Consider the following 55,473-nt stretch of genomic DNA (forward strand, 5'->3'; position numbering starts at 1 on the left):
CAACATAGTGAGAATCCCCCCTATCCCCGGTCTCTATTAAATAAATATGAGAAGTTAAATAATTTTCCCAAAATTACATAGTTAATGGCAGATCCAGAATTTACACTAGGTCTGTCTGGTTCCCCAGTCTATGTTCTAAAGCTTTGCTACTTGCTGTAAGGACCATGTAAAATAAAATGTATAGTTAAAGGGAAATTACTACCATTTCCTGTCTGGTTTTCTCCCACTCTCGCTCTCAAAAGTTCACCTGCCCTTGTCCTCAAAGCCACAGGACGCCTAATTGCTATTTTTGGGTTTCAGCTGAAATGCCACGGATCTGGGGGTATAGCGAGGGTGTGTTACACTTTCGGTCTTCCGGTCAGCCGGAACCACTCACACCGCTGCTAGTGCTGTGTGGGGTGTACCTCTTCGGAGTTCCTGGAGGTGGTGCCAGACTAGAGTGGCAGCTGTACTAGCCAATAGACACGGACTTTGTTGGACCAGAAGCCAATGAAGAATTACGTGGAGGAGAAGCGGCGATAATCTGAGGATGTAGGCACTGGTGTGAAGGAACATGGCCCTGTATCAGAGGTGGCGGCGGCTCCGGCTCCAAGGTTTACAGGCTTGCAGGCTACACACGGTGCGTGAGGCACCCCCAAAGTTCCGATCCGCATCAGACTCAGCCCACCCGAAGCCCGCAAATTTTCTTGTTAACCCAGCCTCACGCCACTCCTCCTCTCCCTGGTCCTCCGAATTCCCAGAAAAGGACTCATATCTAAACTCGTTATCTAATTCTCGAGTTGGCGGTCTGGGGGGCGCTGAGCTCGAAGGGCCCCCAGCCTAGGGTCTTGTATCACTCAATCCCCTTAAAGAGTAGGAATTCGGACAAAGTCCACTTAACCATTCCAAAGTGCCATCATCCCCAATTCTAAGAAAGAATGATGGGACGTGTGTTACCTGCTAATATATCTTTCCCTCCAGGCAGTCGTGTCGACCCCTCCACGCAGGTTGGCAGAGCGGCTTGGCCTTTTTGAGGAGCTATGGGCTGCTCAGGTAAAGAGATTAGCAAGCATGGCACAGAAGGAACCCCGGACTATTAAGATATCACTTCCTGGAGACCAGAAAATTGATGCTGTGGCGTGGAACACAACCCCCTACCAACTAGCCCGGCAGATCAGGTAACAGGCCCATCCTGTAACTACCAGGATTATCCTTCTGCCTGTTTACTTTCTCTTCACTTGAGCAGGGGAAGAAAACTTGGTCTGCTTGTTTCTGTTCCATCCCCATTAAGATAGCCTTTCCTGAAGATTTTGTTTTTGTTTTTTGTGGTTGTTTTATACAGACAGGATCTCTCCATGTTGCCCAGGCTGGTCTTGAACTCCTGGGCTCAAGCGATCCTTCCATCTCAGCCTCCCGAAGTGCTGGGATTACAGGCATGAGCCACCAAACCCGGCTTGAGATTTATTTTATCTGTATTAGTTTCTGCATCAGAGTCTCTGTCCTTTCATTGGGGAAAGAAATGAAAGCTTCTGTTGCTCTGGTAACTCATTTCACCTTTGCAAGTTTACAGTTGCTGAGAGATGAGCAACTTTCTCCCCACTGTGGATTGTAACCCTGTCTTTTTTAAATCATTAATTTACTTTTAATAATTGATACATAATAATTGAACATATGAATGGAGTACATGTGATATTTTGATACATGCATACAATATGTAATGATCAAATCAGGGTGTTCAGGATATCTGTTACCCCAAACATTTATCATTTCTTTGTGTTGGGACCATTTCAAATCTTCTAGCTATTTTGAAATATACAATAAATTATTATTAACTGTATTCACCCAACTCTGCTATGGAACATTAGAGCATATTCTTTCTGTCTAACTCTATTTTTGTACCCATTAGCCAACCTCTTCATCTCCCCTCCCCCATCCTTCCCAGCCTCTGGTAACTATCACTCTATTCTCTACCACTGTGAGATCAACTTTTTAAACTCTCATATAGGAATCAGAACACATGATATTTTCCTTTTTGTGCCTTGTAACCCTTTTTCTTCATCCCCACCTTCCACTGCTGAAGTTCAACACTGGCAGATACTGCAGTGGCTGCTCAAGTGAATGGAGAACCTTATGATCTGGAGCGTCCCTTGGAGACAGATTCTGACCTCAGATTTCTGACATTCGATTCCCCAGAGGGGAAAGCAGTAAGTTTCTTTCTTATCAGGAATACAGTGACTACTAAACCAAGAGATACTGAAGCAGGAAATTCTAACATTTTATTCTTTTGCCTCAGTTTCTCCATTTGCAGTTGGGAGGGAGACCTACCAGAGACTGTCTTGACTATTTCTGGTTAGGAAACTTATGATGAAAGTTTTTAACTTAGCTTCGATCTATTAAGCAAACATTTGTGTTAGTGAAAGGGAGAGAGATGATATGTTGAAAAACAAAAGGATAAATATGTAAATTCAGCCCCCTCAACTCTTGAGCACATATATTATAAGTCATCTGTAGTGTATATTCAATTCTAACATGGCTTATACAGCTGAGCACACAACCTGGTCACCTCCCCACCTTGTCTTCTTCATGTCAGCTCAGGTAGCACAGACCTTGCCTATTAGGATCCAGAAAAATAGAGTTCTCCTGCCATCTATGTGTAAATAGTAACCAAATCCAAGAGGAATAGTTTTATCACACTAGATTCATGGGACAGAAAAAAATAGGACTAAAAGACCAAACAGAGACCTAAGTAACGACTGTGTTAAGAAGATAGCTTATTCTGGCCAGGCACGGTGGCTCACGCCTGTAATCCCAGCACTTTGGGAGGCCGAGGCAGGTGGATCATCTGAGGTCAGGAGTTCAAGACCAGCCTGGCCAACATAGTAGAAACCCCGACTCTACTAAAAATATAAAAATTAGCTGGGCGTGGTGGTGAGCACTTGTCATCCCAGCTAATTGAGAGGCTGAGACAGGAGAATTGCTTGAACCCAGGAGGCGGAGGTTGCAGTGAGCTGAGATCGCGTCATTGCACTCTGGCCTGGGTGACACAGCAAGACTCCGTCTCAAAAAAAAAAAAAAAAAGGAAAAATTATTCTGAAGCCCTAAAAGCTTACAGGAGCAGCAGAAGACTGACTGGCCTCCAGCTTCTGTGCTTTGGAACTGGGAAGCACCAAGGATTGAGGGGTGGGGCTGGAGCTTCTATGCACTGAAAGAAGAAAAGATACTGGCCTTTCTTTTCTATTCAGTCTTTTTTTTTTTTTTTTTTTTTTTTTTTTTTTTTTTTTTTGAGATGGAGTCTCACTCTGTCACCCAGGCTGGAGTGCAGTGGCGCAATCTTGGTTCACTGCAACTTCCACCTCCCGGGTTCAAGTGATTCTCCTGCCTCAACCTCCTGAGTAGCTGGGATTACAGACACACGCCACCATGACTGGCTAGTTTTATATGTTTTAGTAGAGACAGCGTTTCACCGTGTTGGCCAGACTGGTCTCGAACTCCTGACCTCAGATGATCCGCCTGCCTTGACCTCCTGAAGTGTTGGGGTTACAGGCATGAGCCACTGCGCTCAGCCTTTTTTTTAAGCTTGTTACTTTTTAGTGGTCACCCCCAAAATCTAGGATCCCCATTTTGTGGTAGTTATTCCTAGAAGAACCATACTGGCTTTCCTACCAGCTTTTGTGAGGAAGAGCTCAGAGATCTAGGGGTTAAGGGAGAAGTTTATGAATTTGTGAACCCCTTTTTTGTGAACTCAGGTGTTCTGGCACTCCAGCACCCATGTCCTGGGGGCAGCAGCTGAACAATTCCTAGGTGCTGTTCTCTGCAGAGGTCCAAGTACAGAATATGGCTTTTACCATGATTTCTTCCTGGGAAAGGAGAGGTGAGTAATGAAAGGAAGGAGGAGAATGATTCTGGGATGGTTTCTGAGGCTCTTTTCAGGGCCTTGGGCATGCTCCATTTGGATGAGGAAGCTGGAGGAGAAGGGTTTCTCTAGGTCTCAACTATGACATTAGTACCTCCTTCTGTGCTAGTCCATGTCCCTCTTCTAACTCTGCTTGAATTTTACCTTCTTGGCTGGTGCATGTATAGTCCCAGCTACTTGGGAGGCTGAGGTGGAAGGATCACTTGAGCCTGGGAGGTTGAGGCTGTGTTGAGCCGTGATCTTAACCACTGCACCCAGCTTGTGTGACACAGCAAGACACTCTCTCAAAAAAAAACAAAAAGAAAAAGAAGAAACAATTTACTTTGTTACTTGTTAGCTTTCATAAATTCAAGTTTTACTTAATCGCCCTCGTTACTATTGTTCTAACTTTGTCTATCCAGATTTCCTGCATTCAACTTTTAACTTCATGCATAGAGCTTTTTCTCCAGCTGTAATATTTGTTACCTGATTTCCTATTTATATTTTCTCTGAGTTTGTCTGTCTTTGCCTATAACTCTAGATTTCTCTTGAAGGACAGGACCTTACCCGCTAGCCAACAGGTTTGTCACCCAGGTGACTGATGCACCTCTTAAGATGCAACCCAACCAATTCTCCTCTTTCCAGGACAATCCGGGGCTCAGAACTGCCTGTTTTGGAGCGGATTTGCCAGGAACTTACAGCTGCTGCTCAACCCTTCCGGAGGCTAGAGGCTTCACGGGATCAGCTTCGTCAGTTGTTCAAGGTGGGGTGGAGGGAAGAGGTGGCTCTTCCAGGACATCTTCGTGGGAATAAACACTTTTCTTCAATCTCCCTTCTACCTTTTTCCAGGATAACCCCTTTAAGCTTCACTTGATTGAGGAGAGAGTGACAGGTCCAACAGCAACAGTATATGGGTAAGAGTTGTCAAGATTAAGGCAAACGGAGAGGTGGGGAAGCATTGAAGAAGGCCAGAAATGCGATAAGGGAAGAAAGATAGAAGGTAATTTTTGTTGCTCCAGAAGAGGGAACGGGAATGGGAATTGATTTTTTTTTCTTTTGAGATGGAGTCTTGCTCTGTCTCCCAGGCTGGAGTGCAGTAGCGCGATCTCGGCTCACTGCAACCTCTGCCTCCTGGGTTCAAGTGATTCTGCTGCCTTAGCCTCCAGAGTGGCTGGGATTACAGGCATGTGCCACCATGCCTGGGTTTTTTTGTTTTTTTTTTTTTTTTTTTTTTTTTTTTGAGATGAAGTCTTGTTCTGTCACCCAGGTTGGAATGCAGTGGCACGATCTCGGCTCACTGCATCTCTGCCTCCCGGGTTCAAACAATTCTGCCTTAGCCTCCCGAGTAGCTGGAACTACAGGCATGCACCACCATGCCTGGCTCATTTTTATATTTTTAGTAGAGATGGGATTTCACCATATTGTCCAGGCTAGTCTCGAAGTCCTGACCTCGTGATCCACCCACCTTGGCCTCCCAAAGTGCTGAGATTACAGACATGAGCCACCGTGCCCTGCCGGGGAAATGATTTTTATCTGCCATGGCCCTCTCTCAGTAGGACAGTTCCTTTCTCTTCTGTCAGCTAAACACCATGAGAGGGAGAAAGCTAGAAGCTGAAGATTCTGAAAATCACTAACTGGCCTCTTCTTTCTCCCAGGTGTGGCACATTGGTTGACCTTTGCCAGGGCCCCCACCTTCGGCATACTGGACAGATTGGAGGACTGAAGCTGCTATCGGTCAGTTGTGGGACAGAGTTAGGTTAAGATTCCTATTTTGAGCCGGGCATGGTGGCTCACGCCTGTAATCCCAGCACTTTGGGAGGCTGAGGCAGGTGGATCATAAAGTCAGGAGTTTGAGACCAGCCTGGCCAATATGGTGAAACCCCGTCTCTACTAAAAATACAAAAATTAGCTGGGTGTGGTGGCACACACCTGTAGTCCTAGCTGCTCGGGTGGCTGAGACAGGAGAATCGCCTGAACCTGGGAGGCAAAGGTTGTAGTGAGCCAAGATTGCACTACTGCACTTCAGCCTGGCCAACAGAGCAAGACTCCATCTCAAAAAAAAAAAAAAAAAAATTCCTGTTTTCACTGGGATGAGCAGGAGAATCAGAAGGTGGTACTTTCTGTCGGCACCTCCCTTTTTTTTTTTTTTTTTGAGACCGAGTCTCTTGGTCACCCAGGCTGGAGTGCAGTGGCGTGATCTCGGCTCACTGCAAGCTTCGCCTCCTGGATTCAAGCAATTCTTCTGCCTCAGCCTCCCGAGTAGCTGGGATAATAGGCATGCACCACCATGCCCAGCTACTTTTTATATTTTTAGTACAGACAGGGTTTCACCATGTTGGCCAGGGTGATCTCAAGTGATCTTCCCTCCGCAGCCTCCCATAGTGCTGGGATTACAGGCATGAGCCACTGAGCCTGGCCCTGTAAGCCCTTTCTTTACTCTCATAAGCTGAGTGGGGAATACAGGAGAAAGAAACTTTGTCCCCACATTCTAAAAACCCCAGTTTGATGGCACATACTGGACAGCCTGCTAGGGCCCAGAAGCCAATTCAGATGCCCTAATATGACGTCAATATTAAGAGGGGTGGAGCAGGAGGGTGTGAGCAAACTGGATGGGTCATACAGGGAAGGGTCATAGAGAGAGGGGGCATGGTCCAGGAGGAACGTGAACACCATTTGACAGGCACAGGGAGAATACCTTTAGTGAAGGGCATGCTTTTTATGAAAATACTGTCCTGCATGGTGGCGCACGCCTATAATCCCAGCACTTTGGGAAGCTGAGGTGAGTGGACCACCTGAGGTTGGGAGTTCGAGACCAGCCTGACCAACATGGAAAAGCCCCATCTCTACTAAAAATACAAAATTAACTGGGCGTGGTGGCACATGCCTGTAATCCCAGCTACTTTCGAGGCTAAGGCAGGAGAATCGCTTGAACCTGGGAGGTAGATGTTGTGGCTATCCAAGATCGTGCCATTGCACTCCAGCCTGGGCAACAAGAGCAAAACTCCGTCTCAAAAAAAAAAATACTGTTCTGGACAAGATGAGTTACTAGATGGAATGGGATGAGTTACAAGGGAGCAAGGGGAAATGCAGATGTGTAGAGCAAAAAGCTCTGAACTTAGGCTGGGCATGGTGGCTCATGCCTATAATCCCAGCACTTTGGGAGGCCAAGGTGGTTGGATCACTTGAGATGAGCCTGGCCAACATAGCAAAACCCCATGGCGCGGTGGCCTTGGGTAAATCTTATTTATTTTCCCCATCTATAAAATGAGGCTATTAATTCCTTTTTGTCCTACCAGTAAATTCACCTCATAAAGATAATGAAAACCAGGCCAGGCATGGTGGCTCACACCTGTAATCCCAGCACTGTGGGGAGGCTGCGGCAGGCGGATCACTTGAGGTCAGGAGTTGGAGACCAGCCTGGCCAACATGGTGAAACCCTGTCTCCCTGTCTGTACTAAAAATACACAAATTAGCTGGGTGTGCTGGCCTACGCCTGTAATCCCAGCTACGAAGAAGGCTGAGGCAGGAGAGTCACTTGAACTCTGCCAGGAGGCAGAGGTTGCAGTGAGCTGAGATTGTGCCACTGCATTCCAGCCTGGGCCACAGAGCAAGACAATGTCTCAAAAAAAAAAAAAAAAAAAAAGAAGATAAAACCAACTAATCAACTAATGCAGGAGAAAGGAAAAGTTAAAAAGTGCTGTAAAATATAGACTGTCGGCCAGGTGCAGTGGTTCACACGTGTAATCCCAACACTTTGGGAGGCCAAGTTGGGCAGATCACTTGAGCTCAGGAGTTCAAGACCAGCCTGGCCAACATGGTGAAACCTCGTCACTACTAAAAATAAAAAATTAGCTGGGCATGGTGGCATGCACTGTAGTCCCAGCTACTCCAGAGGCTGAGGCAGGAGAATTGCTTGAACTGGGAGGCAGAGGTTGCAGTGAGCCAAGATCGCACCACTGCACTCCAGCCTGGGCAACAGAGTGAGACTCTGTTTCAAAAAATATACATATAGGGGATGGGCGTGGTGGCTTACGCCTGTAATCCCAACACTTTGGGAGGCTGAGGCGGGTGAATCACGAGGTCAGGAGATCAAGACCATCCTGGCTAACACGGTGAAACCCCGTCTCTACTAAAAATACAAAAAATAGTCGGGTGTGGTGGCGGTGGCCTGTAGTCCCAGCTACTCGGGAGGCTGAGGCAGGAGAATGGCGTGAACCCGGGAGGCGGAGCTTGCAGTGAGCCACGATCGCGCCACTACACTCCAGCCTGGGTGACAGATATATATGTACACACACACGTATAGACTGTTTCTCATTAGTACTGTTTAACAGTTTTATTTTATTTTATTTTTATTTTTTTGAGACTGAGTCTTGCTCTGTTGCCCAGGCTGGAGTGCAGTGGCCCGATCTCGGCTCACTGCAACCTCTGCCTGCCAGGTTCAAGCGATTCTCCTGCCTCAGCCTCCTGAGTAGCTGGGATTACAGGCACGTGCCACCACGCCTGTCTAATTTTTGTATTTTTAGTACAGACAAGGTTTCACCATGTTGGTCAGGCTGGTCTTAAACTCTTGACCTTGTGATCCACCTACCTCAGCCCCCCAAAGTGCTGGGATTACAGGCATGAGCCACTGCGCCCGGCCTCTCATTAGTACTTTTTTGTTTGTTTATTTGTTTGTTATTTTTTGAGATGGAGTCTCGCTCTGTCGCCCAGGCTGGGGTACAGTGGCGCGATCTCGGCTCACTGCTAGCTCCGCCTTCTGGGTTCATGCCATTCTCCTGCCTCAGCCTCCCGAGTAGCTGTGACTACAGGTACCCACCACCACACCCAGCTAATTTTTTTGTATTTTTAGTAGAGACGGGGTTTCACCATGTTAGCCAGGATGGTCTCGATCTCCTGACCTCGTGATCAGCCGGCCTCAGCCTCCCAAAGTGCTGGGATTACAGGTGTGAGCCACCGCCCCCGGCTCATTAGTACTGTTAAAGGAGAGAGCAGGCAGAGGCTTTTGGATTTCATGTGGCCAGGAATGGGATATGGTATAGAAGACTGACTTTTCTAGCAGCTGTATAGGATATTGATAAATGGAGGAATAGACTGACATTTGACCAGAGCTTATGGTTACTCCTCTAAGCAATCATTGATTAGAATGGGAAGAAACTAAGTAAAGGGGTAATAAGAACGGGGAGAAAAAGAGATGGCAAGGTAAGGTTAGGTCTGACCAGGTTGTATGTAGGAATTAAGAGTCAGGCAATTTCAACACTGTAATCTAGAAGAAGGGTGTCTATAGGATGGAGGTGTTCATCCTACTGGTGGGATTGTTGTCAAGAGGCGTACCTGTGACACTTAACACTGAGAGTATCATATGAGTCTTGAAAAAGGTTGGGGGCCTTCAGTCCTCATCTTTCCTTTGATCCCCTATGTCCTCACACAGAACTCATCATCCTTATGGAGGTCTTCAGGGGCCCCAGAGACACTGCAGAGAGTGTCAGGGATTTCCTTCCCCACAACAGAATTGCTCAGGGCCTGGGAAGCATGGAGGGAGGAAGCAGAATTGCGGGACCACCGGCGCATTGGGAAGGTACAGAGATTGGGAAGATAGGGAGGGATGGTGATAAGGGTTGGAGAGAGATGACAGAACCTGATTATGAAATTGGGAGCAGATTCAGTCACACAGACTGAGCAGCCCCGCCAGTTGTTCTGAGTTCCAAAGCCACCTCCTTGCCCTTGAAGTGACCTAATATTGCTATTCCTGACCCCAGGAACAGGAGCTCTTCTTCTTCCATGAACTGAGCCCTGGGAGCTGCTTCTTCCTGCCACGAGGGACAAGGGTGTATAACGCACTAGTGGCGTTTATCAGGGTAAGGGGACCTAGGTCTAGAGGAAAGAAGACCAGGAAGGGGCTGAGGGACTAGAAGAAGCTAAGGTGTTTGTGTTAAAAGATGCGGGTTGGGGCCGGGCACAGTGGCTCACATCTATAATCCTAGCACTTTCAGAGGCTGAGCCGTGCAGATCACCTGAGGTTGGGAGTTCGAGACCAGCCTGGCCAACATGGCAAAACCCCGTCTCTACTAAAACAAATACAAAAAATTAGCCGGTGTGGGGCCGGGCGCGGTGGCTCACGCTTGTAATCCCAGCACTTTGGGAGGCCGAGGCAGGCGGATCACGAGGTCAGGAGATCGAGACCAAGGTGAAACCCCGTCTCTACTAAAAATACAAAAAAAAAAATTAGCCGGGCGTGGTGGCGGACGCCTGTAGTCCCAGCTACTCGGAGAGGCTGAGGCAGGAGAATGGCGTGAACCCGGGAGGCGGAGCTTGCAGTGAGCCGAGATCGCGCCACTACACTCCAGCCTGGGTGAAAGAGCGAGACTCCGTCTCAAAAAAAAAAAAAAAAAAAAATTAGCCGGTGTGGTGGCAGCGCCTGTAGTCCCAGCTATTGGGGAGGCTGAGGCAGGAGAATCCCTTGAACCCAGGAAGGGGAGGTTGCAGTGAACTGAGATCGAGCCACTTCACTCCAGCCTGGGTGATACAGTGAGACTCTGTCTCGAAGAGAAAAAAAAAGGCGGCAGGGGGTGGTTTGGAATCATAAACATAAATATTGAAAGTGCTGGTGACCTTTAATACTACAATTGTGTGGTCTGCAGTTGGGGAGCATAGAGATGGGACCTGATATTAATAGGTTGTGGTTGCAATCAGCATGGCCTGAGGGCCCAGGAAGATCACACAGCTGACACCCTACCTGCTTTCCTTCCAGTTACTCTGACCTTCCATGTCTATACCCTCCTCTCCAGGCTGAGTATGCCCGTCGTGGTTTCTCCGAGGTGAAAACTCCCACACTGTTTTCTACGAAACTCTGGGAACAGTCAGGGCACTGGGAGCATTATCAGGAAGACATGTTTGCCGTGCAGCCCCCAGGCTCTGACAGGCCTCCCAGCTCCCAGAGTGACGATTCTACCAGGCATATCACAGATACACTCGCCCTCAAGCCTATGAACTGCCCTGCACACTGGTAAGCTGGGAGCTAGGGTTACAATCAGGTTGCTAAGTATTAAATAATAGAAACCACCTTTGGGCCGGGCATGGTGGCTCATGCCTGTAATCCCAACACTTTGGGAGGCCGAGGAGGGCGGATCACCTGAGGTCGGGAGTTTGAGACCAGCCTGACCAACATGGAGAAACTCTGTCTCTACTAAAAATACAAAAAATTAGCCGGGCATGGTGGTGGGCACCTGTAGTCGCAGCTACTCAGGAGGCTGAGGCAGGAGAATGAGGTGAACCCAGGAGGCGGAGCTTGCAGTGAGCCGAGATCGCGCCACTGCACTCCAGCCTGGGTGACAGAGCAAGACTACATCTCAAAAAAAAAAAAAAAGCCCCTTGGAAAGAGTATTGGGACACCTGATTTGAGCCTACAATCTTCCCCCTAGCTAACCACGTGAATTTGGGAAACTCATTTTACCTCTTTAGGTCTCAGTCTCCTTAAAGTTGCTATCTAAGGCTCCTCCTTCAGCTCAGTGACCATCACAGAACAGGGAAACGGTAAACGATATCTGTTATTGTGTTACTGAGAAATCCACTTTTGAACCGCAGGGCTCAGACTGTGATGAGTGGGATTGACAGGACTCAGTGGGAGGATGTGCTGAGGCTGGAGAGGGCTATAGCAGATGGTTCAGAGAAAGTAGGCAAGCAGATTGGGTGGAGGAGCAGTCTTCAGAGGCTAGTCCTCCCTATGGCCCTGACCCCTCTGCACCCCAACCTCAGCCTGATGTTCGCCCACCGGCCCAGATCCTGGCGGGAACTGCCCCTGCGACTAGCTGACTTTGGGGCTCTACACCGGGCCGAAGCCTCTGGTAGTCTGCGGGGACTGACCCGACTGCGGTGCTTCCAGCAGGATGACGCTCACATCTTCTGTACAACAGATCAGGTGGCCTTTCCCTGGCTCCACCAAAGCTTTTCTAAACCACCTTTCTTTCTCCCTATGAACCTGCAAACCCCTGATCATTATTTGCCCCCTGTATGTACTATAATTCAGCTACATTCTACCCCTAGCTTGCTTCTGCTTCCTCTCTGTTTTTGCCCTTTGTTTTCCTCAAACTGCCAGCATCCCTGATCTCTAGCTGGCTCACAGCTCACTGACCCTTATTTCCTGCCCCTAGCTGGAAGCAGAGATCCAAAGCTGTCTTGATTTCCTCCGTTCCGTCTATGCCGTTCTTGGCTTCTCCTTCCGCCTGGCACTGTCCACCCGGCCATCTGGCTTCCTGGGGGACCCCTGCCTTTGGGACCAGGCCGAACAGGTGAGTAGGAGGCAGAGAAATAGAGGCAGATAAACCACTCTCTGGTGGGAAGGAGTGGAGAATACAGTAATCAGGGTTCTCAGAGGCATCTGGTGAGTGGGTCATTTGTTGGGGACTGACTGGATGTGTTGCTTTTGAAGTCTAAGATGATGTATTCCACTCTTGTCTCATTGCTTCAAAGGTCCTTAAACAGGCCCTGAAGGAATTTGGAGAACCCTGGGACCTCAACTCTGGAGATGGTGCCTTCTATGGACCTAAGGTAAGCTTGGGACCCTGGTTAGTGTTGTATTTATTTATTTTTTGCTTTGTTTTAGTAAATATTTAATAGATACAAAGAATTTTTTTTTTTTTTTTTTTTTTGAGACAGTCTCACTCTGTCACCCAGGCTAGAATGCAGTGGCATGATCTCAACTCACTGCAACCTCCAGCTCCCTGGTTCAAGCAATTCCCCTGCCTCAGCCTCCCGAGTAGCTGGGATTACAGGTGCACACCACCACACCCAGCTAATTTTTTTGTATTTTTAATAGAGATGGGGTTTCACCATGTTGGCCTGACTGGTCTTGAACTCCTGACCTCAGGCAGTCTACCCCCACTCAGCCTCCCAAAGTGCTGGGATTACAGGCGTGAGCCACCGCACCCGGCCACAAAGAAATATTTTAAACTTACGTAGGATATAAAGAAAAACAATATACTTTCTACCCTCTTGGTATTTGCAATCTAGTGAGGGCTGTTGAAGGTAAATAGGCCATATCAGTGCTGCAAGATCTGTGCTGTGTAGGTACCAAGAGAGCACATTAGCTGGGGTTAGCATTGCTCAGGGAGGTTACAAAAGGTGTCCTGCAGGAATCACTTTCCAATCTGAAAGGTGAGTGTTGGCCAAGTAAAGATGTGTTTCAGGAGGGAACGGTGTAGGCAGAGGCTGGGGACAGGGATAAAAACTCATGGCAGACCAATCTGGGCAACACAGGGAGACCCTGTGTCTACCAAAAAAAAAAAATTAGCCGGGTGCAGTGGCTTGTGCCCGTGGTCCCAGCTACTCAGCAGGCTGAGATGGGAGGATCACCTGAGCCCAGGAGGTAGAGGCTGCAGTGAGCTGAGATTGCTCCCCACTGCACTCCAGCCTGGGTGATAGAGTGAGACTCTGTCTCAAAAAAAAAAGAAGTCAAGGGGAAAAAAGGACTGAAAAGTGTCCACTGGATTTAGTAAAAAGGCTGCTGGATTTTAAAGGACCATTTTCAGTAAAGTAAGGCCTGAGGGTGGAGTTAGAAGGTGAATAAATGAGGCCTGTGTGGTGGCTAATGCCTGTAATCCCAGCACTTTGGGAGGCCGAGGTGGGTGGATCACCTGAGGTCAGGAGTTCGAGACCAGCCTGGCCAATGTGGCAAAACCCCATATCTACTAAAAACATAAAAATTGGCCGGGTAAGGTGTTAGGACACACCTGTAGTCCCAGCTACTCAGTAGCCTGAGGCAGGAGAATCACTGAACCTGGGAGGCAGAGGTTGCAGTGAGCCAAGATCATACCACTGTACCCTAGCCTGGGCAACAGAGCAAGACTCCGTCCCAAAAAAGTAAAAATAAAACAGGCCAGGTGTAGTGGCTCACGCCTATAATCCCAGCACTTTGGGAGGCTGAGGCAGGTGGATCACCTGAGGTCAGGGGTTTGAGACCCCGTCTCTACTAAAAATACAAAAATTAGCCCAGCGTGGTGACACGCACCTGTAAACCCAGGAGGCGGAGGTTGCAGTGAGCCGAGGTCACACCATTGCACTCCAGCCTGGGCGACAGAGTGAGGCTCCTTCTCAAAAAAATAATAATAAAATGAAAGATAAAATAAATGCTATGATGAGAGGAAGTTTATTTGGAGGGAGAAGTTGAATTTATAAAAGAAGTTGTTGTAAAGGGAAGTTCCTGGAGAGGTTTAAGGTAGGATTGAGAAGCCTTCATAGAAGGGATCACCATTGCCATTGTACCCAGGGTGGAAGGAAAGGCTGAAGGTAGATGCAAGGAAGTTTATAGGCATGGTAACAGGAAGTTGAGGCTCTTCCCATCCCATGGTATCAATTATCTGAATTCTTCATGAGGCAGGATCATTTACTGAAATGAGAGTGGAGAAGAAGAGAGTTGTCAGTGAGGGGGCTGAAGATATGAAGAAAAGGCTGTGCGCAGTGGCCACCTCTTGTAATCCCAGCACTTAGGGAGGCTGAGCTGAGAGGATCACTTGAATCCAGGAGTTTGACACCAGACTGGGCAACATAGTAAGAGGGCAACATAGTAAGACCTCGTCTCTACAAAAAAAAATTTCTTTTTTTTTTTTTTTTTTTTTTTTTGAGACTGTGTCTCGCTCTGCTGCCCAGGCTGGAGTGCAGTGGCTCGATCTCGGCTCACTGCAAGCTCCGCCTCCCAGGTTCATGCCATTCTCCTGCCTCAGCCTCCGAAGTAGCTGGGACTATAGGCGCCCACCACCATGCCTGGCTAATTTTTTTGTATTTTTTTTTTTAGTAGTTAGGGAGTTTCACCGTGTTAGCCAGGATGGTCTCGATCTCCTGACCTCATGATCTGCCCGCCTCAGCCTCCCAAAGTGCTGGGATTACAGGCATGAGCCACTGCGCCTGGCCATCTCTACAAAAAATTTAAAACAAATTTTAAAATTAGCTGGATGTGATGGTGGGCACCTGTAGTCCCAGCTACTCAGGAGGCTGAGGTGGGAGGATCACTTGAGCCCAGGATTTTGAGGCTGCATGAGCTATGATCAAGGCACCGCACTCCAGCTTGGGTAACAGAATAAAACCCTGTCTCAATAAAATAAATAAATAAAAAGATACAGAGAGAAAGGAAATTACTCAAAAACTGTTATATAGCTAAAATCTTTTTTTTGTTTGTTTTGTTTTATTTATTTATTTATTTTTTTTTTTTTTTTTTTTTTTTGAGACGGAGTCTCGCTCTGTCACCCAGGCTGGAGTGCAGTGGCGCGATCTCGGCTCACTGCAAGCTCCGCCTCCCAGGTTCACGCCATTCTCCTGCCTCAGCCTCTCCGAGTAGCTGGGACTACAGGCGCCCGCCACCACGCCCGGCTAATTTTTTGTATTTTTAGTAGAGACGGAGTTTCACCGTGGTCTCGATCTCCTGACCTCGTGATCCGCCCGCCTTGGCCTCCCAAAGTGCTGGGATTACAAGCGTGAGCCACCGCGCCTGGCCTATTTATTTTTATATATATTTTTTGAGACCGAATTTTGCTCTGTCACCCAGGTTGGAGTGCAGTGGCACAATCTCAGCTCACTGCAACCTCCGCCTCCCGGGTTCAAGCGATTCTCCTGCCCCAGCCTCCCGAGTAGCTGGGATTACAGGCATGTACCACCACGCCCGGCTAATTTTTGTATTTTTTAGTAGAGATGGGGTTTCACCATGTTGGCCAGGCTGGTCTTGAACTCCCAACCTCAGGTGATCTACCCACTTTGGCTTCCTAAAGTGGTGGGATTATTACAGGCATGAGCCATCTTGCCCAGCCTTTTTCTTTCTTTTTTTTTTTTTTTTTTTTTTTTTTTTTTTTTTTTTTTTTTTTGAGACAGACTCTTGCTCCATTGCCAGACTGAAGTGCAGTGGCAGATCTTGGCTCACTGCAACCTCCACCTCCCTGGTTCAAGCGATTCTCTTGCCTCAGCCTCCCGAGTATCTGGGACTACAGGTGTGCACCACCATGCCCAGCTAATTTTTATTTTTTTATTTTTTTGAGGCGGAGTTTTACTCTATCGCCCAGGCTGGAGGGAAGTGGCACAATCTCGGCTCACTGCAACCTCCACCTCCTGGGTTCAAGCGATTCTCCTACCTCAGCCTCCCCAGTAGCTGGGATTATAGGCACCCACTACCACACCAGCTAATTTTTGTATTCCTATTTTTAGTAGTCGGGGTTTCACCGTGTTGGCCAGGCTGGTCTCGAACTCCTGACCTCAGGTGGTCCACCTACCTCGGCCTCCCAAAGTGCTGGGATTACAGGAGTGAGCCATGTGCCTTGCCTGGCTAAAATCTTTTGAGTACTCAAAGTTGCTGTTGACTGTGTTGGGGTCTTTTATTCAGGTAACATGTGTATTCTCATTTTTATGTCCCAAGTGTCTATTACAGCATATGGTATTTATTTAGCTGCTTCAATAAGTAGTTAGTAAATTAAAATACTAACAGTAATGAAAGTGTGTCTTCTGATTTATTTCAGCAATAATAGTAGGCAAATAAAATATCTTTATTACTAAGAAAAAAATTGAGAGAGGCTAAACAATGTGCTTAAGGTTACAGAGATAACAGTCATAAAGTGCATAAAGTGTGTATTATGTTGAATCAGTCTAATAAGTTGCTGGCTAAGATACTGCTATAAAAAGAGAGAGCAAAAAGCTGGAAAATCCCTGAGGAGAACAGAGCATAGAGCTTATTAGGGCAACTCAAAGGATTGCTGGCAGCAGACAGGGACCAGCTGAATCTCGAAATACTGACTTCCATAGTGGCATCAATCTCTGCATTTGCATCTATGTGGTTTGTGATATATTGGGCAGCACTGAGCAGTTCTCTTGCAGGGCCAAAGATGTAGGAGGCTAAGGTGCAGAAGAACAATGAATGGTACAAGGGGAACTAGGGAAAATGGTACAGCCTCATGGGATAAGAAACAAAGGTGGGAGGGGCCTGAAGATGGGAGAGAAAAAGAGGAGTTAAAGAACCTGTGGGTTGAAGTGCCGTTAATAGGAATAATTGTCATGGCTGGGTGTGGTGGCTCACACCCATAATCCCAGCACTTTGGGAGGCTGAAGTGGGCAGATTACTTGAGATCAGGAGTTTGAGACCAGCCTGGCCAACATGGTGAAACCCCATCCCTACTGAAAAAAAAAATACACACATATATATATGTGTATACACACACACACACACACACATACATATATATATATGTTAGCTGGGCGTGGTGGCATGTACCTGTAGTCCCAGCTACTCAGGAGGCTGAGGCAGGAGAATTGCTTGAACCCAGGAGGCGGAGGCTGCAGTGAGCTGAAATTGTGCCACTGCACTCGTGTCAGGGTGACAGAGTGAGACTCTGTCTCAAAAAAAAAAAGGAATAATTGTCAGAGCTGGCTGACCAAGAGACAGTAATCAGAGTAGGGTGTCTGTTGGACAGTTTCAGAGGCACAGCCATTGGGGGAGATGACAGGATAAAGGGTGTAGCCATAGATGGGTGGTGGTGAAGATCTCTGAGATGAGGAGCTCAAGGAATTGAGAGGCCAGGGTGAGGACATCAGGTAATATTATAACACCATTATTAAGTGGAGAGAGCTGCTGAGAACTACTGCCAGAGTGAGTTGAGTAGAGTGAAGTGGAGGGGTAGCATATGATAGAGCTGGGTGACATGATGAGGGTAGTAGCCCGGGATGAGCGTAGGTTAAAGGGTGGGATGGCACAGGTAATGGAGGATAGTGGTTCTGGTTAGTGCTTCTGGGTTATCTCGTGCCTTCCCATCTGTTTCCTGTAGATTGACGTGCACCTCCACGATGCCCTGGGCCGGCCACATCAGTGTGGGACAATTCAGCTTGACTTCCAACTGCCCCTGAGATTTGACCTCCAATATAAGGGGTATAAAACCTTGCCCTATCCTCTTTTCCCTTGACAGTGCATGGAATAAGTCCTTCTGCCTTTGGCCCTAAAAACTAAACCCTCCACACCCTCTCCTGCCAGAGCTGAATATTTCTTAAAAACTGGAAGGTGATCTTGGGTACATAATTCGTGATACTTCCACCATTCCATCCACCCCACCTTTTTCCTTTCAAGGCAAGCGGGTGCCCTGGAGCGTCCAGTCCTCATTCACCGAGCAGTGCTCGGTTCCGTGGAAAGACTGTTGGGAGTGCTGGCAGAAAGCTGCGGAGGGAAATGGTGAGACCTCTGACCTGGATTTCTGTTCTGGCCCCAGACCGGATAGTTATGCTCCAGATCCTGTCCCCCTTCATATGCCAGCCTCTTTCCTTCTCAAATCTCCTCCATACAACCACACTTCTGGCCAGAACCAGAGTGACTAATTTGCCATCATCTGTTCTTTCCCAACCAGGCCACTGTGGCTGTCCCCGTTCCAGGTGGTGGTCATCCCTGTGGGGACTGAGCAAGAGGAGTATGCCAGGGAGGTAAGGAGTTGAGGCAAGGGAGGGGCAGAAGCAGGTCCAGTAGAGAGTGTGGTGCCCTGAAGTGGGCAGGAAGAGGCCGCAGGGGTGGTGGAGGAAGGAGCACAGCCCTCGGAGCCACAAGACTGGGCTCGAGTGGCTGCTGTCCTAGATGCTGGAAATCCTGTATCTAAAATATGTGACTAATGCCTACCTTGTAGAGATGTATGAAAATTAAACAAATTAACAAATATTGAAAGCCGCCAAAAGAGCACTTGGCACAAAACTGGGATTGAGTACACAGTTTTATTTTTCCTTTCTTTTCTTTTTTTTTTTTTTTGAGACGGAGTCTCACTGTGTCACCCGGGCACCCAGGCTGGAGTGCAGTGGCGCGATCTCAGCTCACTGCAAGCTCCGCCTCCCGGGTTCATGCCATTCTCCTGCCTCAGCCTCTCCGAGTAGCTGGGACTACAGGCGCCCGCCACCACGCCCGGCTAATTTTTTTGTATTTTTAGTAGAGACGGGGTTTCACCGTGGTCTCGATCTCCTGACCTCGTGATCCGCCCGCCTCGGCCTCCCAAAGTGCTGGGATTACAAGCGTGAGCCACCGCGCCCGGCTATTTTTCCTTTCTAGAGAGAATTGAGGATATGGATGTTACCAGAGTTGAACAGCTGGTTGGGTAGAGCAGTGGCTAGAAGGCAAAGTCCAGGGAATAACTGGGGGGGTCATCTCCAGTAGGAGGCAGAAAGGTTGTGGGGTTGGGGATGAATTGGGAGGAGGCCTTAATGTGGAGATGAAATGAGGAGAGGTTGCTGGTGAGAAGTGGAGAGCCCTGAGGCAGAGAAAGGAGGAACAGATGGGGGCATTGAGGGAAAAGAGCATCAGACTGTTCTAGCTCCTCAACTTTCCAGTAAATTAACTTCCTGTCACCAAACCTCTGATGCAGGCACAGCAGAGCCTGCAGGCTGCAGGACTTGTCAGTGACCTGGATGCAGACTCTGGACTGACCCTCAGCCGGAGAATCCGCCAGGCCCAGCTTGCCCACTACAATTTTCAATTTGGTAAGCTGAACCTCAGAGCCAATGTTCTCCCACCTGCCGTCTGCATTCTTGCTGTTAATTTACCAAGTCTGGTAATGCATATTTGGGTTAATTGAGGCTCATTACCTGAGCAGCTAGGAGCCAGGATTCAGGACACCTGACTCATTTGGGCCCTGTGTTCCTTCACATTGCCCTGCCCTCCCCATAACCACTTCTGACCCTCAAAATAGTTTTCCTCTTTTTATTTATTTATTTATTTTTTTTTTTTTTTTTGAGACGGAGTCTTGCTCTGTCACCCAGGCTGGAGTGCAGTGGCACGATCTCGGCTCACTGCAAGCTCCGCCTCCCGGGTTCACGCCATTCTCCTGCCTCAGCCTCTCCGAGTAGCTGGGACTACAGGCGCCCGCCACCACGCCCGGCTAATTTTTTGTATTTTTGGTAGAGACGGGGTTTCACCGTGGTCTCGATCTCCTGACCTCGTGATCCGCCCGCCTCGGCCTCCCAAAGTGCTGGGATTACAAGCGTGAGCCACCGCGCCCGGCCTAGTTTTCCTCTTTTTAACTCCACTGTAGCTGTTGGTGTCTGTTAGGTTAATTACCCAAGGGAGCATCAGAGAGAAAGGGATGGGAGGGTTAATACGGTGTTAATTACCCTTGTTTATTTTAGACCTAGATGGAATCAGCCCTAAGGGATGAGGAGAGAGGCCTTAGAGAGAAAATTCTGGCACTGCCATGCTTCCTTTTTCATTTTCCAGGGTTCAGAGCTCTATCTCAAAGGCAAGGAGCAGAAACTCCTCAGCCTGATTCTTGAGTTTTGCACACCCCACTCGCCCCACAAGCACCCAGAGCAAGCTGTGCCACAATCCCAGGGACTTGCACATGGCCCCTTTCCCTCCCTTACCGCCCAGTCAGCCCCTGCATACATCCTCCTCAGCAGAGGCCCCTCACTCTGTGAATCCAGCCCTAACAGACACCAAGAGCCAGAGTGGGACTGATGAGAGGAAACTGTTCTAAGGGTCAGAAGTGGTTGGGGGGAGGTGGGCAGTGTGAAGACCACACCACTCCTGCCACCTTCCCCTTCCTCTAATACCCCCTTCAGATACACACACACACACACACACACACACACACACACACACACACAGAGTTTCTCTCTGTGGGGTTCTGAGTGTTTGTCTTTCTTTGCTTGACCCTAATGTCTCTGACCCTGGGGCTCTTGACCAGAAGCGATAAGGCCTGCGGGGACTGAAGCACTTCCTTGTCTCCTCAGGATGAGCAGAACTGGTCATTTAGTATTAGCAGGCACAGCTGAATACTTCCTTTCTGTGAACCATATCTGGGCTCTGCTGCCACCCTTCCTAAAGATTTAGGTCTCTCAAGTTTCTGCAGAGCAAAAGAAACTATTCCATGTGGATGAATTTGCCCTGAGGTTCCCAAACTTCCTCTACCTGCAGTGGTTGGCCAGAAAGAGCAAAGTAAGAGAACAGTGAACATTCGGACTCGAGATAATCGTCGCCTTGGAGAGTGGGACTTGCCTGAGGCTGTGCAGCGACTGGTGGAGCTACAGAACACAAGGGTCCCAAATGCCGAAGAAATTTTCTGAGCCTTTGTACATAGATGAGGCAAAAACCTGCGAGAGCCATCAGCCCCTCACATGGGAGACCCCAACCCAGCTGACAGTGTGGAGCCCCCAGAACTTCAGAACTGTGTGGAGGCACATGTCTGCTCTCCTGAAAAGAGACTTGGTTTGGGGACCCCACAAAAGGAGGGAAGCTGTAGCTGTTTGGATGTGAGGAGAGTGAAACTAAAAAAAAATTAGGCCAGGCGCCGTGGCTCATGCCTGTAATCCCAGCACTCTGGGAGGCTGAGGCGGACAGATCATGAGGTCAGGAGATCGAGACCACCCTGCGTAACACGGTGAAACCCTGTCTCTACTAAAAATACAAAAAATTAGCCGGGCGTGGTGGCACACACCTGTAGTCCCAGCTACTCAGGAGGCTGAGGCAGGAAAATCGTTTGAACCCGGGAGGTGGAGGTTGCAGTGAGCTGAGATCGCGCCACTGCACTCCAGCCTGGGTGACAGAGCGAGACTCTGTCTCTAAATAAATAAATAAATAAATAAATACAAACTGGAAGCTGCTGGTCATATGTCTTCATCTCTGACTCCGGAGAGGTAGGATAAAAGGATGTTCCACTTTGTCTCCCTCTTTTTTGTCCCAGAGAGTTAGGGAAATTGAAAAGGGACAGTCCAGACCTCACACTGGTAGGGGAGATCCCTTGGATAGGTTTCCTGCTCCCCACTGTAAACTCCTTTGTGCCCTGTTTCCCCCAACCCCAGTTCATGAGTTGGCAGATCCCCTCTCTACAGAAGGCAGCATGTAGATGGAGAAACTGAGGCACAAACTAGGGGCTCAAACACCTCTTGCTCCTTGATTCTCTGAATCAGTTTCTCTTGAGGGTCATAAGAATGTTCTGTCATCAGTCCCATTCTTCTCAATCCTCTGAGGAGGCTTCAGGGTGACTTTGGGAGGCGTGGCTTCCAGAGGAGGAGCAGCTGGGACTGAGTCATGGCAGGAAGCTGAGGAGGGCGGGAGATCACACCAGACAATTATAAAAGAAGAGCCGGTCCTGAAGCTCACAACAGTAACAGCCACCAGACAAGCTTCAGCGGCCAGCCCTTCACATCCAGACTTGCCTGAGAGGACCCACCTCTGGGTGTCCAGTGGTCAGTTGCCCCAGGATGGGGACCACAGCCAGAGCAGCCTTGGTCTTGACCTATTTGGCTGTTGCTTCTGCTGCCTCTGAGGGAGGTGAGTTGGGGGATCAGCACTTAGGAGGGGGTCTGGGCTTGCATGGCAGGGGTCTGGGTCCAGGCATCCCAGACAGCTCATCACTAGCAGAGTCATTCTCCGTTTGGCTTCCCTTTTCTGAGCAGGCCCAAAGTGGGCCTGGGCCAGTGGAGCCTTTAACCAAGGAGGCAGAGAGCAGGGGCACAGAAGGAGAGGGGTTCCTAGAAACTGCTGCCAAGAAACACAGAATCCCAGTCAAATGGACAACTGACTGGGGGGTGGGTTCACAGAGTGAGGGTCTCCTGCTGATAAGGATGTAGGGAGGTGGCTGGTGGGAGAGGCAAGGGAGGGAAAAGCCCCCAGGCTGCTCAAAACCGGATTGCTGACCCAGCAAGCCCTGACTGACTCCCTGTCTGATTAGAGGAGTTGAGGGGTGTCCATCACAGACCCACCCTCCATCCAGCACAAACACATTCTTTATCTGCTTTGATGCCTGAACAAAACAGGAACCCCTCAATGCTATGGGTGGAAACTAAGAAAAAAAGGAAAAGAAAAGGAAAAAAACCACCCAGGGCACTCCTGTGGGAAGCTGCTGAGGATGTCAGCAAATCTGACCACTTCTCTGTGAAGCCCCATGCCATAATTCTTCCCAGCTCCTGGTCTTTTGTGTCTGCAGATCACCTACAAGTGACCCTTCCCTGTGCCTGTCCCAGTCCCCCAGGCCCTAAATTGAGACCTAAACTAAGGAGGAGCTGAGACTGGCTGAAGGGGAAGCACTCAACCTCCAGGAAGCCTCCTTAACCAAAGGCCTAAAGATGTTTCAAGGGCCTGGAGTAGGAAGGTGGGTGGAGGACGTGGATAGGGTAGGCTCCAACCAGCTCAAGGTCCAGATTTTTCCCTCTGAAAGCTAGAGACACATCCCAGCAGAGACTGGGGAGGACAACCCACAGCCCTGAGGGAAAGACGCTGGCAGAGGAAATGAGGGCCTCCCTCCCCAGTCCCGTATGCCATACTCCCTTTAGGCCCAACCTCTGAGCCAGTAGAGGTGGAGCTATCAGAAAGCCACAGGCTTTCTCAGAACCCAGCTGGTCATGTCTAGGTGTGTTGGGGCTGGGAGAGGATTAGGGGACACGGGGCAGGTGAATACAGAGGGGCATCTCGTGTCTTGCTTGTCTCTCCTACACTCTTGATCTCCACAGCCTCCCCATCCCTTGCTGAAGTCCAGGGAAGGCCCTCCCAGTGGCCCCTGACTTGCCCTTCTTCCCTCCAGGCTTCAAGGCTACAGGGCAGAGGCAGCTGAGGCCAGAGCACTTTCAAGAAGGTAAGAGTTTGGGGGAGCAGCATGGGATTGGGACTCCAGGAGGCATTGTGGGCTCTGATGTCTCCCCTCTTGCCTCTAGTTGGCTACGCAGCTCCCCCCTCCCCACCCCTATCCCAAAGCCTGCCCATGGATCACCCTGAAACCTCTCAGCATGGCCCTCCCTTTGAGGGACAGAGTCAAGGTAAGGTCACCACCCCATGCCCTCCTCAGTGACCCTCCAGGTTTCTAATCTGGCCTATATCCCACTTTTCAGATGGAAAAGAGGGAAGAGGCCCTCGCCCCCTCTCCCAGCCCTGGCTAGGAGAAAGGGTGGGCTGCTCACACATTCCCCCCCACTTCTATAGTACAGCCCCCTCCCTCTCAGGAGGCCACCCCTCTCCAACAAGAAGAGCTGCTACCTGCCCAACTCCCTGCTGAAAAGGAAGGTGAGCGCTTGCCCACCCTCCCTCACCTCTATCCCACTATGGATTCTGTTGACACCAGGCTGATCCCTGCTCCTTGGTGCCCTCACCTCTATCTTGCAGTGGGTCCCCCTCTCCCTCAGGAAGCTGTCCCCCTCCAAAAAGAGCTGCCCTCTCTCCAGCACCCCAATGAACAGAAGGAAGGTAAGCAGCTCCCTCTCTTCTTTACCCACCTTTACCCCATGGCCTTCCCCGAGAGCATGGGCTTCAGGGCAGACAAGATGGTGGGCTCTGCCACTCACCAGTTATATAACCTTGGGTAAGTTACATACTTCTACAAGCCTTTGTTTCTTCATCTGTAAAATTAAGGATATACCTGTTTTAGAAAGTTATGTGATTAAATGTTAAAAAATAGCATCTATTTTCACTTGCTTCTCTGCTGAGTTCTTCTTTGTGCATGTAAACTAGCCAGGCTTTCTCTGCTAGAGATGGCCATCCCAAGATGGCTTTTGCTTACTCCTTCTACCCCAGCAGACCCACCTCTTCCATATCAGGAGGAGATAATCGTCCAATCCATGCCGAGAGAGGGTGAGTGACAGCTTTGGTCTGTCCATCCCCCTGCCTTAGTGCTCAGGACCCTGGGGAGAGGAGCAGGAAGCCCGAGCCTTGAGAAGCAGGAGGAGGTGGGGGCAAGCTGTGAGCTGACACCTTTCACACCTCACTTCTCTTCTCCTTTCAGTTATTTTAAAAGGAAGAGCCACAAATTGTTCTTTCTCATTTCCCCTATATCCTCCCAATCCTTTCTCCTCCACCCCAGATTCTTTCAATCCTCCCAGCTCATCCAGCCTTTGTGGGTTCCTCCACATGTCCCTACTTCCCACCGTTTTCCCCATTCCAGGAATGCCAGCTCCATTTGGGGACCAGAGCCATCCAGAACCTGAGTCCTGGAATGCAGCCCAGCATTGCCAACAGGGCCAGTCCCAAGGGGGCTGGGGCCACCGGCTGGATGGCTTCCCCCCTGGGCGGCCTTCTCCAGACAATCTGAACCAAATTTGCCTTCCTAACCGCCAGCATGTGGTATATGGTCCCTGGAACCTACCACAGTCCAGCTACTCCCACCTCACTCGCCAGGGTGAGACCCTCAATTTCCTGGAGATTGGATATTCCCGCTGCTGCCACTGCCGCAGCCACACAAACCGCCTAGAGTGTGCCAAACTTGTGGTAAGGTTGGGTTCTTGATGCCGGGGGGTGTCCTTTAACCCCCAGACAGTATGTGTGTTTTAAGGGTTAGAGCACTAGGCCTGGGTCTGGAGGAACCTCAGGTCCCGTTCACTGGCCCTACCCTGGGCCTCCCCAGTGTGCCAGGGGAGCAGAGGACAACCACTGTTTCTTTTTTATCTGCCTGCCCAGGGTCCTTTCCTGGAGCCTGGGAGGAAGGCAGGAATGTGGAAAGTGGGCTGATCCTCCCCTCTTGCTCTAGTGGGAGGAAGCAATGAGCCGATTCTGTGAGGCCGAGTTCTCGGTCAAGACCCGACCCCACTGGTGCTGCACGCGGCAGGGGGAGGCTCGGTTCTCCTGCTTCCAGGAGGAAGCTCCCCAGCCACACTACCAGCTCCGGGCCTGCCCCAGCCATCAGCCTGATATTTCCTCGGGTCTTGAGCTGCCTTTCCCTCCTGGGGCGCCCACATTGGACAATATCAAGAACATCTGCCACCTGAGGCGCTTCCGCTCTGTGCCACGCAACCTGCCAGCTACTGACCCCCTGCAAAGGGAGCTGCTGGCACTGATCCAGCTGGAGAGGGACTTCCAGCGCTGCTGCCGCCAGGGGAACAATCACACCTGTACATGGAAGGCCGTAAGTGGGCGTCCCAGCCTCCCCGAGAGCCTGTTTGCCTGCCTGCCCATCTTCGACCTCTGATCCTGCCGGTCCATCCATCCATGTACCCCCTGCTGTGAGTGCGTCCACCCGTTCATCTGCTTGTGGCTGTCCGTCCATCCATTGTGTTCGTCACCTGAGTCTGTTCATCTTGAGCTTCGTACTACACTTCTGGCCTCCTCCACTCATGACCCACACACGCACCTGTCTACCATCCATCCATCCATCCAGCTCTGGCCTCACCTGACCTTCTCCATCCACTGTTCCAGCTCATCTCCCGACACCAGCTTGGAACTTCATCCAGGCTTCCACCCGTCCACGTTCCCAAGCCCACACATCAACAGTTGCCTCCTAACCCTCTACTTCTTTTTTTTTTTTTTTTTTTTTTTTTTTTGAGACGGAGTCTCGCTCTGCCCAGGCTGGAGTGCAGTGGCGCGATCTCGGCTCACTGCAAGCTCCGGCTCCCGGGTTCACGCCATTCTCCTGCCTCAGCCTCCCGCGTAGCTGGGACTACAGGCGCCCGCCAACACGCCCGGCTAATTTTTTTTGTATTTTTAGTAGAGACGGGGTTTCACCGTGTTAGCCAGGATGGTCTCGATCTCCTGACCTCGCGATCCGCCCGCCTCGGCCTCCCAAAGTGCTGGGATTACAGGCTTGAGCCACCGCGCCCGGCCCTAACCCTCTACTTCTTTGCCATTCCCTTTGGGCCCCTGGGGCTGGGAGCCCCTCATCTAGTTGCCAGGGACAATAAGGGAAGTCGATGGTCAGGAGAGAAGGGGCTAAGTGTCCAGCTTCTGACTTCCCTCTCTCTGGTCCACAGTGGGAGGATACCCTTGACAAATACTGTGACCGGGAGTATGCCGTGAAGACCCATCACCACTCGTGTTGCCGCCACCCTCCCAGCCCTACTCGGGATGAGTGCTTTGCCCGTCGAGCTCCTTACCCCAACTATGACCGGGACATCTTGACCATCGACATCAGTCGAGTCACCCCCAACCTCATGGGCCACCTGTGTGGAAACCAAAGAGTTCTCACCAAGCAGTAAGTCTTGCCTAGTCCTTCCCCGCTCTCTTCCTTTCCTGAAAACTTCCTTTCAGGACACGTTTGGGAAAAGCAAAATCGTGATATCCCAACCCCATCTGATGCCAGAAGATGCCCAAAGACCCTAACCCCTGCCCCTTTCACACCAACATAGTAAACATATTCCTGGGCTGATCCACAACATGACTGCCCGCTGCTGTGACCTCCCATTTCCAGAACAGGCCTGCTGTGCAGAGGAGGAGGTGAGTGTGTGGAGTCTAGTCTCCAGAGGAATGCAGGGGAGGGGAGGGAAAGAGCTAGAACTGCAGGCCACCCCTTGTCTTTAGTACCTCAAACCAGCCCTCGGTTATAATGACTAGTGGGGGAGGTGTTTTTTTCTTGGTTCCAGAAAAGTCTTCACTCTGACCTGGCCTGCTCCCCATCTCCAAGTTCCTATTATGCCCTCTCTGGGCCACAAGCTTCTGGCATTTCCAGATGTACACCTCTGTCAGTCACAAGGAATCCAGCTGTGCAAGGCAGGCTTTCACGCTCTCTGGGCCCCAGGAGGGGAACCAGGGAGAGAACAGTAGAAGCTGATGAAAGGGGGACTTTGGGCACCCAAGTATCTACATCTGTCCTTAGACCACCTCCCCACCCCATCATCTGTTTTCCTTTTCTCCTTCATCAGAAATTAACCTTCATCAATGATCTGTGTGGTCCCCGACGTAACTTCTGGCGAGACCCTGCCCTCTGCTGTTACCTGAGTCCTGGGGATGAACAGGTCAACTGCTTCAACATCAATTATCTGAGGAATGTGGCTCTAGTGGCTGGAGACACTGAGAACGTCAAGGGCCAGGGGGAGCAGGGCTCAACTGGAGGAACAAATATCAGCTCCACCTCTGAGCCCAAGGAAGAATGAGTCACCCCAGAGCCCTAGAGGGTCAGATGGGGGGAACCCCACCCTACCCCACCCCTTTGAACACTCATTAAACACCTCTTGGATTTGATGTCCTCATTGTCTATCTAATGTCTCACCCGCAGTGTTTTAAGTGGATCTTGGTGCCCTGGCCCAGGAGGGCACTGGTGTTTTCAGACACACCACAGACACAAACACACCCTCCTAAGCCTGCTTGTATTTCCTTCAGTGCCTGGCCCCTGAGGCCCACAGCCCTGCCCCCTTCACTGAGCAGATGTTCACAGGCTGTGTGATGGGACCATAACTAAACAGCTTGACGTCACTTTGCCATCTTGAATTTATTCACATATTTTGAAAGGAGTGCCACCTTGTTAGCTAGCTATCAGGACTCAAAGAAGATATGGTTCTTGGCCTTGGTGAGCCCCCAAAATGCAACAGCCCAGCCTAACATTTTTAAAGCTTCACTTTTGATCCTTAGAATCCATGCCTTCATTCATTCAATATCCTTTTTTTTTTTCTTGAGACACAGTCTCGCTCTGTCACCCAGGCTGAAGTGCAGTGGCACGATCTTGGCTCACTGCAACTTGCAACCTCCGCCTCCTGGGTTCAAGCGATTCTCCTGCCTCAGCCTCCCGAGTAGCTGGGATTACAGGCATGCACCAGCACACCCAGCTAATTTTTGTATTTTTAGTAGAGAAGGGTTTTCACCATGTTGGCCAGGCTCCCAAACTGCTCGGATTACAGGCGTGAGCCACTGTGCCTGGCCAATATCCATTTATTGAACCCCTGTCTATGCACACGCTGCTAGACTTGGGGATACACAACCAGAACACACACAGCCCCTGCCCTGAGGTTGTTCACTGTCCCTGAGCCTAGCAGGTGTGACAAGTGTTGTGGTACAGGGCCCCCAGCATGCTCTGAGCATGACAGGAACGTCCTGAGGTGGGAGTGGGGCTGGGGGCAGCACAGGTGCACAGGAGGGGCATTGAGGTCAGAGCTTCTCCAGTAGACAAGTAGAGGGTGTGAGGCCGGGTGCGGTGGCTCACGCCTGTAATCTCAGCACTTTGGGAGGTCAAGGTGGGCGGATCACGAGGTCAGGGGATCGAGACCATCCTGGCTAACACGGTGAAACCCCATCTCTACTAAAAATACAAAAAATTAGCCGGGCGTGGTGGCGGGCGCCTGTAGTCCCAGCTACTCGGGAGGCTGAGGCAGGAGAATGGCGGGAACCCGGGAGGCGGAGCTTGCAGTGAGCCGAGATTGCGCTACTGCACTCCAGCCTGGGCGACAGAGCGAGACTCCATCTCAAAAAAAATAAATAAATAAAAGAGAAGTAGAGGGAGTGAGCGGGCAGAGTGTGCACAAGGGTCAAGGCTGAAAGAGCCTGACTTTTTGGTGGCCTTCCTCTCAGATATGGCTGGAATGATAAGCAGGAGCTCATCACTAATGCCTCACCCGCAGGGTTTTAAGTGGATCTTGACGCCCTGGCCCAGGGGACACTGTTGTTTTCAAGCTGAGGATGTGTTCCGATTTGCCTTTTAAGAATGTCTAGGCCCGGCGCAGTGGCTCACGCTGTAATCCCAGCACTTTAGAAGGTCGAGGCGGGCGGATCACTTGAAGTTAGGAGTTCAAGATCAGCCCGACCAACATGGTGAAACCCCATCTCTACTAAATTAGCCAGGCGTGGTGGTGTCCCACTCCCAAACTACTCGGAAGGCTGACGCACGAGAATCACTTGAACCTGGGAGGTGGAGGTTACAGTGAGCCAGTATCGCACCTCTGCACTCAGCCTGGCCGACAGAGCGACTGTCTGAAAATAAAATAAAATAAAATAAAATAAATAAAATAAAATAAAGTAATGTCTAGTCGGAGAGCTGGGGAGGTGGCGCGCGCATGTAATCCCAGCCACCCAATGAGCTATGGTCTCGGCATTGCACTTCAACCTGCGAGACCCAGTCTCAAAAAGAAAAAAAAAAAGTTTAGTCGGCAGCCAGCCAGGCGGGACGCTGGGAGGCCAGTTCAGAGAGTGTCGTCCCAGTGCCGGAGGGAAGGAGCTGTAGCCCCCAACCTGAGCTGGACCCGAGGGTGGCGGTGACTAGGCCTCTCAAGCCCTACAAAGGTGCTCCCAGGAACCCGAGGCCTCAAGGCTGGATCTGAAAGAATCGGAATGAAGACTCGGAATGAAGAGTCCCAGGGGGACAAGTCCTGTGTGACTCCGCCGCCAGGACAACCTTCCAGAAAGCAGACTTCTCCGCCCCAGTTCTAGCGGAGACGGAGAGAGTGAACCAAGAACCATCATCCTGCGCCAGCCAGGGGCAAGCCGAGCCTCAGTTGCTCCCAAACCCACGCCCGCCTCTCCTTCCTCTCCTCCTCCACAGGATTTCGTTTATTTACTTAAGTATTTTTAGCCCAGTAGCAGTTTCCAGTACAGCGGCTCCTCAGATCTTTCGCCGGCTGTCCGCCCCACCTGTCCGTCAGCACGAGGGCCAATGAGCGGGCGAGGGCAGCGCTGTGCCCCGCCCCTGAGCCCGCAGCCCAGTCTCCGGAGCCCGGGGCTGCCTGGGCCTCCTGCCCGCCCCGCTAGTCTGGAGCTCGAGAGTGACACTGCGCATGTGCGGGCGTCATGCGCATCTTCTACGGCCTCCAAGACAGGAACCGGGGGAGGCAGGGGGAAAAGGCTGGCCCAGCTCTTCCCGTACACCCTGGTCCCACGTGTACCCTCCTTGCCTGGGTCTCCCCAGCCCACGGGGAGCGGGCGGAGTCCTGGCCCGCGAAGCCTTGTCATCTGGCGGGCGAATCCGCCAGCGGAGACATGTCTTTAAAGGGGCTTTGGGCCGGGCGCGGTGGCTCATGCCTGGAATCCCAGCACTTTGGGAGGCCGAGGCGGGTGGATCACGAGGTCAGGAGTTCAAGACCAGCCTAGCCAAGAAGGTGAAAACCCGTCTGTACTAAAAATACAAAAAAAAAATTAGCCGGGCGTGGTAGCGGGCGCCTATAATCCCAGCAGTACTCGGGAGGCTGAGGCAGAGAATTGCTTGAACCCGGGAGGCGGAGGTTGCAGTGAGATCGCGCCACCGCACTCCAGCCTGGGCGAGAGAGGAGACTCTATCTCAAAAAAAAAAGTGGGGGGGGGGGGGGCTTTGGTCTGTGCAGGAGCTTCCCGGAGATGCTTTAGAGCTGCGTTTGCAAAGTGCAGCGCCAAATGCTGCAAAGAGAGGTGAGAGTCAGAGGCGAGGAGGACCGCGGTCCCAAACCCTAGTTTAGTCTGTCGGGGAGGAGACGAAGGGAATCCGGAGAGCACTTGTAAACTACAGTGCTGAAAGAGGAGGAAGTACTGAATTGAGCATCAAATGCTGAGGGGTAAAGAATTCTCCCTAGGGACCAGCCAGCTATTAACTGGAAGCAGTGGGTTTGGATAGAGCCTGGAAGCACGGGTAGCATTGCTGTTAGCAATAAAAGGTGAACGTGTTAACATTCACTGCGATTCGTTGTATACACTATTAAAATATAACTTGCTCAATTCAGGGGCGGTGCGTAAAGTAAAGGAGTCAGAGCTCCTAACTATCGGAGAGGCCAGGGAAAGCTTCACAGAATTCAAGCTTGAGTAGGGTTTTGTTGGAAGGGAGGGATATACAAAGCATTGAATGTATGCAAAATTCAGCTAAAGTAAACAGTCCTTTTTGTGTTAGGCAGAGTGCTAAAAGTACTCTGGCTATAACGAAGACTACAACACCACCTTCAGGGACTTTAGCGTCTGTGGAGACTTCAACATCTAATGTTAGAAATATTCTCAGAATTCTGAGACAGCCACCTAGCCTGGCCTTCAGGGAGATCTTCCAGGAAGAGGAAATAACACAGAAAGTGTGGTATATTTAAATATACCTAGCCAGGCGCAGTGGCTCACACCTGTAATCCCAGCACTTTGGGAGGTCGAGGCCAGTGGATCACCCTAGGTCAGGAGTTCGAGACCAGCCTGACCAACATGGTGAAAGCCGTCCCTACTAAAAATACAAAATTAGCCAGGCGTGATGGCGCATGCCTGTAATCCCAGCTACTTGGGAGGCTGAGGCAGAAGAATTGCTTGAACCCAGGAGGCAGAGGTTGCAGTGAGCCGAGATTGTGCCATTGCACTCCAGCCTGGGTGACAGAGCCAGACTCTGTCTCAAAAAAAAAAAAAAAGGTTGAGGGCATGCTGAGGGAGGGGACTTTCTTTAAAAGCTCTTCAGGAGATAGGGTTGCGAGATCCTGCTGGTGTCTAGGATGACACCAAGTTGGCTGTGGTAACTCAGGTAAGTGTTACAGACTGAATGTGTGTACCCCTAAATGCATTTGTTGAAATCCTAACCCCCAAGGTGATACCATCTATTAGGAGGTGGGGCCTTTGGGAGGTAATTAGGTCATAAGGGTGGAGCCCTCATAAATGGGATTAGTGCTCTTATAAAAGGGACCCCAGAGAGTTCTCTAGCTCTTCCTGCCCTGTGAGATACAAGAAGTTGGCAGGCTGCAAGCTGGCAGAGGGCACTCACCTGAGCCTGACCATGCTGGCACATAATCTAGGACTTCTAGCCTCCAGAACTGTGAGAAATACATTTCTGCTGTTTAACCCACCCTGTCTATGGTACTTCACAGCTCATACTGACCAAGGCAGCAGAACATACAGGAGGAAGAGGAGCAGGTGTCACAGAGGGAAGACATGAGTTCAATTTTGGACTTCTCAGTAGTCGGTGTCCTCAGTGGTAGCACCTTCAAAAGGAAGGTGTCAAAAGTCAAATTCTGGAGAGTTGAGTATGAATGGGAGATGAAGAAAAGGAGGCAGCACTTGTAGCCTGCTCTTAATGTATTTTTGCACTCTACACTAGCGGCCTATTACACAGGACACTTGGATGTCTCCTAGATATCACAAATTCAGCTTGTTCAAAAATGAATTCTTCTAGGTATATAGAAAGATGTGAAGAAGAAAATATAGCAGTAAGTTAGATGGTAGGTACATGGTTGTTTACTGTCCAATCTGTCAGTTTTTCTGTATTTTTAAAATTTTTCATGATAAAATATTAAGAAAAAAGTAGTGGGCCCATCCTCTTTACCCTCCAACTATTCTTCCCATGGGCCCTATCTCAATAAATAGAACAACTGTTTAGTCAGTTGTTTAGGCCAGAGAATATCAGAGTTGTTAGGCCTGGGAATATCATTCTTTAGTTTCTCTCCTTTTCCCTTGTAGTGGAATCAGGCTCCAAGTCTCTCTCTTTTTTTTTTTTTTTTTGAGGCGGAGTTTCACTCTTGTTGCCCAGGCTGGAGTGCAATGGCGAGATCTCGGCTCACCGCAACCATGCCCCCTGGGTTCAAGTGATTCTCCTGCCTCAGTCTCCCAACTAGCTGCAATTACAGTCATGCACTACCACGCCCGGCACATTTTGCATTTTTTTTTACTAGAGACGGGGTTTCTCCATGTTGGTCAGGCTAGTGCGGAACTCCTGACCTCAGGTGATCCGCCTGCCTTAGCCTCCCAAAGTGCTGGGATTATAGGCGTGAGCTACCGCGCCCAGCCTATCACCAAGTCTCTTAAGTAGCTCTCAAATCCATCAGCAATGGAGTTACACCTTACACTAAAGTTAGGTTATAAGTCAGTACATAAGGCCAAAATTACATAGTTAACATAACCTTTGAAAATTCCTGGCCGGGCGCTGTGGCTCACGCCTGCAATCCCAGCACTTTGGGAGGCCGAGTTGGGCGGATCACCTGAGGTCAGGAGTTTGAGACCAGCCTGGCCAACATGCTGAGACCACGTCTCTACCAAAAATACAAAATTAGCTGGGTATGGTGGCGTGCCGCTGTAGTCCCAGCTATTTGGGAGGCTGAGGCAGGAGAATCACCTGAACCCGGGAGGCAGAGGTTGCAGTGAGCTGAGATCATGCCACTGCACTCCAGCCTGGGCGACAAGAGTGAAACTCTGTCTCAACAAACAAATTAATAATAAAAGTATGCAAAACATAAATGTATAGCTCAATGGATGGTTATAAAATGAACCTCCTGAAACAAATGACTAAGTCAAGCCAAAGCATCCCAGAGGTCCCCACAGTGCTGCTTCCTGACGACGCCCTCCTCCCGCGCCCATGAAGGAATCCTGCTCCCTTGATATTTAGTTATCACTCAATTGCTTGTTAAAACTAGTTTACCACCTAAAAATGAGCCCTAAAAGCAATCATTTCGGATTTTGTAAACAGCTTTATTGGATATAATTCGCATACCGTCAATTCACCCGTGTAAAATGTACGATTCAATGGTTTTTGGTAATTACGTTATTAATTTTTAAAAAGTGTGGTAAAATAAATGTAAGGGCGGTGGCTCATGCCTGTAATCCCAACACTTTGGGAGACCGAGGTGGGCAGATCACCTGAGGTGGGGAGTTTGAGACCAGCCTGACCAACATGGAGAAACCCCATCTCTACTAAAAATACAAAATTAGGGCCAGGCACGGTGGCTCACGCCTGTAATCCCAGTATTTTGGGAGGCCGAGGCGGACGGATCACAAGGTCAGGAGTTTGAGACCAGCCTGGCCAAGATGGTGAAACCCCGTCTCTACTGAAAATACAAAAAAGTTAGCTGGGCACGGTGGCGGGCGCCTGTAATCCCAGCTACTCAGGAGGCTGAGGAAGGAGAATCAGGAGAATCGCTTGAACCTGGGAAGCAGAAGTTGCAGTGAGCCGAGATTGTGCCTGGGCAACAAGAGCGAAACTCTGTCTCAAAATAATAATAATAATAATAATAAAAAAATAGGCTGGCGCAGTGGCTCATGCCTGTAATCCCAGCACTTTGGGAGGCCCAGGCGGGCAGATCACCTGAGGTCGGGAGTTCGAGACCAGCCTGACCAACATGGAGAAACCCCGTCTCTACTAAAAATACAAAATTAGCCAGGTGTGGTAGTGCATGCCTGTAGTCCCAGCTATTCAGGAGGCTGAGGCAGGAGAATCGTTTGAATCCGGGAGGTGGAGGTTGTGATGAGCCAAGATCACACCATTGCACTCCAGCCTGGGCAACAAAAGTGAAACTCTGTCTCAAAAATAAATAAATAAATAAATAAATGTATGACAAAATTTGCCATTTTAACCATTTTTAAGTGTACAACTCAGTGGCATTAATTATATTCACAATATTGTACAACCATCACCACTATCTATTCCAAAACTTTTCCATCACCCCAAACAGAAGCTCTGTAACCATTAAGCAATAACTGGCATCCCCCCCCCCTTAGCCCCTGATAACTCCTAATATACTGTTTTTATGAATTTGTCTATTCTGGGTACCTCATATAATGTGCCTATAATATTTGTCCTTTTGCATCTGGCTTACTTCACTTAGCATAATGTTTTCAAGGCTTATCCATGTTACAGCATGTATCAGAATTTCATTCCCTTTTATGGCTGAATCATATTCCATTGTATGTGTATACATATGATGTGTGTATATGCCACATTTTGCTTATCCGTTCATCTGTTGATGGACATTTGGGTCGTTTTCATCTTTTCGACTATTGTGAATAACGCACAATTATTTCATTTTGCCAATTTTTGAACTTTATAAGAATGGAATCAGAATAATTACAACATATTTTTTGTGTGTGTCTGACTTTTTAAGTATGCATTCATGTTATTTTATATATCTGTAGTTCATTCGTTTTCTTTTTTTTCTTTTTTTTTTTTTTTTGAGACAGGGTTTCGCTCTTGTTGCCCAGGCTGGAGTGCAGTGGCACAGTCTTGGCTCAGCGCGATCTCAGCTCACTGCAACCTCCGCCTCCTGGGATTCTCCTGCTTCAGCCTCCCATGTAGTTGGGATTACAGGCGCCCGCCACTACGCCTGGCTAATTTTGTATTTTTAGTAGAGACAAGGTTTCTCCATGTTGGTCAGGCTGGTCTCGAACTCCCGACCTCAGGTGATCCGCCTGCCTCAGCCTCTCAAAGTGCTGGGATCACAGGCGTGAGCCACCACGCCCGGCCTCATTTTTATGTGGAATTCTATTTCAGAAATTTGCCACAATTTATCCATTCTACTATTGATAGATACGTGGATTGTTTCCAGTTTTAAGCTATTTCAAATATGCTATTATAAAAATGGTAGGTATTGCATGAATTTCTGTCAGGTATACAGCTAGGAGTTGAATGGCTGGGTCAGAGTTTATTCGGCTTAACTAGAGAATGCCAAAGTGGTTGTACTAATTTTTCTTCCCACAGGCAGTGTATGAGAGTTCCACTTGTTCTACACCCTCTCCAATTCTTGAGGTTGTCAATGTGGTTGGCCATTCTGGTGAGTTTGTGGTGCAGTGGTACCTCAGTATGGGTTTAACTTGCATTTCTGTGTTTATAAATGAGGTTAAACACCTTGTGATATGTCAACCGATCATTTGGATATCTTCTGTGAGATGCCTGTTCAAGTCCCTTGCCTATCTTCTGAAAGTGTTATTGTTTTATTTGCTCATTTAAGATTGGTAACCACCTGGAGTTGATTTTGACATTTACTGGGAGGTAGAGGGTCATGATTCATATTATTCCATTTGGAGATTCAGTTATTCCAGCACCATGTGTTGAAAAGACTGTTATTACCCCTCTGCAGGCCATGTTTGTCATAAATCAAGTGTCCATATTTGCATGGGTCTATTTATGGACCTTCCATTCTAATATCTGTTCCTCCTTGCACAATACTGCACAGTTGGTAGCTTTATATTAAAGTTTGATATTTATAGGCCAAGCACTCCCTCCCACTTTGTTCTTCAGAAATGTCTTGGCTATTGTTTAATGATTGGACACAAATTGTAGGAACAGTATATACAAATTAAGTAAGTCTTAAAAATGGAAAAGCCGCCCAGGTGTGGTGGCCCACTCCTGTAATCCAAGCACTTTGGGAGTCCAAGGTGGGCAGATCACCTGAGGGCAGGAGCTCGAGATCAGCCTGGCCAACATGGTGAAACCCCGTCTCTACTAAAAATACAAAAAAATTAGCTGGGTGTGGTGGCTTGTGCCTGTTGTCATCCCAGCTACTCTGGAGGTGGAGGCAGGAGAATCGCGTGCACCCAGGAGATGGAGGTTGCAGTGAGCCGAGATTATACCACTGCACTCCAGCCTAGGTGACAGAGTGAGACTCTGTCTCAAAAAAAAAAAAAAAGATGGCTGGGCGCGGTGGCTCACGCTTGTAATCCCAGCACTTTGGGAGGCCGAGGCGGGCGGATCACGAGGTCAGGAGATCGAGACCACGGTGAAACCCCGTCTCTACTAAAAATACAAAAAAATTAGCCGGACGTGGTGGCGGGCGCCTGTAGTCCCAGCTACTCGGAGAGGCTGAGGCAGGAGAATGGCGTGAACCCGGGAGGCGGAGCTAGCAGTGAGCCGAGATCGCGCCACTGCACTCCAGCCTGGGCGACAGAGCGAGACTCCGTCTCAAAAAAAAAAAAAAAAAAAGAAAAGCCATGTTGTAATCCTTTTCTGAACAGTCATTCCAGTGACTTTCCAGCTTAGAAGTTGGTAGTGGTTGGCCGGGAGTGGTGGCTCACGCCTGTAATCCCAGCACTTTGGGAGGCCAAGGCAGGAGGATCACCCGAGATCAGGAGTTCGAGACCAGCCTGGGCAATGTGGTGAAACCCTGTCTCTACTAAAAATACAAAAAGTAGCTGGGTATAGCGGCGCATGCCTGTAGTCCCAGCTACTCAGGAGGCTGAGGCAGGAGAATCGCTTGAACCCAGGAGGGGGAGGTTGCCATGAGCCAAGATGGCACCACTGCACTCCAGCCTGGGCAACAGAGCGAGACTCCGTAAAAAAAAAAAACAAGAAGTTGGCAGCACTGTCCAATACAGTAGCCACCAGCCACTGTGACTACTGAGCATTTGAAATGTGGCTGGTCTGAATTGCAATGTACTGTAAGTGTAAAATACACAATGAATATCTACAATAAAGGATGCAAGATATCGATATTTTTCCTGTTGTTTACATGTTGACATGAAAACTTGGAGGTATATTGGATTAATGAACTCACTCTTTCTCTCTCTCTCTCTCTCTCTATATATATATATATATATATTTTTTTTTTTTTTTTTTTTTTTGAGGCAGTTTTGCTCTGTCACCCAGGCTGAATGGAGTGCAGTGGCATGATTTCGGCTCACTGCAACCTCTGCCTCCCGGGTTCAAGCGATTCTCCTGCCTCAGCCTCCCGAGTAGCTGGGACTACAGGCATGCACCACCATGCCCGGCTAACTTAATTTTTATATTTTTAGTAGAGATGGGGTTTTGCATTGTTGACCAGGCTGGTCTCAAACTCCTGACCTCAAGTGATCCGCCCACCTCAGCCTCCCAAAGTGCTGGGATTACAGGTGTGAGCCACTGCACCTGGCATGTATTATTAAAATTAATTTCATCTGTCTCATTTTACTTTTTTAATGTTACTAAAAAATTTTTAAATTACATATGTAGCGACCAGGCGCGGTGGCTCATGCCTGTAATCCCAGCACTTTGGGAGGCCAAAGGCAGGAGGATCCCTGAGGTCAGGAGTTCGAGACCAGCCTGACCAACATGGTGAAACCCTGTCTCTACTAAAAATATAAAAATCAGCCAGGCATGGTGGTGCATGCCTGTAGTCCCAGCGACTCGGGAGGCTGAGGCAGGAGAATGGCGTGAACCCGGGAGGCAGAGGTTGTAGTGCAGCTGACCCACTGCACTCCAGCCTGGGTCTAAAAAAAAAAAAAAAATTACATATGTGGCTTACATTGGTGGCTGGAATTATATTTGTGCTGGACAGTGTGGTGGGCTGAATAATGTCCTCAAAGATTTCCAGGTCCTACTCCCTGGAAATCGTGAATTTTATTTTACAAGGCAGAAGGAACTTTGCAGATACAGCCAAGGGTATGGATCTTGAGATGGGAGCTTATCCAGAATTATCTGCGCAGACCCTAAATGTCATCACAAAGTAGGCAGAATGAGATTTGACAACAGAAGAGAAGGAATTTGACTGTGGAAGCAGAGATCAAGGTGACTGATGTGGGCAGCCACCATTAACAGGAAGAAACAAGCAAAAGAATCTTTTTCCCCCAGAGCCTCCGGACGGAACCAGTCCTGATGAGACTTTGACTTTAGCCCCATAAGACTCATTTTGGACATTTGGCCTCTGGAACTATAAGAGAATAAATTACTGTTTTTTGTTTTTTTGTTTTTTTTTTTTGAGACGGAGTCTCGCTCTGTCGCCCAGGCTGGAGTGCAGTGGCGCAATCTCGGCTCACTGCAAGCTCCGCCTCCCGGGTTCACGCCATTCTCCTGCCTCAGCCTCTCCAAGTAGCTGGGACTACAGGCACCCGCCACCACGCCCGGCTAATTTTTTGTATTTTTAGTAGAGACGGGGTTTCACCGTGATCTCGATCTCCTGACCTCGTGATCCGCCCGCCTCGGCCTCCCAAAGTGCTGGGATTACAAGCTTGAGCCACCGCGCCCGGCCTATTTATTTATTTTTTTGAGGCAGAGTCTCACTCTGTCACCCAGGTTGGAGTGCAGTGGCACGATCTTGGCTCACTGCATGCTCCACCTCCCGGGTTCACGCCATTCTCCTGCCTCAGCCTCCCAAGTAGTTGGGACTACAGGTGCCTGCCACCACGCCCGGCTAATTTTTTTGTATTTTTAGTAGAGACGGGGTTTCACCATGTTAGCCAGGATGGTCTCGATCTCCTGACCTTGTGATCCGCCCACCTCAGCCTCCCAAAGTGCTGGGATTAGAGGCGTAAGCCATCATGCCTGGCCTATATATTTATTTATTTATTGAGACAGAGTCTCGCTCTGTCGCCCAGGCTGGATTGCAGTGGTGCGATCTTGGCTCGCTGCAACCTCCGCCTCCCGGGTTCAAGCAATTCTCCTGTCTCAGCTTCCCTCCCGAGAAGTTGGGACTACAGGTGCCTGCCACCACACCCAGCTAATTTTTTTATTTTTAGTAGAGACAGGGTTTCACCATATTGGTCAGGCTGGTCTCGAACTCCTGACCTGAGGTGATCAGCCTGGCTCAGCCTCCCAAAGTGCTGGGATTTCAGATGTGAGCCACCACGCCCGGACTATTTTTATTTTTTATTTATTTACTTATTTATTTTTGAGATGGGGTCTTGCTCTGTTGCCCAGGCTGGAGTGCAGTGGTATGATCTTGACTCACTGCAACCTCTGCCTCCCAGGTTCAAGCGAGTCTCCTGCCTCAGCCTCCTGAGTAGCTGGTATTACAGGCGCCCACCACCACGCCTGGCTAATTTGTGTATTTTTAGTAAAGACGAGGTTTCACCCCGTTAGCCAGGCTGTTCTTGAGCTCCTGACCTCAGGTGATCTGCCCGCCTCGGCCTCCCAAAGTGATGGGATTATAGGTGTGGGCCACTGTGCCTGGCCAAAAACTTAAAAGCTTGAAAAACTCATTTTAAAAGCACCAGAGGCTGGGCGTCGTGGCTGATATGGAACTGGAATTTGAGACCCGCCTGGCCAACATGGGGCCAATATGGCGAAACCCCGCCTCTGCTAAAAATACAAAAGTTAGCCTGGCGTGGTGGTGGGCGCCTGTAATTCCAGCTACTCGGGAGGCTGACGCAGGAGAATCGCTTGAACCCGAGAGGCGGAGGTTTCAGTGAGCCAAGATCACACCACTCCACTCCAACCTGGGCGACGTAGCAAGGCTCCATCTCAAAAAATATATAAGTAAATAAATAAATAAATAAAAGTTTTCATTGGTAGGAGCACTTGCTTGAATTATCTAGTCATATATATGCAGAATTGGTGGTCCCATTTACCCTCAAGTGAGGCATCCAATAGGCAGCAAATATTTTCAGGGAAGGTGGGGTCCTTGCTGTATTATGGAAGAAATCATGATTGGTCTAAGTCAATCATGGTAACCCTCTTCCTCTTCGCCTATCTGGGGTGGGCATATGACCCAGGTTTGACCAAAAGAACACAAGAGGAAGACTCCAGGGAACTTGTGGATGAATTTTTTTTTTTTTTTTTTTTTTTTTGAGACGGAGTCTCGCTCTGTCGCCCAGGCTGGAGTGCAGTGGCGTAATCTCGGCTCACTGCAAGCTCCGCCTCCCGGGTTCACGCCATTCTCCCGCCTCAGCCTCTCCGAGTAGCTGGGACTACAGGCGCCCGCCACCACGCCCGGCTAATTTTTTTTTGTATTTTTAGTAGAGACGGGGTTTCACCGTGGTCTCGATCTCCTGACCTCGTGATCCGCCTGCCTCGGCCTCCCAAAGTGCTGGGATTACAAGCGTGAGCCACCGCGCCCAGCCTTGAATTTTTTTTTTTAAAGAAAATAGATGCTTTTATTTTTCCGTGATTACAAACACAACTGAATATCAAATGCACAAATAAGAATTATACAGGGAAAAAAAATCAGATACGTTCATATATATATCACCTTTTCAAGGCTATTTCCATCCAGAATAACCTTGGTTTGCCAGGGCCAATAGAAAGAAGTCACTGGCCGGGCGCGGTGGCTCACGCTTGTAATCCCAGCACTTTGGGAGGCCGAGGCGGGCGGATCACGAGGTCAGGAGCTCGAGACCACAGTGAAACCCCGTCTCTACTAAAAATTACAAAAAATTAGCCGGGCGTGGTGGCGGGCACCTGTAGTCCCAGCTACTTGGAGAGGCTGAGGCAGGAGAATGGCGTGAACCCGGGAGGCGGAGCTTGCAGTGAGCCGAGATTGCGCCACTGCACTCCAGCCTGGGCGACAGAGCGAGACTCCGTCTCAAAAAAAAAAAAAAAAGAAAAGAAAAGAAAGAAGTCACAAAATCGCCTTTGGTCAAATTTGTGTGTTTGCTTTCTTCTATAATTCCAATACCTCCACCATCAACAACTTGAGATAGCTGCCAAGGTGTTATATAATCAGTGCCAGTGTCTTCATTCATTCTACAACGAAAGCTGTCACTTCACACTGGAAGGTTGCACAGCGGCCAGGCAGAGGCGCTCCTCATTTCCCAGACGGGGTGGCGGCCGGGCAGAGGCGCTCCTCACTTCCCAGACGGGGCGGCCGGGCAGAGACGCTCCTCACTTCCTAGATGGGGTGGTGGCCGGGCAGAGGTGCTCCTCACTTCTCAGACAGGGTGGCCGGGCAGAGGCGCTCCTCACATCCCAGACGATGGGCAGCCGGGCAGAGATGCTCCTCACTTCCCAGACGGGGCGGCCGGGCAGAGACGCTCGTCACTTCCTGGACGGGGTGGCGGCTGGGCAGAGGCTGTAATCTTAGCACTTTGGGAGGCCAAGGCAGGCGGCTGGGAGGTGGAGGTTGTAGCGAGCCGAGATCACGCCACCGCACTCCAGCCTGGGCAACTTTGAGCGTTGAGTGAGCGAGACTCCGTCTGTAATCCCAGCACTTCGGGAGGCCGAGGCGGGCAGATCACTCGAGGTCAGGAGTTGGAGACCAGCCTGGCCAACACGGTGAAACCCCGTCTCCACCAAAAATACAAAAACCAGCCAGGCGTGGTGTTGTGCGCCCGCAATCCCAGGTATTCGGCAGGCCGAGGCAGGAGAATCACGGGAGCCCGAGGCAGGGAGGCTGCAGTGAGCCGAGATCATGCCGCTGCACTCCAGCCTGGGCAACAGAGGGAGACCGTCTCAAAAAGAAAGAAAGAAAGAAAAGAAAGAAAGAAGGAAGGAAGGGAGGGAGGGAGGAGCTGTGGATGAATTTTTGTGCCCTTATAAAAGAGAGCTGTTGAGGAACCAGAGCCCCTTCTCTCTCTTTTGCATTGGGATGATGTTATATAAGGAAGGCACAGTTGATTCTGTGACACCTTATAACTGAGAGAGAAGTGAAGAAAATTGCAAAGATGTCAACTCCTGGTTCTTGATATTGTGAAGCCTCTTAAAAACTTTGGAACTTTTTGCTTCTGGGCTTCTTGAGGAAACAGTCAACATCCTTATGGTTTTTTTTTTTTTTTTTTTTTTTTTTTTTTTTTGAGACGGAGTCTTGCTCTGTCGCCCAGGCTGGAGTGCAGTGGCACAATCTCGGCTCACTGCAAGCTCCGCGTCCCGGGTTCACGCCATTCTCCTGCCTCAGCCTCTCCGAGTAGCTGGGACTACAGGCGCCCGCCACCACGCCCGGCTAATTTTTTGTATTTTTCAGTAGAGACGGGGTTTCACCGTGGTCTCGATCTCCTGACCTTGTGATCCGCCCACCTCGGCCTCCCAAAGTGCTGGGATTACAAGCGTGAGCCACCGCGCCCGGCCTATCCTTATGGTTTTGCTGTTAGTCAGGTTTTCTGTTATGTGTAGGCCAAAGCAGTCCTAGCCGACATGTCATCCCTGAAGTCTCAGCTTTAAATGTCATTCCTCAAGGAGGCCTTCCTGAAACCCCAGATCAACGCATTCTGTAACACTCCCCACTGTCCCTGAGTGGCCCTCATCACACTTGTAATTATTATTATTATTATTATTTTTTTTTTGAGACGGAGTCTCACTCTGTCGCCCAGGCTGGAGTGCAGTGGTGCAGTCTCGGCTCACTGCAAGCTTTGCTTCCCAGGTTCACACCATTCTCCTGCCTCAGCCTCCCGAGTAGTAGCTGGGACTACAGGCGCCCGCCACCACGCCCAGCTAATTTTCTTTCGTATTTTTAGTAGAGACGGGGTTTCACCGTGTTAGCCAGGATGGTCTCGATCTTCTGACCTCTTGATCCGTCTGCCTCGGCCTCCCAAAATGCTGGGATTACAGGCGTGAGCCACTGTGCCTGGCACTTGTAATTATTAATATTTATTGAATGATGGTCTTTGTCTCAGGGCTATTTGCTCCACCAGAGCAGAGACTATGACAGGCATCCCAGAGCCTAGCCCAGTGATGGGCACAGGAGCCGCTAAATAAATAGCAAAAAAAAAAAAAAAAAAAAAATCGAAGGATCTAGAGCACAGGTGGAGGGAGAAGCAGGATAAATCCGTGAAAGGTGTGAATTGAAATACGTGCAGCTGGGCTTCTGCTATCACATGGAAATTTTAAAGCTTAATGAATCATTAAAGAAGGGTTGGAATGACCATTGTGGGAATGGGGTGTGAGTGTTTATCTGGTACAGTAAGAGCTGCCAAGTAGTGTTAAAGGCCCAGCTGGGATTAGAAACCATACATGTGCATTGGCAGAAACCAGCAGAATTAGAAGATTTCCTCCAGCAGCGTTTAGCCATCTGAGTGTGGGAGAGAAGCTGGGTAATTAGGTCAGCCCCAAAATGGGGGCTTGGTGGGAAGGCTGCTGCTTTTTGTTCCTTTCTCAGATGAAGTAAATGAAAATAGATGTGGAATTTGGTTTTCCTTGCCCCCAAAATGAAACCTTGTAGAACTCAAAGGTTTGCCCTTTGGCCCCAGACTGGAGCCAAAAAGGCTGAATCATTTACCCCAAACGTCTTCCCCTATGGTCCGCTTGCCTAGCAGGGCCCATGGAAAGATTTGTGGGGATCTGTGAATTTTTTTCTTTTTTTTTTTTTTTTGAGGTGGAGTCTCGCTCTGTCACCCAGGCTGGAGTGCAGTGGCGCAATCTCGGCTCACTGCAAGCTCCACCTCCCAGATTCACGCCATTCTCCTGCCTCAGCCTCCCAAGTAGCTAGGACTACAGGCGCCCGCCACCACGCCCGGCTAATTTTTTGTATTTTTAGTAGAGACGGGGTTTCCCCATGTTGGCCAGGATGGTCTCGATCTCCTGACCTCATGATCCGCCGGCCTCAGCCTCCCAAAGTGCTGGGATTACAGGGGTGAGCCACCGCGCCCGGCCTGTGAATTTCTTAAAGTATGCAAAATGCTGTGAGTCTGTGTGTGTTCATTTTTCTGGGGCGAGTATCTGTAGCTTACATCAAATTCTTTAAAGGGTGATCCAGAAAGACAAGAGCCCCTAACTTGGGTCAGCTCGCAGCCCAGGCCCTGGATTCACTGCTGTGGATCAGGGCCTGACTGATGGGCAGTTACATCCCTGCCTATTGACAAGGGGCAGTGTGGCACAGAGGTAGATGTGCAGGGGCCTGGACTGCACCACCTCAGGGAAGCTACTTAGCTCCTCAGTTTTCTCTTCTGTAAAATGGGAATGATAATCCCAGTTCCTTATTTCAGAGGACTGTGAAGATTAAGTGAGATAATACATGCAAATGCTTAGGCCATGCTGGGTACTTAGTAACGGCTGGGTACTTACTAATAGGACGTACATTTAAGAACAAAGACTTTGAATCGGGAGGCAGCATCTGGGGGAGCACAGTTACAGATAATTTTTTTGCAAAGCACAACATCTGATCATTCTCTCCCCTCTGATACTGTGTGGTCCCGTGCAGGTTCCTTAATCACTGCCTCAGTTTCCTTATCTGTAAAATGGAGATGATAACAGTAACTGCCTCATGGTTTGCAGGGACTCTCTGAGGCCGGTGCTCACTAAGTGCTGGTTATTATTGCGATTTTTACTGCCCAGGGCCCAAATTCGGGCTCCTCATCTTGATAAGAAAGGCTCTTCCCACCAGGCCTTGCCCCACACTGAAGCCGTCACAACCCAGCAGGCACCTTCACACTGTCTCCAGTGTCCAGTGGCTCTACGGGCCGAAGCACCGAGCACAAAAGAGAGCGAGTGACCAAACGGAGGCCCACGACACCCGCGCCCTTCCTCAGAGTATTCCCTTCGAAGAGCACCCTCACCCTTCCCTTCCCAATTTCCATCTATAGATATCCCGCCTTTGGTTCAAAGCGGACCTCTAGAAACCACACTGTCCATAATGCCTTCCCAATTCCTCTCATCAGAAGCCCCTGTTCTGAGCCAGTCATGTGGCATATGCAGTTCCCAGGAACAACACACCTCAATTCCCTAACTGCACTGCAGCCTCTGGGGACAGGCCTGGCCCCGTCCTGTTCTTTTTACCGCATCTGTCACCATCTTTGCACAGAGAATACCTTTGGTAGAGAGCTCCTGAACAAAAGAAATGAAATACTCAATGATTCTACTATTCCAAGGCATTCACACATCTAAGGGAAGGGAGAAAGAATCCCCAAATGACTGATCTGCTCTGTAGACTAAGAAACTGATTATACAAATGAACAATGGCCAGACCATATATAAAAATACAACTCTCGGCCGGGCACGGTGGCTCACGCCTGTAATCCCAGCACTTTGGGAGGCCAAGGTGGGCGGATCACCTGAGGTCGGGAGTTAGAGACCAGCCTGACCAACATGGAGAAATCCCGTCTCTACTAAAAATACAAAATTAGCCTGTAATCCCAGCTACTCTGGAGGCTGAGGCAGGAGAATCACTTGAACCTGGGAGGCGGAGGTTGCGGTGAGCCGGGATCTCGCCACTGCACTCCAGCCTGGGCAACAAGAGCAAAACTCCATCTCAAGAAAAAAATAAAAAATACAACTGTTACCCACAGCCTGCGGTCACTTGCCAGGGAAACTAACTCATTATCTGCAACAATTAACCTGGGAGGTCTTCCTGCTCTAAGTCAGGCTTGCAAGAAGCCAGATTGCTATCTCTAGTGACAATCCAGGAAGCTAAACAATAACCAATAATGTCTGTAACAATCAGCCCCAAATGGCCAGAACTTGATTAGTAACTGAGAGTTTCCTTAATTTTGTTCTCACTTGCAATTTAGGACCAACCAGGGAAAGCCAAAAATGCACCCCTAACCAAGCACACAGGATGTCCTGCTTCTAGTTAGCCCACGCATGGGCAGCTTCCCCACACCAACAGCCTCCAATCAGGGCACACCTGAAGCCTTCACTTTCCTCAGCTATAAAGCTGTCCCACTCCTCTGCCTGCCTTCGAAGCTCCGTCAAAATGCAAGTGCAGATGGCTGACGCCCTTGCTCTGTTGCCCAGGCTGGAGTGCAGTGGCACGATCTTGGCTCACTGCCAGCTCCACCTCCTGGGTTCACGCCATTCTCCTGCCTCAGCCTCCCGAGTAGCTGAGACTACAGGTGCCCACCACCACGCCCAGCTAATTTTTTTGTATTTTTAGTAAAGACGGGGTTTCACCACGTTAGCCAGGATGGTCTTGATCTCCTGACCTCATGATCCGCCTGCCCGCCTCCCAAAGTGCTGGGATTACAGGCGTGAGCCACCGCACCCGGCCAGCCTTTGCTTTTTTAAAGTTGGTTTTCCTTTATTTCCACAAGACCCAGGAATGAAAGCGCAGGGAGCAGAGGCTGGACCATCCTCTGTCAGTTCTCTCGTTCCCCTGGAGTGGAGCTCTGAGCCCCGGGACCACAGAGTTGGCTGTTACACTGGAAACACTGATCAGACCTTTGGACTCAGCTGAGCTAAGGCTGGAGAAGCCAATTGACTCAGATGAAATACCCCAGGCATAAAATCACAAAAGAGTTTTTGTTAGTTGCTGGGTGGGAGGGAGTGGCTCCAGAGATCTGGGAAAAGAGCAGGCTGGACGGCAATAGAGACATGAGGAAAAGGCAGGAACTTTGCCTAGAATGGGGGCCAGGGGTTGCCAGGACCTGCCTTGGTGGGACAGAGAATTGAGTCAAGATTCTTATCTCACCTCCACTGTGATCCTTTTTTCATTCCACAGATATTCACTGAGTGCATAGTGTGTGCGCCAGGCCCTGTTCTGGGAGATGACAGGCAAGGCCACTGACTTCGTGGAGCTCGCCCCCTAACGGTGAAGACAAACAATGACTAAGGAAAAAAAAAGGTAATTTCAGAAGGGGCTAGTGCCCTGAGCAAAATAAACTAAGATGGTGCAACAGAGAAAAACGGTGCTGGGGGGGTGGGGACACACGCCCCTTTCTAATGCTGCTTCTCAGAGGAAGGTATCTGTGCTGACACCCTAGCAGCCAGGAGCCAGCAGTGCAACTAGAGAGGAAGAGCTTTTCCAGGCAGGGGGAACAGCTTCGGCAAAGACCCTGAGGTGGCCCAGGATTGACATGTCCAATAAAGAACGGAGAGGCCAGTGTGGCCGGAGTAGCAGTAATAGCGTTGGGATGAGGCCAGGGAGGAGGCTCAGGCCTGGCCAGGCGTGAAGGGCCTTCTTGGCCATGTCAAGAGTTTAGATTTCATTTTATTCAAAAAGGCACTGAATGGCTAGCCTGCCTCAGCCGTTTTTTCAGGGCCTTAGAAGAGCTGCTTTGCCAAGCTCCTGTCAGGATTGCAGCAGAGGGCACCCGTGGGTGGTGGGGGACGGCCTTGAGGGGATGGAGTGTAGATCAGCCTCACTGCCGTAAGCCACAACTGAACCCCTTGCTGAGTAGGGCAAGATGGGCCACACGGAGTGTGGAAACCCCAAAACTCTATGCTAAATATTTTTTGTGTATACCTATCTTAGGAAGAGAACCAGAGCTGTTTTTTTGTTTTTTTGTTTTTTTGTTTTTGAGATGGAGTCTCTCACTCTGTTGCCCAGGCTGGAGTGCAGTGGTGCGATCTCTGCTCACTGCAACCTCCGCCCCCCAGGTTCAAGTGATTCTCCTACCTTAGCCTCTCGAGTAGCTGGGACTACAGGTGGCGCGCCACAACACCTGGCTAATTTTTGTATTTTTAGTAGAGATGGGGTTTCGCCGTGTTGGCCAGGCTGGTCTCAAACTCCTGACCTCAGGTGATCCACCTGCTTCATCTTCCCAAAGTGTTGGGATTACAGGCGTGAGCCACCATGCCCAGCCTTTTTTTTCAGATTCTAACTCCTAAGCACTAAGAACCCAGAGCTTTTATCAGCCTCTCAGGAGAGTCTCTGTGACCAAAAAAGATAGAAAAAGGAGAATAATGACACATGTGCTTCCACATGCATGGGGTATTTTAATAAGGATGTACAGATGTGGCCTTGGAGGAGGAGAGAGGGAAGCTGGAAGAAGGAGACGTGTTGTGGATCCTGTGTGTACTTTACCTGTTTTTAAAATCTGGCATAGGCCGGGCGCGGTGGCTCAAGCCTGTAATCCCAGCACTTTGGGAGGCCGAGGCGGGCGGATCACGAGGTCAGGAGATCGAGACCATCCTGGCTAACACGGTGAAACCCCGTCTCTACTAAAAAAAAATACAAAAAAATTAGCCGGGCATGTTGGCGGGCGCCTGTAGTCCCAGCTACTCGGGAGGCTGAGGCAGGAGAATGGCGTGAACCCGGGAGGCGGAGCTTGCAGTAAGCCGAGATGCGCCACTGCACTCCAGCCTGGGGGACAGAGCAAGACTCCGTCTCAAAAAAAATAAAAAATAAAATAAAATCCGGCATAAAGGACTAACACTGTGGACAAGGATGGCGTGGGGAGAAAGGTGCTGAAGTCTCGGCATGGCAGGAACCTGCAGGGAGGCCCTTCCCACCCTTAACTCAGCCTTCTGGGCCAGGGTGTGGCAGTGACAAACCCACGGTCAGATCCTAACCCAGGTGGCCCCACCCCACCCCTCAGCTGTGCTCACACGCCTCAACTCTGAGGAGCTGGTCCTGGAGAGGTGGGGCGCAGGAGGGCGGCACCTCCCCTGAGCAGCTGCCCTGCAGCTGCCCTGCAGGTGTGGGCTGCACTGCTCTGCAAGAGACTCCCTGGAGAGGGATGCCCTTTGTCCAGGCCACCGAAGCCGCTGTCGTCCTCTGCGCATGCCCCAGGCTCTTCTGAGCCCCGCACCTTCACGGAAAGAGGCACCTGGCCAGCCCCAACAGGATCACTTTGCTCGGACCTGAGTTCTTATGAAGGGTTCAGTCCCAAAGTCTTGGTTGGTCATTTTGCTTTCAGTCAAAGTTCACCTCGCTCTGCCTGGTATCTGTGCCCCCCACCCCCAACTCAAGAGATGGAGGCTGAGATAGAAATGTGCTCTCTAGCTGGGCACAGTGGCTCAAGCCTGTAATCCCAGCACTTTGGGAGGCCAAGGTGGGTGGATCATGAGGTCAGGAGATCGAGACCATCCTGGCCAACATGGTGAAACCCTGTCTGTACTAAAAATACAAAAATTTGCTGGATGTGCTGGCGCGTGGCTGTAATCCCAGCTACTCAGGAGGCTGAGGCAGGAGAATCGCTTGAACCAGGGAGTTGGAGGTTGCAGTGAGCTGAGATCATGCCACTGTACTCCAGCCTGGCAACAGAGCGAGACTCTGTCTCAAAAAAAAAAAAAAAAAAAAAAAAAAAAATGCCCTCTCTAACTCTCTCCAGAATCTTGGCTGGAATTGACTTTGCCTCCCCACAAATAGGCTCTGGCCTGGCCTTCAGGACCCACCTGTTCTCAGCAATCAGCCAGCCTCAGCAATCAGGTCCCCAGTAATCTGGGGTCACGAGCCAGGGAACAGAGTTGACTGGTGATGACAGGTCCCTGGCAGGATGCAAAGCGGCTGAGTGCCTCCTGGGCCAGCATTTGGGTAAACCAAAGTGCTGCTCTCCTCTGCTTGAGAACAATTGGGACTGTTGCATAGCTTCCTCCTGAGGCCTTCGAAATGGCTTCCTCTGAGGGATAAGAGCACAGTAACTCATACTTGTGTCGACAAACAGTATTTTAATGCCAAATCTTCTAACTTGATTTTTTTTTCTTTTTGAGATCGAGTCTCACTCTGTTACCCAGGCTGGAGTGCAGTGGCGCAATCTCAGCTCACTGCAACCTCTGCCTCCCAGGTTCAAGCAATTCTCCTGCCTCAGCCTCCCAAGTAGCTGGGATTACAGGCGCCCACCACCATGCCTGGCTAATTTTTGTATTTTTAGTAGAGACAGGGTTGCACCATGTTGGTCAGGCTGATCTCGAACTCGTGAGCTCATGCGATCTGCCAGCCTTGGCCTCCCAAATTGCTGGGATTACAGGCGTGAGCCACTGCGCCCAGGCTCAAATCCTCTAACTCTAAATTAAATAGTAATACAAATAGCCAATATGTGTGTGGGACTTATGGTGGGCCAGGCACTGTTCAGTTATGGGCTTTATGTGCATCTTTTCATTTAAACTCCACAGAACTCTGACGCTTGGCATGGTCCATGGCCCCCTCCACACAGCCAGTTGGCCAGGGAGCCGACGCAGCCTGTAAACGCTGTGCCTGGAGCTGCTCATAAACAAAAACAGAGTGATCCACAAAAGGGCCCCACAGTCTGGCACCGAATGGAATCCCACCTTCAGTCCAGCAACTGGAGAACGAAAGTCCACATCCTGATGGCTGGTTCTGCACGTGGGGCTTAAAGCACGTAGCAAGGGGCTGAGAAGCAGCCACCACATAATCAGTGACTGAAATTTCATCACACAGTCCTCCATGCCAGGCCCTGTGGGGAAACCAAGACATGTAAGGCAAGCCCTGCTCTTAGGAATTTCTAATCTCAGTACTGAAAAGTTAATAACATAAGGACGCAGCCTATCTGTGGTCACACCATGGCATGAGCTGTGTGGATTCCAAGTGCTGAATGAAGCTGGGAGGGCAGAGGTCACATCCGGCCAGTATGTGCTTCTTGGAAGAGGTGGTATTTGAGTCACTTGAAGAATGAGCAGGAGATGAGGGATGGGAAGGAGAAGGCATTCCTGGGGTGCCATGAGCAAAGTGTCACAGTTTTGCATTGATCACTGTCATCCATGTAAGAGCAAGGACAGCTCAGGCAGGTGGTGGCCATAGAATGGAGATGGACACATAAATACGTGGAGAAAGAAGGAAGCCTTTGGGTTAAAAGGCCAAGACTTGACACCTGTGAGGACCTGGAATCTAACCCTGTGTTTTTCTGTAAACCCAAGGCAAGTCACACTTCTTCCAAGGCACAGTTTCTTCACCCGTAAAATGAAGGGACTGGACAGGACGGTCTCTAAAGTTCCTATGGCCAGGTGCAGTGGCTCATGCCTATCTTCACAATACTTTGGGAGGCCGATGCAGAAGGATCACTGGAGCTCCTTCAAGACCAGCCTGGGGAACACAGGGAGAACCTTGTCTCTACAAAAAATTAAAAATATTAGCTGGACATGGTGGCAGGACCTGTGGTTCCAGCTACTCAGGAGGCTGAGGGGGGAGGATCTTTTGAACTTGGGAGGTCGAGGCTGCAGTGAGCTGTGATCACACCACTGCACTTCAGCCTGGGCAATAAATAAATAAATAAACAAACAAGTAACAAAGTTCCTTACTACTTTAGAATCAGGGTAGAAAGGAGTGAAGTTGACTTTAGGATTTTGAAGAACAGGCCCAGCAGCAGGAGGTGAGGAGTCTGGAGAAGAGCAGGTCTGGGGAGAGGCCTTCAGCTTTAGATAAAACGCGTGGACCCCTTCACGACCCTTCCTTCTGCTGGGGTCCTCCAGCGCTGCCACAGGCTGACCTGTTCTCAGACTTGCATGGGACATGTGTTGCCTCCCTACGTCTCTCCCTGAGATGTGAGCCGGGCTACATCAAGGCCAGAGCAATGAGAGGCAGTGGCCCTTGCCCCAGCTTTTCTCCAGTGGAAGCACCATCATTACCAACACCATCTTGTCATGATAGCACTGGAGAGCCTGTAGGTGAAGGTGGGAATCCCCTAAATTCACAATTAAGTTCCTTTACCCCAGGGAAATGGGCACTGGAAACAGAAATCAGGTTGTTATTGAGAAATCAATTAACATATGGTCCCTGCATACTTCTGTTTGAGGGCCCCAATTAGCTCATACCTGGTTCACAGGCAAACTTTCCAACAAGCGGGGCAGATCTCATATTTGGGTGTGTACAAGAGCCCCTGTGGAGGCTGGGCACAGTGACTCACAACTGTAACCCCAGCACTTTGGGAGGCCAAGGCGGGAGGATCGCTTGAGCCCAGGAGATCCAGGCTGCAGTGAGCTAAGATCATGCCACCGCACTCCAGCCTGGGTGACAGACACCCTGTCCCAAAAAATGAAGAACGCCTGTGGAGCTCATGAACAAGACCACCCAGAGGAGGGGACCAGCCACCTTTATTTTCATAACCTCCCCGGCAATTGTTAGGTGCACTAAAGTGAGAGACTCTTTGGGGTGGATAGAGCTGCCCAGAGGGTTTGGGCTGGGAGAGCGGCAGGGCTGGGGCCCTCCCAGGAGGCAGCAGGCTCCTCAGAGTGAGACTGAGCTGTCTCTCCACAAAGGGCAGGGGAGGGAGGCTGGCCCTGGGCAGAGGATGTGAAGCTGGAGAGGCAATGGAGGCCAGAGGGCACAGGCTTTGTGGCTGAGCAAGGGGCCAGGGCCAGATCCTGAAGCTGCCAGGAAAGGGGGCCTGTGAGCAGGGACGGGAGGCCTTTCTGAGGCAGGAGAATCTCTTGAACCCGGGAGGCGGAGGTTGCGGTGAGCTGAGATCATGCTACCACACTCCAGCCTGGGCAACAAAGCGAGACTCCATCTCAAAAAAAAAAAAAAGGAGACACGCACCCTTTGTCCACTGAGATGAGCTGGGCCTGTGGTGGGAGGGGTGAGCACCTCCAGCCTCAACTTGCATTTCCTTCCCAGCAGGCCCGGGCTCTCCTGCCTCTGACTTCAAGTCCTTGGTATGTATGAAATTCCTGCCACTCCTCTGGCCGCCCTGCCTGCCTCCCTGGCTGCAGTTACAGTTTTGTCCCTTGTTCCTACCCTTTTATGTCTGCCTTTCTCAGGCCTTCAGCCCAATGTGTCAAGATTAATTTCACACCAAATTGGCTTTCTCTGGAAATTCAAGGAAACTTCTAGGCACAAGAGCAAGATTCCTTTGGGGAAAATGCTCATGGCCCCTTCCTCAAAGCAGTCTTGGGGTTGGAGTCCTTGACCCGACCCAGGCCGGGATAGCAACCTGGAGGGGGAGGCCCTGTCTGGAGGGAAACAGCTCGCTCAGGGTCTTCCACCCACCCGCCCCCCCTCCAACCCCCTGCCCTGCTCCTGACAGAGAGAGGCAGGCCCTCCTCAAAGCATGACTGGGGCCCTTCTCACCCCCGGAGCTCACCTCTCTGTAAGCCTCTGCTCTGCTGGAAAAAAATTCTTCATTTACTTTTAGACTGGGGCGACAGATTGCAATTTGGGGCCATCATGGTGTGGATGTTTATGTTCTCGGAGGAGCCTCTTTGGGGAAGGAAACTGGATTTCTCTCACCTTCCTTACTTGAGGCAAAATGTACTATTTCCTGCTCTAATTCAGCATCTACAATTGTCCTGGGAGTTGGTTGCAGTGCCATGGGGTCAGGACAGTAGTGTGATTCCAGACTCCAGAACAAAACAATAGGATGCTCTGTTTTCTCAAAATGCTTTGAGTCGGCCGGGCGCGGTGGCTCACGCTTGTAATCCCAGCACTTTGGGAGGCCGAGGCGGGCGGATCACGAGGTCAGGAGATTGAGACCACGGTGAAACCCCGTCTCTACTAAAAATACAAAAAAAAAATTAGCCGGGCGTGGTGGCGGGCGCCTGTAGTCCCAGCTACTCGGAGAGGCTGAGGCAGGAGAATGGCGTGAACCTGGGAGGCGGAGCTTGCAGTGAGCCGAGACTGCGCCACTGCACTCCAGCCTGGGCGACAGAGCGAGACTCCGTCTCAAAAAAAAAAAAAAAAAAAAAAAAATATGCTTTGAGTCCTCAGCCTGGCCCCCCAACCACTAGGCAGTGCCCATCCTTCCTCTGTGGTCTCGCCCCTCTTCCCAGAGCATCTGCCCTCACAACCACCTCACATTCTGTCCAGAACCCCCAAGCACAAGGAGCCTGCCAAGCTGGGAAGTCATCACAGAACTCAGTTCTACTGGCATCTCTGCCACCAGAATTCACGGTAAAGAGGACAGGTTCTGGTTGGGTGCATGGCTCATGCCTGTAATCCCAACACTTTGGGAGGCCAAGGTGAGAGGATCATTTGAGCCCAGTTCGAGACCAGCCTGCACAACATAGTAAGACTCCGTCTCTACAAAAATTTTTTTAAATTAGCAGGACGTGGTTGTGCACACCTTATAGTCCCAGCTACTCAGAAGGCTGAGGCAGAAGGATTGCATGAGCCCCAGAGTTTGAGGCTGCAGTGAGCTATGATCATGCCACTGCACTCCAGCCTGGGCAACAGAGTGAGACCCTGTCTCCAAAAAAAAAAGAGAAGAAAGAAAGGGCCAGGCATGATGGCTCATGCCTGTAATCCCAACACTTTGGGAGGCTGAGGTGGGTGATCACTTGAGGTCAGGAGTTCAAGACCAGCCTGACCAAAATGGTGAAACCCCATCTCTACTAAAACTACAAAAATTAGCTGGATGTGGTGGCAGGTGCCTGTAATCCCAGCTACTACGAGGCAGGAGAATGGCTTGAACCTGGGAGGTGGAGGTTGCAGTGAGCTGAGACTGCACCACTGGGCTCCAGCCTGCGCGCCAGAGCAAGTCTCCATCAAGAAAGAAAGAAGAGAGAGAGAGAGAGAAAGAAAAGAAAAGAGAAAAGAAAAGAAAGAGTGGAAGGAAAGAAGGAAGGGAGGGAGGGAGAAAGAGAGAGAAAGAAAAGAAAGAAGGGAGGGAGGGAGGAAGGAAGGAAGGAAGGAAGGCAGGCAGGCAGGAAGGAAGGCCCGGCTCGGTGGCTCACTCCTGTAATCCTAGCAGTTTGGGAGGCCAGGCAGGTGGATCGCCTGAGATCAGGAGTTCAAGACCAGCCTGGCCAACGTGGTGAAACCCCGTCTCTACTAAAAATACAAAAAATTAGCTGGGCATGGTGGTGTACACCTGTAATCCGAGCTACTCAGGAGGCTGAGGCAGGAGAATCGCCTGAACCTGGCAGGCGGAGCTTGCAGTGAGCGGAGATTGCGCCATTGTACTCCAGCCTGGGCGACAGAGCGAGACTCCAAAAAAAAAAGAAAGAGGGAGAAGAGGGTGAAAGAGAGAGAGAGAAAGCAAGAAAGGGAGGAAGAGAGAGAGAGAGAGATGGAAGGAAGGAAGGAAGGAGAGAGAGAAAGAAAAAGAAAAGAGATAAGAAAAGAGAGGGGCCAGGCGTGGTGGCTCATGCATGTAATCCCAGCACTTTGGGAAGCTGAAATGGGCAGATCACCTGAGG

The 55,473-nt window shown here is 50.0% G+C and overlaps 2 protein-coding genes across 17 annotated transcripts; both read left to right on the forward strand.

Moving 5' to 3' along the window:
- The first annotated feature begins 483 nt into the window (after positions 1-483).
- TARS2 (threonyl-tRNA synthetase 2, mitochondrial) lies at positions 484-21,455 on the forward strand. 10 transcript variants are annotated; one of them, XM_063626065.1, is made up of 18 exons: positions 484-619; positions 961-1,157; positions 2,060-2,183; positions 3,726-3,850; positions 4,517-4,634; positions 4,721-4,785; positions 5,527-5,605; positions 9,300-9,446; positions 9,628-9,726; positions 10,657-10,874; positions 11,624-11,786; positions 12,019-12,156; positions 12,338-12,415; positions 17,662-17,762; positions 17,958-18,059; positions 18,232-18,304; positions 19,228-19,342; positions 20,701-21,455. In XM_063626065.1, the coding sequence occupies exons 1-18, from the start codon at positions 554-556 to the stop codon at positions 20,808-20,810; spliced, it is 2,118 nt and encodes a 705-aa protein (XP_063482135.1). In that variant the 5' UTR covers positions 484-553; the 3' UTR covers positions 20,811-21,455. The 10 variants fall into 10 exon arrangements, with proteins under 10 accessions (XP_063482135.1, XP_063482134.1, XP_063482139.1 ...); XM_063626064.1 differs by having other exon boundaries at positions 20,775-21,455; XM_063626069.1 differs by lacking the exon at positions 9,300-9,446.
- A 417-nt stretch (positions 21,456-21,872) lies between these two features.
- ECM1 (extracellular matrix protein 1) lies at positions 21,873-27,734 on the forward strand. Of its 7 annotated transcripts, XM_063626114.1 has the most exons (12): positions 22,039-22,130; positions 22,786-22,950; positions 23,380-23,430; positions 23,510-23,611; positions 23,775-23,855; positions 23,955-24,035; positions 24,363-24,419; positions 24,730-25,052; positions 25,312-25,686; positions 26,528-26,748; positions 26,903-26,990; positions 27,416-27,734. In XM_063626114.1, exons 4-12 carry the CDS (start codon positions 23,557-23,559, stop codon positions 27,644-27,646), a joined length of 1,512 nt encoding a protein of 503 aa, XP_063482184.1. In that variant the 5' UTR covers positions 22,039-22,130; positions 22,786-22,950; positions 23,380-23,430; positions 23,510-23,556; the 3' UTR covers positions 27,647-27,734. The 7 variants fall into 7 exon arrangements, with proteins under 7 accessions (XP_063482182.1, XP_063482179.1, XP_063482180.1 ...); XM_063626109.1 differs by lacking the exon at positions 22,786-22,950 and having other exon boundaries at positions 21,888-22,130; XM_063626110.1 differs by lacking the exon at positions 22,786-22,950 and having other exon boundaries at positions 21,888-22,130; positions 24,366-24,419.
- Positions 27,735-55,473: the final 27,739 nt, after the last annotated feature.

The sequence above is a fragment of the Symphalangus syndactylus genome, chromosome 12 (assembly GCF_028878055.3).
Source record: "Symphalangus syndactylus isolate Jambi chromosome 12, NHGRI_mSymSyn1-v2.1_pri, whole genome shotgun sequence".
Lineage (NCBI taxonomy): Eukaryota > Metazoa > Chordata > Mammalia > Primates > Hylobatidae > Symphalangus > Symphalangus syndactylus.

Excerpts from the sequence above, each read along its gene's own strand:
- TARS2 (XM_063626064.1), top strand. The coding sequence starts at position 554 with ATGGCCCTGTATCAGAGGTGGCGGCGGCTCCGGCTCCAAGGTTTACAG. Across the intron at positions 4,786-5,526 it reads CCAACAGCAACAGTATATGG|GTGTGGCACATTGGTTGACC; the intron begins GTAAGAGTTGTC and ends TCTTTCTCCCAG. Across the intron at positions 9,727-10,656 it reads CACTAGTGGCGTTTATCAGG|GCTGAGTATGCCCGTCGTGG; the intron begins GTAAGGGGACCT and ends CCTCCTCTCCAG.
- ECM1 (XM_063626109.1), top strand. The coding sequence starts at position 22,061 with ATGGGGACCACAGCCAGAGCAGCCTTGGTCTTGACCTATTTGGCTGTT. Across the intron at positions 25,053-25,311 it reads TAGAGTGTGCCAAACTTGTG|TGGGAGGAAGCAATGAGCCG; the intron begins GTAAGGTTGGGT and ends CTCTTGCTCTAG. Across the intron at positions 25,687-26,527 it reads ACACCTGTACATGGAAGGCC|TGGGAGGATACCCTTGACAA; the intron begins GTAAGTGGGCGT and ends TCTGGTCCACAG.